This window comes from Urocitellus parryii, chromosome 14 (genome assembly GCF_045843805.1).
Source record: "Urocitellus parryii isolate mUroPar1 chromosome 14, mUroPar1.hap1, whole genome shotgun sequence".
Taxonomy (NCBI): Eukaryota; Metazoa; Chordata; class Mammalia; order Rodentia; family Sciuridae; genus Urocitellus; species Urocitellus parryii.
The window spans coordinates 12838963-12911051 of record NC_135544.1 but is presented as its reverse complement, the minus strand read 5'-3'; the positions used below and the strand labels follow the sequence as shown (position 1 = coordinate 12911051).

Sequence of the window (72089 nt, the reverse complement as noted above, 5' to 3'; positions counted from 1 at the left end):
CAGACAGAGACACCCATGAAACCACTTTGGAGGAATCCCAACAGACTGGCCTGCAAATACACTTCCTCTCTCTCCCACCAGACAAAAACATCCCGTGTTCAAAATTCCTTCTCCTATGACAATTGTGTCCAGAACAACAGAGAGACCACTGCATGTGAGGCCAAGCAACCTGTCCTGATTTCTGGTCCTGTCACATCCTGTGCTCCTAGAGGTTAGGCAGACCATCTACCTCCTCTGGGCTGCATTTCTTCACCAGCTAAACTGAAATAAGAATAGTACTTGTCTTACCAGGTTTGGGTAAAAAAATTAGGTGAAATAACCTGTATGAAAGTATTTCCTCAATCACATACATCTGCTTTGATCATTATAGATCCTGAACTCTTTTATCTCAGCCATTCCTGATGCTTGTGTTTCGAGTCTCCATGTTCAAAGTTTTGCTTGCTGTGAATTTAAATATGATGTTATTGGTATAAAACTGTGTTGAGAGAAAGAGTCACAAAGTCATTTGCCCCCGGCTGGAGATTCTCTAGAGATTCTTTTTCCCCTAAGAGAAGTTTGAACAGTGTTTACACTGCAGACAGGACCTCAGACGAGCTCTCTCCACCCTCTGAGCTTACTCATGCTTTCCTTCGTTCTCCAAATATTAAGTACTGCTCATGCACAGCATCAGAAATCCTGAGGTGACTGGGTGGAATTTATCACTAAGTGGAGGAAGTAGCTATATAAACAGGTAGTTTTGAGATAAATGCAGCAATAGGGGCAAACACAAGGTGCTAGGCAACAACAGGTGGGGGCAGTGGAGTTAGTGGTGGGAGGAAGAATTTCCCAAAGCTGGTGCCTCAGTTGAGACCCCAGGGATTTGTAGAAGCTCATCAGGGAAAGACAGAGGGGCAAGTCCTGAGGGCATTCCAGGGGGTCTCTACATGGACTAGAATGACTTAGTCAACTTTCTTAAGTTAGGAGGAATTATTAGAACCCACCTGCACATGGTGAGAGCCCCTTCAAGGGTTCAGTGATATTGCTTGGCAAGGGCAGGAAACCATGTTTGAGTGAGGGTTTGTTCAGGGGAGCTGGTGGTCACAGGCTGGGGATTCCATTTAAGGGGATGTGACTCTTGGGTGAATTTCTTTGTTGGTCATGATGAATTTTTTCTGTGCTTTGTCATTCTATTTGTCATAAACACTGCCTGTGTTTAATGCAAACAGGCAGGGCCCAGCCTCAATGGCAAACTGACAAGCGCTTAGCTATCTAGCTGATATTACAAATGGAACCCAACTCTTGCGGACTCTACCCATGACTACCCTGGGTGCACTCATTAGTGAACCAGAGAACATTAGGAAATGAGAGAGAGATTGCCCAGTGCCGTATGATCATTTTACAGATGAAGGAACGGGGGCTTACTGAGATGAGGCAGAGAGAGATGGGGAAGAGGAAAGCAATAATACAAAAACCTAGTCAGACAACTGTTATCTTTTTTTTTTTTAAGAGAGAGAGAGAGAGAGAGAGAGAATTTTTAATATTTATTTTTTAGTTCTCGGCAGACACAACATCTTTTGTTGGTATGTGGTGCTGAGGATCGAACCCGGGCCGCACGCATGCCAGGCGAGCGCGCTACCGCTTGAGCCACATCCCCAGCCCCCAACTGTTATCTTTTTTTGCAGAAGATCCCCATTTGTACTAACATTTTCTGCTCAGCCTCTTCTCACTAACTTGTGAAGGAATATTTTATCCATTAATTTTGGCATCGCTTAATAAACACACCAATGTAGCTTTAATATAAGTCCCAGTACCTGTCTTCCTTCAATAAAATCGCAGTTAGCAGTTGATTGGGGATGTTTTCATTTTAAGAGAAACCATCTATTTCCTGAGTCTTTGGGCCCAAGATGTCTTGAATTTTTACTATGCCCTTCATTTAACAATAATATTGCTTTTTTTTTCCCCCTTAAATGTACATTTGTTCTGTATGTTGGAGTCCTAGTGTTGAAACTTAATGGTGCAAGAGAATGATCAAAATAAAGTGTTTCTCTTTATAATATATGCAAACATTATTCTGGATGTTTTGGTGTAGAGAGAAATGTGAGGGTCATCAAGACACACAGAACCTAAGCTTTCTCCCTTCAGAAAGCAGAACACTTTCATGAAGTGTGAGATGGATTGTAGGTAAGGGCTCCTAGTACTCTTGCTAACAAGGAAGAGAGAGAAACACCATAAACCAGTGGTTCTCAAACTTTAGCTTGTAATGACCTCACCTGGGAACCTGGGAACTTGTTAGAAAAGCCAGTCTTCCCACAACATCATAATGCTGGGTAACTGTAACATGTCTCTGTCACCACAAGATAGATCCTCCAAACAAAAACTAAATAAAGAAGCTATAGAAGTAAAAAACACAATTGATAATTTACACTTAACAGACATATATGGAATATTTTGTGCATCAGTGACAGAATACACTTTCTTTTCAGCAGCATACAGATCCTTCTGTAACATAGACCATGTTGTGTAAGCTATCACAATCGTTGGCATGCATGTAATATTACCTTAATATATTTTTAGCATCTCTAGGGTTATTTTGATAGCTCCCTTTCCATTAATATTAATTTTTGTGCTCTTGTTTTTTTCTTGATTAGACTGTTTTCGCTGTATTATTTCTTCTCTATTTCATATATTTCTGTTCCTACTCTTTTTTTTCCTTCTGACACATAATTTGGAAATAATTTGTTATTCTAACTTCTTTCTGATACAAGTCCTCTAAGTTATAAATGAATACTGTTTCATTCCAGAGGTCCTGATACTTTTAGCTTTTACTATGGTTTAGTTCAAAGCACTTTTTATTTACATTTCTTCTGCTTTCTTCCTTGACCTCTGAAGTATTTGTAAGTGTGCCACTGAATTCTGAAATAGTTGACACATGTGGGTGGGGTTCTATATATCTTAAGGTGAGTGATTGCTGATATAATAAATCATGCAGGAAACGGTATGTGTGATTTCAAATTTAAAATAATGGAAATGCTTTTTAAATTGATTGTACTGGATACATACATGTCAAAACTGATCAAGTTGCATACTTCAAATATGTGCACTTAATTTTACCTCAATAAAGCTATGGGGGAAAAGAAAAAGAAAAGCCAGTCTTCAGGTTGAACTCAAAACCCACTGAATCAGAACCTCTATGAGTGGTCACAGCAATCTCAGCTCTAGCAAGCTTTCCACAAAGTTCTGACACAGTTTGAAACTGAGAAACACTCCTGGAAACTGGGGACAAGGATCCTTCAAAGAATTTACTCCTGACTCTGTGAGGGGAGGCAGAATTTCCTCCATGCTGAGAGCAGTAATTTTACACAGGATGATGTGTTCCACATCAGTGGACCTGAAAGTTGGAGATAATATTACAACTTTTAGTGCAAACTGACTGGCTGAAGGGAAAGGTGTCTATTGTACATGGGCTATGATTGCAGCTCTCACCCTATTCAAACTGCCACCCTGCTTCTTTCCCTTTCCTTTCTCTTGAAATTTTAGTGGTGAAGTTTAAAAAAACAATACTAGTTTTTAGTCCTATTAAAATGCAAACCCACAACTTAGGGAGACCCTGTCTCAAAATAAAAAACAAATAAGGCTGGGAATGTGGCTCAATGGTTAAGTGCCCCTGGGTTCAATCACCTGTTCAAAAAAAAAAAGTGCAAATCAATTAGGTAGTGTTCATATTTTTATCCATTATCAATCTATTTTACAGTGGGGTGAGTTTTTAGATTCTTTTCTGAAACAAAACAAAGTGTTGAGAAACATGAGGAACACTGAAAAAAATCAGAGTATATGAGAAAGATGTAATATAAATAGGTTTTGTTGCCTACCTCAATATCTGTTCACACCCTCCCCCTTTTTGCTTGAAGTCTCTTCAAAATAGACAACATTGGTTTTTTTTTCCTGTTTTTCTCCTGACCTGGAAAGCAGATGTAAATGCTGTAGCTTCAGTAGCCTTCCTAAGCCATGAGGTAGAAGAAACATCCCGAAGATACCAGGAAAGGCACAGAGTAACCTGAGTCATTAATGTCAGTATGGAGGCATCATTCTATCCCTGGATGTTTTAAAACATGAAAAAGAAACAGACATCTACCCTTGAAATATTTTTTTGATAATGTCAAATGTTGGGAGAAGGGGTACAGCAAGAGGAGGATGGAAGTTAGAGGGTTAAATTTCTCCTTGAACCTCTCCCTCCTGACTTCCATTTTTCCCCCCTTCTTTTTTTCTCCTTCTTTATTTATGATGCTGGAGATGATGCCAGGGTCTCACGCATACTAGGCAAGCCCTCCACCACGGAGCTACATCCTCAAACCTCATAGCTCAGTTAATTCAGTGAACATTACAATGTCCCACAACAAAACTGACATCATTTCATTTTGACTTTAAACACAGCGGAGAAGTCTTCTGCAGTGAACATTACAGTCATCAAATAGTGTTAGAAAACGATTTTTTTTTTCTAAAAAAAAATCAGACTGCAATACTGTAGACATCTTCTAATTTTCCCAAGGCCTTCCTCTGAAGTTCTTAGATTATAACTTTTCTTCAAGGGGAACCGGAGAGGCCAGAAGTTCATAGAACTCTTCGATGACTTTATGTCTTGGATTCAGGTAAATTAGCTTCCCTTCCCTACTGTTCAACAGTGTATCTAACAGCCCCTCACCATTCATAATAACAATGACCGCCGCTGCTGCAACCAGTCACACCAAGTTTGTTCTGCAGAGACACTGATCTAAATGGCTGAGACGTATTAACCCACATGATCATCGTGCCCTATAAAGGTCAGTATTTTTGTCACCCTACAATTAGCACTCAGATGTTGAAAATATGTCATAAGGAGCAACTGGGTTTCATACAGACCCAGGCAGGTCACACAGAATGGAAGGTCGCTGTGAGGAGAAGACTTCTGTGGGCTTCATACTCTGTATTGCAATCCTTAATCTCAAATTTATTTTATGGGTATGGAGGATTGAGCAGTGTGTAGATTTGTTGTTTTTCATTCATTTCATATGAGAATTTTTAAATATCTGGTCAACACCCTACTTAATCATTGAATATGAATGGAAAAATGGTAAAGAACTAGGCTTGTTTTGTATTTTAAATGAAGGTAGGACTTGGCAACAATGAGCCAATAAGATAATTGTCACCTTGCTTCTGTCTGCGCAAGATCTCTGTCCCATCCAGAACTTGAATATGACAGGGATTGCCATAATAGGACTTTTCCAAATGGACAGTCTATTTGCATGTGCTGACCCCATCAATGACCTCTGAGGATAGTCCGTGTTCCATGGAATCACACGTGGCCAAGTATAGCACAGTTGGGGTGTGGCGGGGGCAAGCAGGAGAAAGATTTCATTTCAAAGATAATATTTGTCTTTTCTTGTAGACAAAAATCCAACTAATCTCCTTCAAAGCCCAAGGCAGTGATTTGGCTCTTCCTGTTTGACTATTTACTGATCTTCCTCTTCAGGGCTTAGTCCTGTTACTAATCTTTTTGCACGTAAGCTTCTCTGACAGTAAAGATCTCGAGATAACACTGGTCCAGGGAGGTAGGATAAAGAAATCCTCTCCGATTTTAAAACAAAACAATGTATTGACTACTGATTTTACTTTTTAATGAAGAAAAACATAAAAGAAGAATACAAATTACCTGTGGTTCTATTAACTTTCACAAATAAAATATCACTTTTGAACCCAGAGAGACCCATTGGGGTTGATTTAAGTGGTTCTGTCTATAGGAAGCATCCTGAGTGTAATAACTTCTCCAGGCCTTCCCAGTCCTTCTATGGAGAAAAAGATATTTCAAAAAAATAAGAAAAATCCTTGGCCTGTGAGTTAAGTCCACAATCTCTAACTTTCTTGGAACGCAATGCCATGCTGAGTATTGCAGGTTCCTATCTCCCTCTGGTGGTCACCCATCAGAACTACAAGCAAAGACAATGCAATGAAAAGAACCAGCTGCCACTCCCTTAAGACCTGCTGGGCAAACGGACACCAAGATGCCATTCGTATATATATTTAAAGGCTATGAATAAATCTAACAGATACTCTGTTACCTTAATTTCATCTCTACCTGGAAATCTATATCAAAATAAAATTCTCAGGCGGGGCTGTTGCTCAGTGGTCGAGTGCCTGCTTAGCATGCTCAAGGTCACGTTTCATCCCAAGCATCACCAAAGGAACACACAAGTGGGAACCAAAAAGTGCCACGCTGGCTAAGCTTCATCAGCTCTCTAGAAAATGTTTAGGTTTAAATAAAAACATTTATGTGACAGAGAAGCACCACCAATCGTGCACTGAAGAAGCAATCAATAACAGTGAAGAACGGGCCCGGAGGGAGAGAGGACTGTGTGAATTCTAAAATTATTCTTTAGGCCAATTTTGGTAAGAATTCTGATTCCCATGTCTCCAGAGCATAATCCAGAAGGCAGTGGAGGTGACACGGATTCTTCCAAGGCAACTAGGGCATCCAAACCTGTGTGGATAGATCGTCCTGTTTTAGCACTGAAAGTCCCATGCCCTGGGAAGTCCATCAGCATGCTACAGCCACGTCCTCAGTCTATGTTTTTCTAATTTTTTATTTTTTCCTGTTTGACTATTTACTGATCTTCCTCTTCAGTTCTTTTCAGATGTACATGACAGTAGTGTGTATTTTGACATAAAGAGTGGGAGTATGACTTCCCATTCTTGTGATTACACGTGATGTGGAGTTAGACTGGTTATGTATTCATATATAAATATAGGAAAGTCCATTCATTCTACCGTCTTTCCTATTCCATACCCCTCACTTTCCTCATTTCCCTTTGTCTAATCCAATGAACTTCTATTCTTCCCTTCTTTGGCTTGTTATGTGTTAGCATCTGAATATCAGAGAGAACAATCAGCCCTCGGTTTGGGGGCTTATGGGGATTAGTTTATTTCACTTACCATCATAGTCTCCAGTTCTGTCCATTTACTGGCAAGAGTCATAAGGTCATTCTTCTTTATAACTAAGTAATATTCTATTTTTTATGTATACCACATTTTCTTTATCCATTCATCTGTTGCAGGTTGATTCCATAGCTTAGCTATTGTGAATTGAGCTAGTATAAACATTGATGTAATGATGTTAGTGTAATGTGATGATTTTAAGTCTTTTGGGTATATGCCAAGGAGCAGGATAACTGGATCAAATAGTAGTTCCAGTCCAAGTTTTCTGAGGAACCTCCATACTGCTTTCCAGAGTGATTGCACCAATTCATTGTCCAGCCAGCGATGTACAAGTAGCAATAAATGTTGGTGAGGACGTCCTCAACTTGTATTCTTGATAATTGTCATTCTGAGTGAGATGAAATCTCAGTGCAGTTTTAATTCACGTTTCTCTAATTGCTAGAGAACTTGAACATTTTTTTCATATATCTGTTGACTATTGTAATTGTACTTCTTATTCCGTGAAGTATCTGTTCAGTTCTGTAGCCCATTTATTAATTGGGTTATTTGTGGGGGTTTTTTGGTGCTCAGTTTTTGGAGTTCTTTCTATATCCTGGAAATTAATGCTCTATTTGAGGTGCACATGGCTAAAGTTTTTTCCCCTTCTGTAAGCTCTCTCTTCACATTCTTGAATGTTTCCTTTGATGTGAAAAAAGCTTTTTGTTCAATACCACCCCATTTATTGATTCTTGATTTTCAAGTTCTCAGTATTGCATCAAAAGTTAAAAGAAGAAGTACATAACCCATAAAGCAGCCCACAATAAAGGACTAAAGTGAAACAGTTTTTACTGATAATGGACACAGCATAGACCGTCCATCATCCATAGCCATTGCCACTGTTTTGTTTTGTTTTTTTTCTCCTCTGATTGCTGATGTTAACAGCTGTGATTTGTGATTGCCAGTAAAGGATCATCCATTGATTACTGTGAGTGAGGTGACTAAAGCATGCTATTTTCCTGCCTTGTAATCATGAGCATGGCCAGTCTGACTGTGGATTAACTGGGGTGCTGTATTGAGACAGTATGGATTTAATTTTCTGCCTTCTCAATATCATGATTAGGTTTTTGAGCTCTTTCTATAAGTTGTGGTAACTGAAAATGAGAACAATTACCTGTTATTTGCTTAATTAGTCCCACTATTAATTGCTGCTAATTGTCACTGTTAACTGGAAAATTTTTAGGTTTAAATAAAAACATTTATGTGACAGAAAAGTACTACCAATTACAATATAATTTCAAATGGATGCTTATCTTGCCTGTCTTAGTGATAAAATGGTAGTATGTGCATAATTATTATTTTTTAAAGATTGCATCTAGTATAGTCATGTCTCCAGTCTGTTCTATAAAATGTTTTTATCTTAGGAGTGATTCTCTTAGGCCCCAGGTCTCCTTGCCTGGTGCCCTTGCCTGCAAGGAACAGTGTGGAGTCTCTGGGCCTACAGAAATGGATTCCAACAGAGTGCAGGTGAAATCTCTGAAGGGTACCTCTGAAAAGTGACAAAATTGTTTATGGACAATTAACAGGTAAATCCACAATAGAGTTTCATTTGACATCTCTGCAGCTGCCACAGAAGCATGTGGCCAATAGATTTTTGAGTTTACAAAGGGAATGACTTTGCAAAAATACTCATTTATGTTTTGATGGTGCTTACACTCAGGAATTCAGTTTTTTAATGTTACTGGGAAGCAGATGCTAAACTGCAAAAATTAACGATTGCATTTCAGAAAGCAATAATATCCGACTTCTTTATTAAGTTTACTGTTAAGTGAGCAAAGAAGAAGAAGAGTGTTCCTTCCATTAGCAAAGCAAATAGAACATCTGTGCCCAAGAAAACGCAAGACGAAATGGGGTGGGTGAAATTCGTGTTCTGGAAGGAATAATTGGCTTGTAGGTACAGACAGTTTTCTAGTACAGATCTTAAATTGAACAGGAGCCCATAGGATGTTTTTGTTGTTGTTTGTTTTTGTTTTTTCTTTTTTTCAGTACTGAGGATTGAACCTAGGGGCAGTCTACCCAAGGCAGCTCACAGTTTTTAAGAAATTCTTTCCTTCCTTCCTTTTCTACCTCTTTCTCTCTATGTCTCTTTTTCCTTTTACTCTGTCTTTTTTTTCTGGGGAAGAAGAGGTCAGTTTTCGTTAGACTTTAACCTTGGTTTGGAGACATCAAACCATGAATTTCAAACTCACCTTGAAGGAACTGGAACTCACCCCATGAGCCTCCCTGTCTGACCCTCACACTCTGCAGATGGAGAGACCTCTGTGTCCCAGTTTGAGGGACTCATCCACGCACAGTTAACCCAAGAACCAGCAGCATAAGTCCATGTTATATATAGCTATTATTCCTTTAGTGGGTTTTGCTTTCATGGCTTTTAAAATCATCCCAAGACAGCCTCTTTTTAATGACCAAACTAGTCCTTGTTGAACTTGTCACAACCTTGAGAGGAACCAGTTTCTTCTTGTCACCGGCACTGTTAAGTGGTAGGGGCAACCCAGGTAAAAGGGAATCTGTGTGCATGGCTTGGGTCTCCACATCCTTGTCATCCCCTCCCAGGTGAAGGCTCTTCTGTGTTGCCAACCTCAGGTCATTGAGTTTGTATTTTTAATTAAGGCAATATTTTCAGGGGCTGGGTGCAGCTCAGTGGTACAGTGTTTGCCTAGCAGGCTTGAGGCCCTGCGCTCCAGCCCCAGCACTGCAAAAAATAAATAATAAAGAAATAACCATAGATAGATGATTGATAGATAGATAGATAGATAGATAGATAGATAGAATTTTCAATCCTCTTGGGTGACTCAGCATAGACTTTAATAATCTAAATCAGATTGCCCAGGGGTTCCCTATTTTTTCTCTTACAATGCTCTATCCAATCCACTGCCACTTCCCTTCCAGGTATCTCTTAAGGGCCAGCTACACTGTTCACCATTTGTGACCTTCTTGCCACTATATAAAAGGAGAACTGTTTTTTTTTTTTTCTAATGGAAAATGCAATTTATCCTAATTCAGGTTCCTCTTAAGGAGACATTAATTTAATGTCAATGTGACTGGGCCATGGCACCTAGGTATTTGGTCAAACATTATTCCGAAGTGTCTGTGCTTGTGATTTTTGTTGTTGTTGTTGTGTGAAATTAATGTTTAAATTGATGGACTTAAGTAAAGCAGAAATTGCCCTCCAAAATATGGGAGAGTCTCTTCAAAATTCTATTCAAGCCTTAGTAGAACTAAGACTGACCCCTCTGAGCAAAAAAAAAAAAAAAAAAAAAAGATTCAGAATTCTGCCAGCAGATGTCCTGTGGACTCCAACTACAGTTCTGGCTCTTCCCTGGTCTCCAACTTGCCAGCCTACCCTGCAAGATTTGGACTTCCAGCCTCCTCTCTCTCTCTCTCTCTCTCTCTCTCTCTCTCTATATATATATATATATATATATATATATATATATACACACACACATGTACACAACATATATATGTATATATAGAGAGAACTATATTTATAGACACACCTGAACATAATCTCTCTTTTCTTTTCCATATTTTATTGATGCATCGTAATTATTCATAAATTGGGGATTTATTGTCACATATTTGTACATGATATGACAATATAATTTAACAATTACATACAGAGAAAGAGACAGATGTCTGTACATATATAGTTAGATCTAAATATATATATTTATACATATGATACAATAGTATAGATACATAAATAATGGATCTATCTATCTCTATATATTGTTGTTTCCAATTTCTGGAACACCCTAATTCAAAACTCTAATTAAGGAATCTCATAAATTCTTAAGATCATCAAAGGAGGTATCTACATTTGAGCATAATCTGGTAAATATTGCTCACATCAAAAACATGAAGGATACTGTTTGATCCTGTTGTTGACTAACCTTTTATTGTAATCATAGATGCAAACTCCCTGTGATACAAAGAAAACACATATTTTGTTCACCTCCATTGAGGTCCTGGCAAAAAGATTTAGTATCTTGAATAAAACCATTTTCTGAAAGAAAGAACTTATTCTCTACCCCTCTATTTCTTTCAATCTGGGTGTGGATTCATTCTACACTTATTGAGAAGCCATGACACTACAATTAGACACTACAATTGGTTTTTTATTACACCTGGATGACTTCATAAGATAAGCCTATGACAACATCCTTCTTGTTTATCACAGAGATAAAACTTTCTAATCCTAGATCAGAGTGTGTCTGTCTAGAATTTGACCATGGACTAGTTCAGCAGTCTCTTGGTTCTCAGTTACAATTCCACTTCTTGACAACTATATGCACAGACACACATGAATTACACATGTGCCCCCCCAGAGTTTTTTCCACATTTTTATTGGTGCATTATAATTATGCATATTTGTGGAATTAATTATTACATATTTGTACATGCACATGATGTAACAATATAATTTGACCAATGTTCCCCAGTATTTCCCCTTGTTTCCCTTCCTCTTTCCCCCAGTCCCTTTCCTATATTGTACTGATACTCCTTTAATTTTCATGACATCCTCCACCACACACACACACACACACACAAACACACACACACCGTTTCTTTCCTTTTTCCTCTCTAACTTCCACATATGAAAGAAAATATATGATCCTTGACTTTCTATTGACTTACTTCATTTACCCTAATATTCTCAAGATCCACCCATTTTCCAAAAATTACGTAATTTTTTATGACTGAATAAAACTCCATTGTGTATATATACTGCATTCACTTTATTCACTCATCCATTGATGGACACCTAGACAGGTTCCATAGTTTTTATATTGTGAATTGTGCTGCTATAAACATAAGTAAGCGCCTACCAATATAACACGATGACTTTGATTCTTTAGGATAAATATCAAGGAGAATGAGCCATTTGGTGGTTCCATTCCTAGTCTTTTGAGGAATCATAATTTACAATACCAACCAACAGTGTAAAAGTGTTCATTTTTCTCCACCTCCTCTCCAGCATTATTGTATTCTTGATGGCTGCTATTCTGACTGGAGTGAGATAAAATCTCAATGTAGTTTTGATTGGCATTTCCCTAATTGCTAACAATGGTGAACATTATTTCATATATTTGTTGATATTTGTTATTTTGTCTTTTGAGGAGTGCTTGTTAATTTGCCCATTTTTTAATTGGGTTTTTTTTGGTGCTAAGTTTTTTTTTAATTCTTTGTATATTCTGGATATTAATTCTCTGGCAAAAGACTAACTACAAAATTTTTCTCCCATTCTGTGGGTTTTCTCTTCACATTCTTAGTTGTTTCCTTTGCTTTGAAGAAATTTTTAAATTTGATGCTGTTCCATTTATTAATTCTTAATATTTCCTGAGCTTTAGGGGTTCTATTGAGACAGTCATTGCCTAAGCCTATATATTGGAGAGCTGACCCTATATTTTCTTTAAGGAGTTTTATAACTTCTGGTCCAATTTCTTGGTCTTTGAACAATTTTGAATTGACTATTTTGCAGAATAAGAGATAACAATCTAGTCTTATTTTACTGCATATGAATAACAAGTTTTCCCAGCAAGATTTGTTTAAAAGGCTGTCTTTTCTCCAGTGTATGTTTCTAACACCTTTGCCAAATATCAGATGACGGTATCTGTGTGGATTTGTTTCTGTGTCTTCTCTTCCATTCCATCAGTTTATGTGTCTCATTTTATGCCAGTACCATGCAGTTTTTGTTACTATAGCTCTGCAGTGTAATTTGTAGTCAGGTATTGTGATGCCTTCAGCATTGATTTTTTGGGCTTAGAATTGCTTTAGCTATTTTGGGTCCTTTATTCTTCCAGAAGAACTTTAGGACCGTTTGGGGTTTTTTTTCCCAATTCTCTGTAGAATGTCATTGATATTTTAATGGAATTTGCATTGAATTGTATATTGCTTTTGATAATATAGCTATCTTGGCAATATTAGTTCTATCTGTCTATGAATATGAGAGTTGTTTCCATTTTTGTGTCTTCTTCAATTTCTTCTTTCAGTATTCTATGGTTTTCATTGTAGATATTTTTACCTCCTTGGTTAGATTTATTCCTAGGTATTTTACTTTCTTTAAGGCTAGTGTGAATAAGACTGTTTTCCTAATTTCCATCTCAGCATATTCATTACTTGTGTTTGTTCTGGTTCTTCAAGAGCCTTGAGTTACATCAGTAAGTTGTTTACTTAGTATATTTCTGATTTTATCATGTAAATACTTGTAGCTATAAACTATCTTTTTACAACTAGCTTCACAGTGTCCCAGGGGTTCTGGAATGTTATATCACTATTTGCATTTGATTCTAAGAATTTTTAAATTTCTCCCCTGATTTCTTCTATAATCCATTCATCATTCAACAGCATAAGTTTTCAGCCTCCAAGTGTTTATGTACTATAGTTTCTTGTGGTGTTGATTTCTAATTTCATTTCATTATGATCACTAAAATGCAAGAAATTATATCAATGTTTTTGTCTTTGCTAAGAGTTGCTTTGTGGCCTAAAATATGATCTACTTTGGAGAAGGTTTCATGAGCCCAAGAAGAAAGTAAATTTGGTTGTTGTTAGATGAAATATTCTACATATTTCTGTTAGATCTATTTCATTTATAACATTTTTAGATCTGGAAAGTCTTTATTGAATTTATATCTGAATCACTGATCTGTTGGTAGAAGAGTTGAGTTAAATTGATCAGTATTATTATATTGGAATCTATCTGAGTTTTAAGGATTTTCTTTTTTTTGGAGTTAGGTGCAACAATATTTGGGACATAAACATTTCTTATCATGGTATGTTCTTGTTGGACTGTTCCTTTACCAATATGAAGTAATCTTTGTCTCTTCTGATTAATTTTTGCTCAAAGTCTTCCTTTTGGAAATGGAACATTTTATTTGATTTATTGTATCTTTCACTTCCAAGATTTCCATTTGGTTCTTTTTCAATTTCTCTATCTCTTTATGAATTTCTAATTATGTCCTCTCCTGACTTCCTTAATTCATCCAGTTGTTTTTCTATGTCTCTTGAAATTCATTGATCATTTTTCTAACTTTCCTTCTGAATGCTTTATCTGGTATTTTATTCACTTTAGTATCTTTGGAGCCAGTTGTTGATGAATTATGAACTTCAGGAAGTATCGTGTTACCTTAATTTTTTTCATATTTCTTATATTCCTGTACTGTGTTTTATGCATCTATTGTGATATAGTTCTCTTCTACTCTTACAGGTGGGCCTTTTTAGGGAACAGACTTCTCTTGCCAGAAAATTCTGACATATCAAGTTGTAAATGTTTTAATACATTTCTAAATTGGTTTTGTAGTATTTTCCCTGCCATTTCTTTGGTGGTGATTAGCATATTTTGAATCAGTGTATATTGTGTCAGAGCTTGAGGATTCCGCTTTCTCTGTAGGTTTCAAAAGATTTGGAAATTATGCTGTGTATAGCAAGGCATGTGAGGTAATATCTGTGATGTTCTTCTTAACAACTCTGTGTGTTTTAAAGGGGTATGAGAGTGGTCTAGACTGAGACACTTCATGGGTGTGATATCCATTGACTTTATGTTAATTGGGATTTTTTTTTATAGGAGTGAATGTCCATGAGTTGGACCTGACACCCCTCCTCTGCCCCAGCCATTCCTATTTAGGGCCTGATCATTAGTTTGAAGGTTTCGTCTCTCCTATTATTTGCATTTAAGTATCACTGATATTTGAACACAGCTAAATTATGTGTAAAGCAGGGTGCTCACTACACTGTCCCTTGGTTGGGTTTAGCTCAGCAGCAGTATATCTACCCTATGAACTTGTAGTTTACCAGCAGATTCCCAATGCCTTACAAAGGCAGAAATAAATAATAGCAACCACAAAAGCAAACAATATATAATATTAAAGTACGTATCGAGTGTGCACTATGACATCTGTAATATTCACTACTACAAAAACAAGAATGTTGGGGTCAACAACTGACAATAGCAAAAGTAACTGGTAGCCATGAATGAGGTCTGGCATTAAATTTAGTATTAAGTGTCAACTATGCCATCTGTAGTACTTACATAAGGAACAACCTAAATGGTGGGGGAAGGAGACATATAAGCCAAATAGTTCTGAAAGATGGTAAAAATCAATTCATTTAAGAGAAAAAAAAATTGATAGGAAAACAAAATTTTAGAATATTTAAACTATAAATAGAGAAAAAGCAAAAGAGATGTAGCAAGGGATGGCTATATAGAAGGAGGAGAAAAAAATAAAAAAGTAGGTAAAGAAAAAGAGAAAGAGAGAACAAGAGAATTTGACTATAAAGACAGAATATAGGAGAGAAAAAGAAATAAATGAAAACAAATCCCAAAATAAACAACAACAACAACAAAAAATCCCTAACCCACAAAAGGCAAGTCAAAGAAAAATAACAATAGTAAAAAATGTTTAAAATGAAAAAAAAAGAAAGAAAAGTGTATATGTGTACATCCATGAATCAATAAGCACAGCAAGAACACCAAATAAAAGAGGAAAAATATTTTTAATGAATTCTTAGTGAAAAATGAAATAATTTCCTCCACCGCGGGTGAAAACCATTAACAAAGATGGATGTTTGCACTCTAAGCTCGACTGTCCTTCTCTCTTTCTTCTTGGGCTATGTACCTCTTAGAGAAAGCAAGAGTTAGGATTTTTTTAAAACCTTCCTGCTTTTTGAGTTACTCACCAAGCAGTTTTGCCAATATGTGTGTAAAGCAGGGATTTAGGCCAGCTGGAATGGCCTAAAACTGAAACTGGATGAAGTAGCTTTCAGCTTCCCTTCTCACCAGTTTAAGGTAGAACAGGATGGGAAGGAAGGACTGACCATTGGAAGTTTGGTCTGCACAGACCACATCCATGTGCTCCCAGTGTGGGGCTGCTGCAGAGTTCTGGGAGAGGGGGTGGGCTGCGGCTGGGGTTTAAGGGTTTAACTTTAATCAGATCTCAAGAATGTTGTTGGGTGGTATCTGCTCTGGAGAGATATCAACACACCCCCACAGCTGGGTAGATGCCAACCTGCTGTGATTCTGGATCTCAGGAGAGTCCTTAGAATTCTACTCAGGTAGACCCTCCACAGGTGTCTCACACTCCACCACCCACAAATATTCCAAGGCTTAGACCCCCGAGGATAATTATGCCTATTTGGTTTCTCGACCCTCTTCAGATGGCCATATAAACTGCCAGACTCAAAAGGAAGCTAGCTGGACTCCTCTTCATTTTTCAGATTTGAAACTCCCTGGGTACAATCTTCTCTGTGCCTATTTCACTGGCATTTTGCTAGGTACACCCTAGGTCACAGGATAGGGACTTACCAGAACACTGTGACAATATTTGCTATGTGCTCCTGGACTCACTCTGGGGCAGCATGGCCTTCTCAAGATGGCTGCTGTCTAAGCTCTCCAGTCACCAGTTGGGAAACACAGAACATTTTTTTAAACACCAGTTTGCTGTATACTTCCAGATCCCCTAAGTTCAGACTGCTTTTCTGTTCTACAGGGTTTCCACACCAAATGTGTCTGTTGTGTTTCTTTCTTCATCCTATACCTCTCTTCTGATAAGCTAGAGCTTCTGCTGCTGCTGCAATTGGCTGTGTTCCATTACACAGCTTCTTATTCTTTGTTCAATGAACCTGGATTTCTGAGTGTCTAAGAGACTCTGATTGTCCAATATTAAATTTCATTGAATTCTATCTTTCACCAGTCCCACTGAAAAGCAGTGTTCCTGCTGCTTGAATCCTGAGCCACAGAGCAACTGGAAAGCAACCTACTTTTATCTGAGAAAATGGTTTCTGCAGCACTTCTTGATTGCTCTGCATTCTCCTTGGAACTGGCAGGGAGGAGAACAGGGGCCTCCTACCCCATTCACTGTTTATTTCCTAGACTTGTTTTTCTGTTGTTGTTGTTTGGATCAACAAGGGATTCAGGGAGCATACACCATCATCACAGCACTACCATTTACTCAGGGTGCTACCTTACAAATGCATATTAGCTTTACTTTTCACAAAAACAGTGCAAGGTAGCTATTACACTCATTTACATATTTGATTGCTCTGATTTAGAAATGCTAAGCAAGGTAAACAGATTTTATGGTACATAAAAATCTATACTAGACATACTGGAGCTTGACTCCCCACACTACCATTTCCTCATGCCTGCATCCCTCCCCCTCCCCTTCCCCTCTCCTCCTCCTCCTCCTCCTCCTCCTCCTCCTCCTCCTCCTCCTCCTCCTCCTCCTCCTCTTCTTCTTCTTCTTCTTCTTCTTCTTCTTCTTCTTCTTCTTCTTCTTCATCAACATCATATTAATAATAATGATAAAAATAAATTATTTCTACTCTTAGTTCATGTTTTGTTGTTGTTGTTGTTGTTGTTCTCTAATGGTCACATACTTTGTTCCTGGAATCTTGAGATGTAAGGGTCTCTGAGGAAGAGACCACAAGAGACTGGCTTCATGCAATAAGCAGGAGGGAGTTTATTGAGGAATTCCAATTCAGCGTGCTGAGGCTCAAGGCTCACTCAGGAAGGGAGAGCAGCCCAGAGCCCAGAGCAGAGGTCAAGCAGAGCTTAAGTACACTTTTTTTCGGGAGGGCGGGGGGCTTTGCATACATCAGAACAAATCATCATGAGGCGGGAAAATTGAACAACAACTCTGAGACATGATTAGTACATTCATTGGCGGGAACAGGCTGGGCAGGGGTGATTGGTCACTCCTAAGCGAGGTACACATTCAAACTGATTGGGTTTGGGCCTAAATAACTACGTGACAAACTACACAGAGTCCCAGGTTATTAGACAACCAGGGAGTCAGTGGGAATATTTACTGGGCAGTTCAGGTATTGTCCTAACAGAGGATTTTAACAATACCTGGTCCTTCACTTTTTAACCCAGGCCTTGCAGTTTGGAAACTTTACAATGCCCAGTCTTTTACACTTTAAATCAGGCTTTGCAGTTTAGAAACAGCTTAGAAATTTTACCCTTACGGAGAAAAGTGTGTTCACTTCTGTGCTGGAAGTTTTATGCCCTTCATTGCACCATAAAATTGAAAATTGAGTTCTGCCTCAAAAAATCATCTCTTGAAACATGAACAAAGTTTTTGGATTCATTATTGTTCATCAGCAAATAAAATAAAGACTTGTTTACATTTTTTGCATCCTTCTTCATAAGGCTTAATCCCAAACAAATAAAACCTATTCTGAAGAGTTTGAAAGACAAAGCTTTGAATATTCCTTTTCCCTCCCCATTCAATTTATCCACTTTTCCACATATTTAACATTATTGAAAATTATTTGTCAAGCTTTGGGGTCTCTTTGAGTGAACTTGGATGCATTTAAAGTGAACCAGTTAAGATCATTCTTTTCACGCAGTGGCTCATGCCTGTAATCCCAGCAGCTCAGGAGGCTGACGTAGGAGGATCACAAGTTCAAAGCCAGCCTCAGCAAAAAAGCGAGGCGCTAAGCAACTCATTAAGACCCTGTCTCTAAATAAAATACAAAATAGGGCTGGGGATGTGGCTCAGTGGTTGAGTGCCCCTGAGTTCAATCCCTGGTACCCCAAAGGAAAAAAGATCATTTTTTGTTAATCCTGTCACTCTGAAGGACGAGATGGAGCCCTGTTTAGAAAAGACCTATATAAAAAACCTGAAGAGGCTGTGGCATTGCTTCTTAAGTTCTCAGTCAGAGATCTGTGTACTCACCAAATGTAGCTGAGTGAGACCAAGGAAAGTCCTGGATCTGTTTCACCCTGTTGCTTGTTTAGGGGTCATATTATCCTTTTCTTCATCACTTACAACCAAGCTCCATGGTGCCCTGGTGGAAGACACGGTTCATGTCTACTTATCAAAGGCCTACAAGAGTCCCTAACTTCTTGTCCTCTAAGGCACTGGAGAGTGGAGAACTTTGCTGTGAGTGCTGGGCAGCAATCCTGAGCAGTTATAGTCTCTAAATATTTCTAGGAAATGTGGGAAGGACATGAATGCTTTCCCAGTGCCATGATAGGACTTTGAGGGCTAATCCCCAAGGCCTTTTAGAGGAGATAAGATATGCTGCCAGTTACACTTGATGTGTGTCCACATGGGGAGGTGACTTCTTGCCAGGCACTAACTCAGACAGAGGATGCTCAATGATCAGGAGCTACTCCCTGACTCCAGAACAGCAGAGACCCCCTGGGTATTTAGATAACATCCCAGGTGTGTTTGTGAGTACAAATTGGGGGCAGGAACAAAGTTAATGGAATTTACTTTCAATTGGCAAGATTAAAATTTTCTGACTACTTTCTGTCAGGCAGAAAGGGACTTTGAGATAGAAACTAATATAGTAAAAAGTTACACTTATTTGCACACTGAATATGTTGTTTTACTATTTATTTCTATTTGGCTCATTTGCTTTCCAAAGGTCAATTATTTCATTTTATAAGTACAGATTTTTAGTCTAAGGAGAAAAAAAAAAAGAAAACATTCTTCTAAAAACAGAGGAGAAAACTAAAATAGAATTTGCAAATCTATGTACCATGCATCAGGGAATCTCATATCATTAGCTTCTGTTTTTCACATGCATGACAACCACGTCTTTATTATCAACATCCTCTTCCTATACATCTCCACTTGAGCATTCCTAAACTCATGCTACCAAATTTGATCCATGCAGGGAGACCCCAAATTCAATACATGCAAGGAGATGTCCCTGAGGTCACAGAAATCCCTGTTCTAATCCCTGAATAAGAGCTTGGAAGTAACTTAATAAATTAGGTGAATTTTTTTTCTTTGAAGAAATCAACAAGGAGATGTATCCATGAGCAATTTCATTTAGTTTTTAAATTTTATATTATTTTTCTATTACTTGGCAAACAGAATAGGGCATATCTTCTTCTGAGGGAAAAGCATCCACAGCTGTTTGCTGTTAGTCAGTGATCAGGTAGGGCAGGATTATTTCTGGCTGTATATATAAACTCTCCTCTGTGAGGACAACAGCTCTCAGCACAGGAGAATATGGCATACTGTAGAGGAGGGATATAAATGGCACGGTATGATTTCAGGCAGAACCCTGACCTTCATTGTCCGGCTCCACTTACCCTCCAATGGGGTCTCCCCATTGGGGAGAAGGTGGTCTCTTAACCACTTGGGTGGAGGGTTGCCTCTAAGGTCTTATCCCTGGCATTCTTCAGGAAGCTCAGAACTGCAGTTCCTCCAGTGCCCCTGTCTTCTAAAGCCTGAGGTGGCCCTGGGAGATGGTCTAGCCTCCTGCTCCTTGCTCTGGCTGCAGCTGTGACGAGGTATCTGGTCACCACGGTGATATGATAACTGCGCAGTTCTGCCAGGGCCTCCAGACACTGGTTATAGGCTGTCAGACAGTGTCCGTGGCCAGAGGATAGGATGAAGTCCCTCAGTGAAGGAGCTGAGTGGATTTCTTCTATGAAGGCCTTATGGGAAGGAGGCATGTAGTCCCTCATTCTGTACAGAAAGTCAGCTGAAAGAAACAACCCAGAATGATCTTAGCACCATGTGGGATTTTAGGAAAGCTTGGCTGCTTTTCCAGATAAGAAGGCACCAAAGACTGTGGATGGTGTCCTAACACAATCTACTTGCTGGCTTTTCTGCTTGTAGATGTCATATATTCAAATGTGAATTTCTGACTGTTGACAGGAGATAGAGGAAAGGAAGCAAGTGCATTGCAGATAGCTGAATTGGAACTAGATCTGTCAACCAATGTATAAATATTTATCATATACCAAATAGAAACCAAGTGTGTAGTTGCCAGCTTCTATGAGGGATATCCATAAATGTAGGATACAAACCTTAAACTAACTTGCTAAATACTCTCATAAATTTTGTTTCCTAAGTGCTTTTTTTTTTTTGGATGGAGTCCTAAGAACCATAAAAGTTAGAATGTTTATAAGGGCCCAAACACAAAGAATGAGCAACTGTGTTACTAATAGACTCTTGAAGCCAAGTTGGTTAAAAATCAACAGATACGTATGGCAAGTTCATTATGTGCTTAATATTATGTGTAGTATAGCAGGTATTAATATCATCGATGAAAAAATTCATGAAAATTTTTCATGGTTCCACAGAATTGACTTTTGTCATAGAGATGATTCTATGACACTGAATTTTGCTCATTTTTTTCTAATCCAACTTGAAAACTTTTTAGTACGAAGTGCCTTTTTTGCAGCTGTTAAGCACATAGCTCGGTGCTGGCAAGAAAGGAAATGAGCAATTTCAAGCTTCCAAAATGACAGACCCCCCTCTTCTGGGCCAAATGGATTTGGCTGGAACTTGTACCATTTCATGGGGAAGGACTGCAGTGGAGAACTTCAGACCCATTTCCATCTGGCTCCAGACTCAGCCACATGTCGTACCTTCAAACTCCAGATTTCCCCATTTTAGAAAAAGGAAGCTACACGCCTAAGGATCCAAATAAAAATTACAGAGAACAGCTGGAATTATGGCAATGTTTTAAGATTTGCAAAAGGAAAGCCAAGATCCTGCTAAGATCTGGAGTCAATTGACTTGACACCATAACATGTGGCAGGCACACAGTGTCCTAACTGATTTAGGGCAGTACAGACTGCCTGACATTCTCGCTTAGATTTGGTTTTATCATTTGGTAAAAACACCTCTTTGTTCACCCTCCCCTTGGAAAAAGAAAAGAAAATGCCTGACTTACCACTTTCCTTGCTGTGATGAATGCCCAGGAACTCATCAAAGGCATGAAGTACTGAGCTCTGAGCTGCACTCCCTCCAGAGTATTTCAAGGGTTCTTTGGAGATTCCTTCATATATTAGCCCCATGGGCATTGCTGGGTTATCTTTCCATCTAAGCAGAAGTAAAAATCAGGGAGAAGTGGGTAATAGGAGTGAGGAATATATTTTTCCATATGGAGAGTGAGTGAGAAAGCGAATATAGAAGTGGTGGTTTGGGGACAAGGGATAGGGAGTCTTTGCAGGATATGTTCTGATGCATCATCAACCTCAGCTTCATAACTCGCTAAGGAATTGCAGCCCTTCTGAACCTTGATTACCTGATGCTTGTAATTATAAAAGCTCAACTTCACAAATGCACGCAAATACACACACATATGCATACAACACTCTCACACACACACACACACACACACACACACACACACACACTCACACATAAACATTATTGATTTCTCTCCCCAGAAACAATAACTGTAACAGTTGTCTCATTAAACTATCAGTCCTAAATATGACCTGCTTTTATGAGAATTGCATTTACCAAATGCTCTGTTGACAGCAGGCTCTAGGAATATGGGCAGCCACAAAGAGAACATTACACAACCCTGGGGCTTACCAGAGGGCCAATGGCACAGCATGGAGAAGGACTGGTGCCTGGACTCATAGTCTCACTCAGATCAAGTGGGCTCTCCTCCCCATCCCTCCAGACCTCTCCTCTCCTGCTTCTTTGGTTGCCTTCTTTGTTGTCTTCCCTGAGCCTCCTCTTTCTGCTGCCACCTCCTTTACTCACTTTTCTGTGTCTGACTGTTTACAGTTTTGACCAGTGACCAGTGCCCCTGCTGATTCCACAGTGAGACAGGACAATAGCCACGGGAGCTCACTACATCCGCACCTGTGGTGCTCTATGGTTTATAAAGCGCCTTCATATCCATGTTCTCACTTCACCTCTTGCAAGTAGATCAGGGCAGATTTTTTTTAACCTCCATTTAGAGATAAAGAAACAAAGACTCATGGAAGTTAAGTCCCCAGGGTCATATTGTTAAAAACCATGAAACCAGATGTTGAATTCCAAACTTGTAATTACCTATTTTATTATTCCCTCAGAACACCATTTTGTAGATTCTACTTCTACTCAGGAAAAGAATCTTTACCTCTTGTGGCTGGGATCAAGCCACCTTCCCTGTTACGACAGATTACATAACAGATACACATCGATGTTCCCTGTTCTTCCTGTACTTATAAGTCAACAGAGAAGGGATGCGAAACATATACAAAAGCCACAGACTCTTCTGCTAGCTGTGTGTGAACTTCCTCAAATACTGCCCTGAGGTTACAAAGGCTAGAAGGGGCAGGGTTGTTTTCTTTGGGCCTGGCTGTCCTGTGGTATTCACTGGGTGAACAGCACAGTAGCCCTGGCAGTTTAGGATGCTATCACTCTGGAAAGAGATCAAGTACAGAAAGCAAAGCAGGGCACATGGGAAGAGGGAAGGAAAGAGTCCCACTGTGGGATGATGACAAGCTGTAGCTGTTAGGAGCAAGGCCTCTGATCTAGGCAGATAGAGATTTTAATCTCAACTTTTCTACTTATTAACTGTGAGTCTGGACTCAGTTAAACTTTCTTAGATGCTGTTTCCTCATGAGAGTAATATCAGTTATTTACCTCATTGGATCATTGTGAAAACTAATCAAAATAACATTTGCCCAGTCCTGGAATACATGGAAGCATTAGATAAACATTAGTATTTTTAATCATATTATTCAGAAAGAGGTGGAATTCCTAATTCCCTTTTATTTTTTTATTTTTTTAAAGATGGACACAATAACTTTGTTTATTTTATTTATTTTTATGTGGTGCTGAGGACCGAACCCAGTGCCTCACGAGTCTGAGGCAAGCACTCTACTGCTGAGCTATAACCCCCTAATTCCCTTTTCATTATTTGGTAACTGGACAAATATTTCTTAAGCTCAGGTACCCCAATTTGTATCTACTTCCTATAACAGAAGAATTTAATGAGATCCAGAGAGGTTTTGTGACTTGTCCAATGTCAGGACCCTGATCTATTAAAATTGCTGAATGATAGGTATTCTGTGGTGGAGAAATGTAGAACACATAACTACCTCTGGGTGAAAATCAGAACCATGACACACCTGCAGACTTGATCCGATTTTTCTATAATTTGGATGATGACCTATGATCATCTCAATCTCTTTTATTATTTCCTCCCTATCTTGGAACACTTCTAAATGTTGGAGAGGTCATTCCTTGGACTTCTCAGTACTCTTTGTTTTTACAAGTGATCTTAACTAGTCTCTTAACAAAACCAACTTTAACTATTTAAAAATTTAAACTTATACCTGGACGCCACCCCATACTTCAGAATCGTATGTCTCCCCACTTGAGCTCTCCACAGGATGAACATGCCCTTGAAGTAATCTCCCAGGACCCCTCCCTGTTTCCCAAGCCTGTTTCTCCTACAGTCTTCCCAGCAGAAGAGATAACAGAATGAATTTTTTTCAGTGGGTTAGGCCAAGAAACCTTACAATCACTGTACACTGGTGTACTTCAATTCCTTGTGTAATCCAAACAGCAAATTCTGTTAACCTTAGCATCAATATACACACAGATTCTGGCCATTTCTCAACACCTTCACTATTGCCACCCTAGTCCAGGCTACCACACTGAATCCTAGTAATGGTTTCTCAAACACTTTACTTGTTTTCAAATAGTCTATTTTCCACTCAGCAGCTAGAATGATGATCCGAAACCAAAGACAGATCATGCCATTACTCTCAAAACCGCTCACCTCACTGAGAGAGGAAGAGCCAACATGCCCTCACATCGCATCTGAATCTTTCTCATTCTCCCTGTGCGGTCCAGCCCTGCAGTTCTCCCATCATGACAAAAAAGGCAATGACAATGACCCTCCATCCAGGTCATTGCAATTGTTGTTCCTTTTGCTTAGAACAGGAATCTGGGTGGATCACTCTCTTACTTCCTTCAAGTGTTTGCTCAAATGCTCAAATGCCACTTGTGATGTGGTATTCCTGGATGACAATTAGCAAATAAGACATTTCAGCCCCCACACCTAACACTCTTTCCCGAATACCTTATATTCTGGTTATCATTTCCCTACATTGCCCATTGTTGCAACACACATTGTAGGATCCTTGCCTTTACAAGGCCCACTTGTTTTCCATGTTTATTTATTTATTATCTGTTCTCCCTCCTTCAAACAAGAACCAAGATGTTGTTTTGCTTCACTGCTCTGTTCTCAGCACATACAACTGTACCTGGTATGTGGTAAGCACTCATCATTAAATATCCGGTGAATGAATGAATGAAAAAATAGCATTCTATATATCTGTATCTAATATCCAGAATATGCTAACCCAAAGGCATTTCTTGAAAGGATCCAGCCAGCTTAAAAGAATTACCAGATATTTCAAATTATCAAGACACATTAACCAAACTCCTTTTAGTGTCCCAAGGTGGAGACAATATATTGAAGCCATATTGAAGAACTAAAGAAACCCCAGTGCGGAGGATCAAAAAAAGAAAAGATAAAATTGATGTTCTCTAGCTAGAGTAAGTTCAGTTCGAGGAAGAGAAATTGGATTTCTCTGAGCAGCCTGAGTATCAATCCCATGTACTCTTGGGCCCAGGAGTATTGTAGCGTATTTCTAACAACCCCAAGAAAATGGGAAGTTTAAACAACAGATTTGATATGACATCTTTTCCATAGAGGCATCTAACTTCCCTAAGAAATTTAATGTGAGTGGGAACTAAAGGGAATATTCTCATTTACAGATGAAATGCCTCAACTTTCCTAAATAAAAATTTTTTTAAAAGGAATAAACAAAAAATAATAAATCAAACATGGGACAAATCAAGTACAAAAGAATAAATTTGCATTTTCCAAGACAACCCTCTTGGGAATTCTCAACAGTTCAGATGTTTTGGCCATCTATACATACTATACCTTTACAATTTAGTACTGGCCACATAGTTACATGGGAAATATTTTGAGGATTAGAAATTGATGGGGAGGCATTTATGTAGATTAGAGTTAAAATGTGCCACTGACCCAGAACTTATTTTAATGAAAACATAGTCACTCTCTGGTGCTCATCTAATCATGAAGATTTCAGAGGATGTGGTTCATTTTTATCTGATGTCTTTGACATAAAGATGTAGAACTTATTTATTCACTTGAAAGATGCTGTGGTGCATGGAATTCTAAAAAGAGTTCTCCAAAATTTCCACTCTCATTTCTAGAACTGTTAATATTAAGCGATATCTTGTCAATGTGGTGTATTATATGTCGAGGCAGAAGAGACTTTGCAGATGTTAATTAAGGTTACTGATTGATTAGCTTCAATACAGCGAGTTATCCTGCATTATCTGGGTGAACTGAATCTAATCACACACCTTTAAGTGCACAGTTTCCTCTGTGTACTGGCAGGGGAAAAAGGAGTCAGAGAAACTTGCAGAAGAGAAGGATTAGAGGTGGTGTTCCTGAGGTGGAAGGAGCCACTTCAGGGATCAGCAGGCCCTAGAAACGGAGAGAAACTCCTGCCCAGCTGTCTGCAGGAAAACAGTTCTCAGTTCTAGGACTCCAAAAATACTGCATTCTTGCAGCAACCTCTGAGTTTGGAAGCCAATCTTCACTCAGAACCTCAGCTAAAGGGCAACCCAGCAGATACTCTGACTCCAGTCCCTTGAGATTCTAGACAGAAAACCCAACTGAGCTTGTCTGGACTTCAGATCTACAGAACTGTGAGATGATAAAAGCACATTGTTTAAAGCTGCTAAATCTGTGGTAATTTGTTATGTGACAAATGAAAAATGAATACAGATTTAGAAAGCAAAGTGAAGCACAAAGAGATTTTCCTGGAATAAATGTTTCCTAAATCCCGGTCTATTTCTGTATGTAGTGTAAGCTTTCTCTAGGGTTCCATAAACTTTTGTTAAAAAATAAATGGATCTTTTTTTTTTCATGTCTAATCCTACCAAAGGTATACAAAGAAAGCCTAATTTCTCAGCTATGAGCTCAACTCTTTTTGCATACACTTCCCTCCTGTGTTAGTTCGTTTTCTATGAGAGAAAAAAAAATACCAGAGATGATCATTATACAAGAAAGAAAATTTTATTTTAGCTCAGAGTTTCAGAAGTTTCAGTCCATGGTCACATGATCCTATCACTTAAGGACTATAGAGAGACAGGGACAGTGTGGTGGAGCAAGGCTGCTCACCTCATGGCAGCCAGGAGCTTCCAGGGTCCCAATATCTCTTCCAAAGGCATGCGTACACTGACCTACTTCCTTCCTCTAAGCCCCACCTGGAAGAGATTCCACTGACTCCCAATAGCGCACACCAGCCTCTAGACAGCATTTAATATCCAAACCATAATAATCTACCTATTTGTTTCATTTCCTCCCTTAAGTCACGTAATCATTACTCTAAAGTTACTCTAAAAACCTTGCTTTTCACCATTTAAACATTAAACACACACACACACACACACACACGCGCGCGCGCGCACACACACACAAATTGTCAAATGTGAATAGGAAGGCAATCTGATTAAAACAAACAATGTCTTAGTCTATGCCTGCTGCTATAACAAAATATTTTTCACTGGATAATTTGTAAGTAATAGAAATTTATTTATTTCTTGTAGTTGTAGAGCCTGTGAAGTCATAGATCAAGGCACTCACAGGATCAGGCTGCTGAAGACCTAGTCTCTTGCTTCCAGATGACTCCCTTGAATGTTGTGTTCTCACAGAGTGGAAAAGGTGGAAGGGTAAAAAGGGCCTAGTGGTGGTTTTTTGTTTGTTTATTTGTTTGTTGTTTTTATTTTATCAGTGCCAAGGAATAAACCCAGGGCCTCATGGATACTAAGTAAGTGCTCTACCACCAGGCTACATCCCTAGCCCTCCCCAAACCTTTTCAAAGTGCTTTAGTGCCTTTCACAAGAGCATAGCTCTGATGTCCTACTCTCCTTCCAGAGACTCTACCTTTTAATACCCTCATCTTGTTGATTAGGTTGCAATATAAAGAAATTTCAAAGGGGTGCAGACATCAAACCATACAGAGTATCTCTTCTAGAGACTTTGGAAGAACATTTCTATATTGTTATCTATTTCCACTTGCTTCAATAACAAGGGAAGAGAATGGGTATAAGTGATAGAGTTATGTGGGTGAAATATTGAACCCTGTCATCAAAGTGGGAGTCTAGGAAAAGCGAATATAAAGGTATCTAATATGAAGACCTAAAGACCCTAACTTAGTCAGCCTTTTATATCATTTGCAGATGGTGCCCCACTTCCTTGATCCAAGAGTGGATCCAGATGATTACTTTGCTAGCAAGGGTCACTGGGTATGTTTCTTACTTTAGGGAGGTTCTGTTTGTTTCTCTTCTCATAAGTTTGGAAAATGCTACAGAGGCCTCATGCAGAGAAACACTTGAACTATGCTTACCCAGAGAGAAAGATCCGGATGACTGCATAAAATATGTCTGGATCTACATAATCTGGAAAAGCAATCAGAATATGAACTTTACTACAGGCAAAAGAAAACAATTGGTTACATGTGCATGGGCCCTGCTGCTCTCCTGGGGCTGCATCCTCTATCTGATCTGCACCGAGACCAGAATGGAAGTAGCCACAAGAGGCAGATGGAATGCTGTCTTCTGTGGTCCCCCTCATTGGCCCTTACAGAACTTTTAAATGATTCCATATGCTGGCCTTTTCTATTTATGGAACTTCCCTTTCTTACTTAATCACAACAAGGCCATCCTCAAAATTAATATTTTAAAGAGACATGATTTGTGAGAGAATGTGGGAAGGGGAGGGAAGAAAAGCAGAGAGTCACCCCACTCAAGGTTTCCACAAGAGAGGGAAGCCAAATCCATCCATGCTCAGGTTGAGGGTCTGTGTACTCAACAAAGGACACAGGCAGGGAGTACCCATCGTCCAGGATTGTCACAACAAGTCAGATACAAATGCATTTAGATCTAAACTGCATTTGTTCATGTGTTCATCCCTTGCTGAATCTACGTCGAAGCTTGAGGATAACTGATCCTACTAGTTTGTTAATTTGTATGTAAAGAAGTATGTTCTCTTCTTTTTACTAAATTTCTTTCGTTAGCTTTGGAGAGCCATTCTGTCCCCTTTTCACAATATGTCAGGTCACACAATATATATGGGGCCCCTCTGAATTCTGTGACCTCCTACATGTTCATCTGATCCAAATTCCTATCTAGGTTGTTTTGTTTCTTAAAAGAAAAAGAAAAATCTATTAAATGAGGCCAAATAACATTTCCTAACCATTGGTTTCCCTTTTCTACCATCATGCATAGTCTGTGATCCTCCATCTCTTTCCCATCTCTGTTTTCTATGAACCATCATGGACTCAGGTAGCTCGAACTTTTAGTCGCTTACTTTCGTCTCAGAGTGTTCAAATGTTCCTGGATAATGTCACATTCTCACCTCTCATGTCTGACAATGACCAAGTGTTGGATTTTTCTCCTTAGTAATACTTCTTGGTTTTACCCCCTTTGGCACTCTGTCCCCACCACAGTACTTTGTGCTGAAGCAGAAATGATTGGAAGTAATTTAATATTTTACGTAAATTAACATATGAGAGCAGTCAAATGATTATTTCAATGTATGTAAAATATTTTTAAAGTAAAGTAATTGTAATAGATTTTTTAAAAATTCATTCATGATTAAAGCAACCAAATAATTCAGCTAAATCGGAATTTCTATGTCTCTTACTTACATTCTTAAACTGATAAAAAGACATCTACAAAAAGTGCTATGCTTAATAGCAAAATATTAAAAATAACTCTTTTAAAGAGTAGAACTAAAAAAAGGTCAATATTTCCATTCAGGACTGTCCCTTACTTTGAAAGAAATTAAAGAAAAACTAGGACATGAAAGGATAATCTTTATATACTGGACCCATGGACAAGAAAATTCAATATCTAAGAGAAGAAATGCATTAAAGAGAACAGAGTTCTTTGTGGAATATGTCAGGTCACAAGTTATATAACTTTGTAAGACATTCTGCTTATAACATCACAACATCTGTAGCACATGTAACTAAAAAAAAAAACAGCAGAGTGTACAAAAAAAGAAAAAACAATAAGTAAAAGGTGAAGTTCAATATGAAAGTGAGGAAAGACACACATCTTACAGAAAATGGATATGAATGGTGAGTCTATGCCTGTATGAATGTGTATGTGCACACACACACACACACACAGATATAAGAAAGAAACAGAAACAGTTATGAACTTACCAGATATGAGAGAAATTGCAAATACAAACATGAAGAAACACCATTTCATATCTATCTAATTGGCAATAACCAAATAGATAACTGAATAAATGAGTGAAATGAATTAGTAAATGAATAGAACAATATTAAATGCCAGTGAGGTAGGATTTCAGTTATTACATAAGCAGTGACATCCTTAGATTGCTCCATCCTTTACTAACTTTCAGTTTTACTAACTAGCACTGAACTGCTTTGAGGGCAATTCGGTGCTAGTTAGTAAAACTGAAGATGTACATACCTTCTTATTGTGCAATTCAACTCCTTGGCATCTACCTTAGAGATGGTAGTCTCTTAAGTACAGACACCAGGAGTCATGGACATGAATACTTGTAGTGGCATTGCTTTTAACAGCAAAACAAACACAGCGGCTGGGGTTGTGGCTCAGAGGTAGAACCCTTGCCTAGCATGTGTGAGGCACTGGGTTCCATTCTCAGCACCACATAAAAATAAATGAATAAAATAAAGGTCCATCAAAGTCTAAAATAATTATAAAAAACACAAAATAAACAAACAAAAAAGAGAAATAACCCAGAAAAAATAAGTAAATTACAATCTAGTTGTACAAAAACCTGCTATGTAACAGTGACAAGGCACCAAATTTATATGACCTACAAAGTCGGCGCTTGGTGAAATGGGCAGGATTCGGGAAGAAAACATACATCTTGATTCTTCTTATTCTTCTTTTTTAAGGTTCAAAAGCATGTAAAATAATGTACTATTATGAAATACTTTCATAACGAAAATTTACAGAAGTGAAAGAGAACAACTAATATAGTAATCCACATGTTGACAACAGGAAAAATGTTTTGGGGAAATGAAGTTGAAAGGAAGCATTTAGAAGGTTCAAAGTTTTAGGTAACAGTCCACTTTTTAAGTTGAAAGCTGGGCATGAGGGTTTTATTTTACTATTTTTCTATATATTCAATTTTATGTTGTTTCATCCTTGAAAAAAGGCGGCCAGCAAAACACCATGTCCCCAAAATGCCACTTTCCATTCCCAAGAACCTGGCCAAGTCAAGGGAAAATGAATGCAGGGCCACACTGGAATGTCCAGATAAGCACTATCTTGAAGAACACTGACTCGTTCTCTCATGCACTGGGAACTGGGGCAAACTAGCATTATCTGCAGGAACCACTTTCTTGCACGTATGCTAAGCTCCTTGGGATGCTGGGCATACAAATGGGATGAAGCAATCTAAGGATGTCACTGCTTATGTAACCTAATGCCCGTCCCTGTAGGAACTGGTGCAGAACAGACCACTGTGGAAAGATGTACGCTAGTCCAGCCAGCTACCCCTAGAAAAAGTGCTTTGACAGAGACACTACTTTCTGACAAAGCCTCTTGAGGGACAGAGGTGCTATCTATCCAGTCTGAGGCCACTGTAAGCAGTTTTTAGTCAACCTTATGTATCACGTGCCATTTCTGGGTATCTTGTTTTGTTCTATCCATTTGCTTTACCACAACTGGGTTGTGGACAATACATATATTCTATATTGTTTATACATTAAATATTTTGTTCTTTTTTTTCCAGAAAACAACTTAGTGTTTATAGTATATAAGGCTATTAGTAGGTTCAGAATTGATTCAAAATCTGGTATTTGTTGTTGTTACCACCCAGTTGATTTTCTGGGATAAATTTTAAGCAATTTTTTGGGGGGACTACTACAAATACTGTCTAAGGGATCCCAAGTAGATAATTTCTTCCACTACCAACATAGTGCCTTGGGTCAATATGTATCTTTTGGCTGAGAAAGATGTTTCCTAAAACCCCTTCCAAATGACTTCCTAGCAGAGTGGGAAAATGGCATTGTGGTCTAAGGCTTCTGCTCAGATGGCACTCCCAGGTGCATTCAGTGCCTGGATAAATATCTTCCCATGTTTCTGTTGTTGTTCAGCAATGTGCAAAATAGGAGGCTGAGGATGTAGCTCAGTAGTAGAGTGCCTGCCTCACACCCAGCATTGAAAATAAATAAACAAACAAATAAAATATTGGTTAAATAATCTCCTTTGAAACTCATGTGAATCTCAAGAAAACCTATGTGGTTGTGGTCAATTTGCATGAAGCTCATCAAAATTTTTACGTTATAAACATTATGATGATATTGGTGATGGTGACAATGATGATGAAACCAAGGAATCCTGCTTTTGAAGCTATTTAGGAATAGAGATAATGGGTTTTTATGCTGGGAAGAAGCTTTTAAACAAAGAGAACTCAAAAAGATCAAGGTCACAAGAACTGTAGACCCAGAATGACTGCAGTATTGTCATGTTGTATGCATGTTCACCACAATCCCACTGAGAGACGTGATGTGGCCAGTGCTCTATTGGCCAACTCAGAAGGCAAGGCTTGGAGGGTGGCCACTCTAGGAGATTGAACTCCACTTTCCAGGGTCTTGACCACTAAGCTGCATCTTGGAAAGCCATATATCTCCACTGAATGTCCCACCATTACCTTAAGTTTAATGAGTATTTTTTAAATTCTCCCTTTTTAATTTTTAAGAAAGTCATTTATTGAGACTAGGTCATACATGCATTTGGTACACAATTTAAGAAGTACAACAAGGTTGAGAAGAAACAGTATGCTTTTCTGATACTCAGGTTCCCAATGCCACTTTCCCTGGTCAAATTTATTGGCTTCCATAGAACATTTTATGTAGAATATTCTCTTTAATTATTGAGCAAATGTTTCAGACCTTACTGCTATTCTCAATCTCTTGAAGATATATATATGTGTATCTATTTTTTTTATTTTTAAGCTATCAATATATTTTGAGTCATAATCTTCTCACAAATTAACTCTAATATCTAGCAGCATTTTTCCTTTGGCTTCACTGTTTCACCAAATCCCAACCACTGGAATTGCTAATGACCATTACCCATTGCCCAAATCTGAGAAAATTATTGAAAAATGTAAGAAATCACCAATTAAACTTAGCATCCTTCCCGTAAATCCCCATCTACTCTGAAAAACAACCAACCAAGCAGAACTTGATTCCATCCAAAGGCATCATGATTTTTGTTTTAGTATCCAGATTTGAAATTATACATACATATTTGATACCTATTTCTGCTACTAAATGTACCTAAACTTTGCCCATCCTCAGTCTTTTTTTTAAATGTTTCATTCATTTTTCCTGTTTCCATCATTGCTTCAGCCTCTTCCTCTCTTCCCAGGTTTGATAGCAAAGTTGTCAGGGTTTAAGCAGCTCTCAGGCCCTGGATGAGACCAGGGTTCTTCCAGAGAAAGTAACTTTGGGATTAATATATAAGCAGAAGTTGACTAGGAGAAGGGTGAGTAGGAAAAAGTGTTTGGCCAGAGGCAAAAGCAAGAACACAGACCTTGAAATAGAAGAAATAAGGCTATTTTCAGTAACTAAAAGCTAGTATCAGAAAAAGGTACCGAAGAGAAACTTGGTAGCAAACAAAGTTAGGTTAAAATTAAAACAGCATAAAAAAAAATAAATAAAAAAAAAATTAAAACAGCATGGAGTCATATCAGAAAAGGGTCTTAGAGAAAAGGTTAAGGATTTGGGCTTTATCCCTAGGGTAAACTAGTGCTATTTAATAGAAATGTGGTACGATCCACATGTAGAATTTTCAATTTTGTTGTAACATTCCAAAAAAAATTAAGCAAGATTAAAATCAATAGTGTATTTTACTTAACCCCAAATATCCATAATATTATCATTTCAATATTTACTCAGTATAAAAATTACTCATGAGGTTTTTTTTATAATAATTCTATGCATGCACTCACACTTCTATCTTACAGCAAATTTAGTTTGGATGCTAAATTTTATTTTATTTTATTTTTTAGTAACTAGTTGATTTTTGATTAACATGAATTAATTGTACATATTAATGGGGTCTGATATGGTATTTTTATATGAATACCCAGCATGCACCAATCAATTTAAGTCTCCCTTCTTCAATTCTCACCACCCACAGCATTTCCTATTTCTAGTAATCACTCTTCTATATTGAAGTCAACTTGGTTTTGGATGCCACATTTTCAATAATTAGGTGAAATATAGTCTTTGTCATAATAAAAGGGCTTTTAACTGAAAATTATTTTATTCTGATTCAATTTTTAAATTTTATTGAATTCAAATTAAAACCCAAAATTTAGTTTCCCAATCATACTGACCACATTCAAGTGTTCAAATGCCACATGTGGCTAGAGGCAGCTGTATGGGACAGGGCCCACATGGACACTCAGAATCTTAAGATCAAAAGTGATACAGCCTGATTTACACTTTAAAGGTTCACTCAAGGTGTTGTGTAGACAATGAATTAGACCAGGTAAAAATAGATGATGGAAAGGATTTGGAAAGGTACTGCAGAAGTCCATGCAAGAGTTGGTGATGAAAACAAATGAAGAAAAAGATATGAATGATATTTAAGAAAGAGACTTCCAGTTGTATAGTGGAGTGCTATTATGAATTGGACCTATTTTTTTTTTACTGTGAACAACCAAAAACTCTGAATAAAACATAAAAACATCTAAAAGACATCTAAGATCTGTGATAACAGCAAGGAACTACTAGACAGATAGGCCCTTGTTTGCCAGATTTGAATCAAGGTGGTTCAGGATTTTAGTGTTCCCAAGAATCAGGAAGAACTAAATGCAAATGCTTCCTTATTCCAGTCTCAAAACACTGCTTGCAAATATTATTTCATGGATAATCAGCATTGCATAGTGAAAAAGAAAAAAATCAACACGCAATAAAAGATGATGACCAACTGACAGAACCCACTGGGGGAAAAAAAAAGAAAAGAAATAAGACGCAAACAGCAACCACCAAAGAAGTTAGATGCACACAGAGAAGCTCTGAGAAGCAATCAGGGGGAAAGATGGAATGAAAGCTATGTCTCAACAGTGACGAAGGAAACCTGAAGATGCTGTAATGATATATTTAACATCTGAAAGAATATAACTGCTAACAAAACTATTTTTCAGATAAAAAAAATCAGGTGAATTTTAGATGGAAGAATTTACCTAGCTAGGCGCAGGGGTGCACACCTTTAATCTCAGCAGCTGAGGCAGGATTATCACAAGTTCAAAGCCAACCTCAGCAATTTAGTGAGGCCCTAAGCACTTAGTGAGACCCTGTGTCTAAATAAAAATATAAAAAAGGGTTGGGGATGTGGCTCAGTGGTTGAATGCCCCTGGGTTCAATCCCCAGGAACAAACAAATAATAAATACATAAGAGTTTAGCCATAGCAGCTGCTCACTAGAGGAAATCCTAAGAGATGTGCTTCAGATGGAATAAATATGTGTAAAGAGTGACAAGCAAGCTGGGGAGGTGACACATACCCCTGTGCCCAGCGACTTAGGAGACTGAGTCCCAGCCTGGGCAATTTAGCAACACCTGATCTCAAAATGAAATTAAAAAGGTCTGGAGATGTAGGTTAGTGGTTGAGCGCTTGCCCCTGGACTCAATCCCCAGCAACAAAACGAGTGAAGATTTTAAAAGTTTGTAAATAAATAAGCAAATCAAAGTAAAGTATAACCAGATAAAATCATAATAATTATTGTAGATTTTTATGTAGTTTTGATGTATGATATGTAATTTAAGTTTTCATGTCTCTAAGAAGTCTTCTCTAAAGATTGATAAAAATCTTCAATATTTTGTGAGCTCTTTGTGTATACAGAGGTCTATTTTCAGACTTACCCCATAAACATGATAAAATTGGACTTAAGGTAAATAAAAATTGAAATTAAGTTGGGGTTCAATGGCTTTGATATATTCTAATTACTGTGTGTAACTGACTCATGAGTGAAGACAAACATTAGAAATGTTAATATGATTTTATCATTATATAGAATTTAACATAGAAGAATTCCAGTGTTAATTATTTTCCAATTAGATTCAGACAAAATGAGTTCACAAATTAAATCAGAAAATTCCTTTGAAAAAACTAAGTGAACATTCAGAAGAGAATGAATAGAAGTTCACACTACAGTTTAGCTCCAATTTACTTAGAAAATATAATTTAATAGCACATACTAAGTTGTTAGAAGGAAACATCCTGCCTCCACATCAGTGTTTAGAGAAAATTTCTTAAAGCTGCCAATGGATTAAGGAGGAGTCAGAAATTTGGTTGACTCAGAAGAAAACAAAGGCAATTTTTTTCATGGCTCTTTGGAGAGATATTTATCATTTAGCTTTTCCAAGAAAAAAAATTAACTCTTAGAGAATGAGAACTATCAGTAAACATGGCAAATATTATGTCTGTAAACAATTCAAGTGCTTGAAAATCTGAAGATATTTTATCTTTCTGATGGATTGCAGAGCTCACACCTGGTTGAACACTGTGTAATCCACCAATTCAAATGAAGAGCTAGACATAGACCCTGCAAGAGTCACAATATTGACATGAGTAAGTGAAGGCAAGTTAAGATGAATATGATAATTTCAGCACTGTGATGGCCTCTTATGGGGAGGCAGAGAATGAAAACAGAGTAGTCTCGTTTTATAGTCAGTAGTAAGCACTGTGTCAATCTCTGTAAATATGGACAGAGACCCAGTGAACTGGGATGCATAGCATGGTAGTTCTCTGAAGTACCAACTGCAGTCTAGAAAGAGCATTTTCTACTCTGCCTTAAGTATGAACAGGCCTGCATGCCTGGAAAGGGTGTATTTATGAAGGAAAGAAGAAGCATATCTGACACTTCCTACATTTGGGCTCTGAAAGAAGTATTTGTTTAGGTAAGTTCCACTTTGGGGATTGAAAGCCCAGCTCTCTTATGCAGATTGCAATTCTGATTTCAGAATAACAAGCTGCTACTCTCTACCTACTGGCATTATATTCTGTTGGTCTGGTTTCTGCCCAGGACAAGGTGGAGATGGCTTGTCTCTGCTTTGCAGTGTCTGGGAACTCTGTTGGGAAGACCTGAGGACTGAGGATAACTTGATATTGGAGCCTAGAATCGTTGAAAGGATCATTCACTCCTGTGCCAGGTGCTTTCTGAAACACCTCTCTGTGTGGTTTTTCTCCTCCTGCAGCATGGTGCCCTCAGGGGCACTGGACTTTTTACATGGTGTCTCCATATACAAGACAGAAGATGCCTCACCTTCTCTAGCCTGGCCTCAGAAGTCATCAGGAGCTGTTCCCTCAACTGCACTCTATTGATCAAGACCAGGCACACACACTCCTCTCTGGAGGAGAGGAGTTTCGGGTCACGTTGATGAGGAGCTCATGGAAGGACATGGGAGAATGTTGTGGCCATCTTTGGAAAATACAGATATGTTCACTATTTCTCCATAGAGGTAGACATGAGTGGTAGTAAAATCTTGAAAACAAACATGACTGCGTGGGAAAATTTGTCTTTGGGGAAAACAAGAAGGTTATCCCTGGTACTATCCCAGACCATCAGACCTACTGCAGAAGATAATTATGACAGCAAAAGAGGTTGCTCTAGACTTAGGAAGTGACTAGAAAACCTCCGCCAGACATTAGATGAGTCCACTTACTGCTCCATTCACTGTGACCTGTGCAGAGACTCTCATAGCCCCTCAAAACTACTCCTGGTACTCATCGATAAGATCCAAAGTCACCTGCACTGTGTCTGGTTATCATCCCATCCTGAATAACGATCTCAAGTTGTCTTGGTGACACAAAACTCTATCTCACTACCTAGGGGAACTTGTCTGGCAATATACCTACTGACCATGAGGATGTTAAGGGTAAGATACAAGGAAATGGGAAAAAAATGAAAATAGAAAGTGTGTAACAGAGAAGTTGATTGGAAATAATACATAATCCGGTGATTTGGGGAAGACTTCTACTAGTGCAGAGCATCCAGATGATTAACAAATTTATTTAACTTATGTAAGGTGCAAATCTCAGCACCACCTTCTCCCTTCTCCTATCAGGTTTCCTCTGAACAAGCTTTTTCCCAGAATCTTTCAGGGAAACAGGATCCAGGGAAGTAGATACTTAGCCTCTACTTTTCTCATGCTAATGGATCACACCCTTCTCCCAAACCTTCCTTAAACACTCACCAGTCATGATTTTTAGATTTCTCTGGCAGAGGAAGTTAAAGAGCCTGCGAGAAATTGGACATTGAATGTAGTAAACAGAATAAGATGTAACTCAGGAGGGACAGGCCACTTAACTGGCCACAATTCATTACAATTCATGCTTGTACTAGACACAGAGGCCTTAAGCCAGAGTCAGTCATCTCAGATACCAACAGAGAGAAAAGAATCCAAAGGAAGAATATAAAGTAAAACTCCATCATCACAATCCTGCCTTGCAGCCTCCAAACATGGCTGGAGGCAGCACACAAGACCAATATTACAGGGTTGGCCCATCCCCTCTTCCCAAGCTTCCTACAAGACCAAAAATATATCTGGCCTCTGAAGAGAGGAAATTATGCTAATCCCAGGAAAATATAAAGAAGGGCAAAACTGTGAAAATGTCTCTACAGACTCATTCTCTTAGAACAGCAAAATTGGGTCTACTTTAAAAGAAAGATAGTGCACCAGCGCCATCTTGTGGAAAGATCAGTCCTCACCTATTTTGGATGTACCCAAACTCTAGGCCCTCTTTCCCACCTGCAGAGCCCTCAACCTCTTGGATCCTTTAGGAGCAAGGGGGCATTATACCATGCATTCGTCCTAAGGTTCTGGTCATGTCCTGGATGCAGAGCTTCAGTTGCTGCAGGGCCGCGAGTAGGGCATCCTGGCTGGGCTGCAGGACAGCATGCATTGCTTGAGCAAGTGCCTGGGGATGAGATTGCTTTGTTTGCCAGCATTCTCTTAAAGCCCACTGAGGTTCCATGGCTGGGGAACCCAGGGGCAGGCACCCCATAAACTGCTAGATTGTCACATATTCCTGGGAGTATTCTTAATATGAGATTTGCAGTGAAGTCTATTGAAAGCCAGAATCTTTCTGGCATCTTCCAGACAGAACCCTGGTTAGGTTTTTCTGATTCTTTCTAGTGGCTGCTACTCCTTATACACCTTGAAGAGACTAAGCTCTATCATTTTCATCCCTTTTTCTTTTGGATTTATTACACATTATGTCCATTTCTACTATATTGTCAACTAGGGCATCCTAACTCCAAAGCTCTGTCTTTGATAAAAATCAGACAGATTCTAAAGCTCCCCCAGCCTTTTCTGATACATGTGGGATACCTGAAAAAAATTCAAACCTGCAATCCCCAGGGCAAGGTCAACTTAATGCTGCCTTCTGGCACTAAATACCTAAAATACATTTCATTTCATTTTTCTCTGAGGCTATATAGCAATGTTTTCTGCCAGGAATATATTTGTGTGGCTCTCGATTTCTCTCTCTCTCTCTCTCTCTCTCTCTCTCTCTCTCTCTCTCTCTCTCTCCATTCAGGTGTTAACTTAGCTGTCATTTCTCTGGGGAGGCTTTGCCGAATCCTTTAACTCTAGACTTGTCTTTTCATGAAACATGACATTTTTTCTCCTTCTCACTCTATATTAATCCATCTCCCTCCACTAGATCCTGTGCTTCCGTCAAGGCTGGAACAATTTCCATCTTGATTTCTCATTCCTAGAGTGATGCATACAGAAATTATCTACTCCAAGTTTTACAGCAGTTAAGCAAATGAAGCTAATACTGTGGACTGGAGTTGAGATCTTTTCTCTCAGATTTGAAGTAAGTAGGACAAGGTTAATATTCATCTACATTGAGAAATCTACTTCAGAGAAAGGAAACTGGGGTTGGGGAGAGTGAGCTCGGACTAATTTCTCAAATTTAAAAGAAAAAAAAAGCTATAAAGTGAGAAGATACCTTAATTCCAGGCACAGCTGCTTTCTCCACTAAAACAGTCACCAGTATGAAGCCACGCAGACTCTCTCCCCCAGGAAACAGGATGATGGTGTCCAGGTTACTTGGGAAGGAGATTGTCACATGGTTAAAAGGGTGGACACTGTGCTACAAATACTCAGTGCCATAGGTCTCCACCAAGTAGCCTACTACCGATAAGTCAGGAAAACATGCTTTCCACTCCTTAAGACAAACCTGAGGATGAGTATCTATCTTCAGCAGCATCATGGAGGAATGAGAATAATACGTTCAAATCCAAATTCACCTTACCTGAGGACTCTCACTCAAAGTTTAGCATGGCCCTGATGGTCCTGGACTATCAACCCAGTGGAATGGCCAGGTGAAGTATGGATAGGCAGTTCTTAGCTAAAGGTATAGCTGTTTCTTGAGGATCACATCATTGTTGTCCAAAGATGAGGAGTCTTCGAGCTGGGGTAACCATGCTCCTTTCTTACATATATAAAATTATGGCCCAAAGACACAAAATGGCTTGTTCAGGGTCAACATATAACTCCTATAGCACATAACCAGACCAGTGTTCCTTTTAATCTGGAACTAAATGCCATCCAATATACCAGGAGCTGTAAGACCATTACAGAGGAATACATCTTTTTTAAAATGACCAGTTGTCCTTTAGATTGATTCAAATATCTCAGATGTCGATCCAGTCTAAAAAACCTACGAAGTTAACTCCAAAGATTACTGTAAAATAGATGTCTCTCACACCTTAAGTATAAGAACAGAGCAAAACAAACCAAATGAGAACAAAATAAAACTTAAGACAGGAATTGCATTATTCAACAGAGTTACATTAGCGTGGGGAGTGATATTTTCGCCTTTCACCCCCCCCACCTCCTGAACTACAGCTTTTATTCTTTTATTCTTTAATGGAGGCTGAGGTCTGAGGATGGGAGAAACAACAGTGGCTTCAGGGGTAGCTTTGCTTTTTAGGGAAAGTGGAGCCTAAGAATGTCTTGGCCATACCTGCCCCATGAGCTCTACTCCATATAATAATGAGATTTTTCAAAGAGATTCTTCTATAGGTGTAATCTGCCTACAATTTGATTTTCATAGAAGTTATTGTAAGACAGAAATATTTTTCAAAGCATTAGATTTCAAAGAGTCAAATACTTGGTGAGGTTATTTTTTAAATCTGTTTCCTTCTATTGTACTTTACTTGCTTTATTGTGCATAGATTGGAAAATCAAGAAATAAAGAAAAGTAAGTTCCTCATTCTTACAAGGCAAAATCAACCATCTCCAACTTTTGGACTGTTAATTTTTGGCATTTTCCTTTTTATCTTTTTTATGCATACAAATAAATTAGTGCAATACAAATAAATTAGGATATTCATGTTCTATTATAAGCTTCAAAATTTAGCTTAGATTCTAGAGTAAAAGATTTCTGACAACTTACCTAATTTCCAGGGGTCTAGCCAAAGTTAAGTTATTGGAAACCACCAAGAGAAAGAAAAAAAGAAGAAATAATTGAGTTTGTAAACCAGATATAGCTTCCAGGGTCACATGTACCCAGGCACACACACTCATGAGTGATACACACGACTAATACATATATTGACATACATCTTGCACATCATTGGCTATGCCTGGACTAGGAACCACTGTGTGGTTCCAGTGAACATATTGTTTGTGTCACCCTTTGACATTTGTCATGCTCTGCTTTGTCTCATTATTTAGCCACTTTGGAAGTCCTTCACTACTATGCTTTTATTTATTATTCAAAGCAGTTAGCTCTGTGCTAGGCATATTAAAAGACTTCAAGATGTACCAACAAGCATTTGTGAGGAAGCCCAGGACTGTGTCTGCTTATCTGGGATTAAATAAGCCCAACACTCTCACTTTGTAGGACGCCAGCCTTCTTTTTTGTGTTTTGACTTTCCCAATCCAGTACTGCCATTTTTCCCTTTAATCTTCCTGTCTCCGAACTTTATTCTGAATTGTAAATCCAGCTTATTCAATATCCAATGCATTGACAAGAATAATTCATGTGTGTTCATTCATTATTTCTTCCCACCCAAATTCTAAGCTAGATTTTGCTATTTTCAATGATCACCACTTCTGTTATTAAAGCATAATTGGTCAAAATTAAAATGTAATTATTCAACAAAACAAATTTCCAGGTCTTAGAGGTCCTGAAATGACCCATTGATTCTTCTTCTAATGGGAATATAAATTAACCCTAATAGCTAAGTTGTGTATTAAGTATTTACTCCTTTACAGTTGAGTCCCTTCATCTCCTTTAGGAATCCTTGGCTACCTACAACCATTGTGCTGAAGAAGTTCTTCCTCACATCCAACCTGAATGTTTCTTCAGATATTTTAATCTGTCACAAAAGTAAGTGCTATATCTTGCATCTATAGCCAGAAATAAATTTGTCTGTGAAAATAAAAGTTCAATGGGAAATTTAATACTTCTCTCTCACTCATTTCTGACTACTGGATTTCTTACTTGTTACAAAATCATGCATTTGTTCCACAGACAAAAGCTTTTATTCCCAGCAGAATTATCAAAAAAAGTGATATGTTAGGTAGAATTGATGACATTATCAGTCTAACATACCTAGATCACCAACTCTCGAATCATATACAATCATTATTTTATGATCACTGTATACTGATCATTTATTGAAGGTTCTGACTTGACTTCAATGGATGGCATATCAGGGAAGAAACAATTTGATCAGAAGGAATAAATGAAGTAGGATTAGGGGAAAAAAGAGTGAAGTAGGATTATACAGGACCTCAAAGGTTGGGTTAAAAATTTTAGATATGATGTGACAACAGCAAGAAAAAGTGGGCCATGTATTCAGAGTGGATTTTGGGGACACTTATGATCAAGTTTAATCTTTCTTTGGGACCACAAAAACAGACAATCAATGTGAACATCCCTAATGATAAAGGAACTAAAAAGTCTGGACTTTCCTTGTGGAGAGAGGTGAAGTTTTAAGACCACCTTATACTGAGTTTCAAAATCCAAAATGTTCTCTCCCTTTCTTACCCTTCTGGGTTCCTTTTGGTCCAGTTTGCCAGCACCAAGTCAGAGTGTACCAAGATAGGAGGGAGCCCCAAGTTCCTGGAGACTTCCACAAAGGGAATGGCAAGATTTCTTGGCAGCACCTTTCAAATATAAATCCAGACAAATATCATATTCTAGGAAGAATGTGGCAGAGGAAATACCTATCTACAGTTGTCTTTTATTCCAGCAATCCTGTGGTCAAGAAATGATTTGAGGATCACATTTGAATTAGCAGAGTGATCCTTATTCACATGCTTCATGCAGATATCCGTGAACAGTAACTTAGTGGCAGCACTGTTTATGAGTACACACTGCAACATGTATGAAAATTACTAACCTCAGAAACTGGCTATGCAAAAAAACAGTACTAAAGCAGGAGCTAAAGAAATTAGCAGTGGGAAAAACTCTTTCTCTAGACAGATAGTTAGACCTCTAGATACGGGGATACACATAGATGGAAATACATGGGTGTGCTTGTGTGTTTGTGTGTCAATCAGAGAGATCAGAGCACACTGGAGAAGAGTGAGAAAGAAGACATTTCAGTCTGTGTGGAAACCAAGTCTGTTGGTCACTTCCTAAGTCAAACCGAATAATGACTTTCAAATAAACCATTTCTGGACAGACACTATTTACCTTCTTCTATCTCCTCTGACTCTTTGCATAATTTTTTGTAGTTTCAACCTACACTTTGAGATATGAAGTCCCTGGTTCCATTACTCATGGTATGACATCTTTAAAATACACCTAATCTCCTTACACCCAATGGATCCTTCAAGTCACGGAACCCCTAGCCCCGACTCTACCTTTTCAGCTGTTAATCTTTGGAGTTCTCTTGAACAGATGCCACAGAGCCTTATCTGCTTACATCCCAGAAAAGCTACTCAGATCCATGGGATTCTCTATTTAAATTAAAGTTAGATTAGTCCAAATTAAAAAAAAAAACATATGTATGCTCCTCATCTCTTCATCTCATATTCTTTTAAGATAGAAATATCTTTAAAGAAGCTCTACTTCACTTTGTTGTTGTGTTTTTTTTAACTTGGAGTTTTAGGTAGATTTGGGAAAACATTTTTAGATAAAAAATTATAAAGACTTTTGAATTTTGAAACTCTAAGGAACACTTTCTTTAGAAGGCAAGGGCAGGAGTGACAACAGGAGTCAGATACATGGTCAACACAAGTATGAAAAATGCTCAATGTCATTAGCCATGAGGGAAAAGTAGTCAAAACCACAATGAGATGCCATCTCAACTCAACCAGAATGGTGATTATCAAAATAGATAGATAAACAAATAAAACTAATAACAAATTATGGTAAGTATGTGGAGAAAATAGAATCTTAGTACACTCTTGTTGGAAATGCAAATTGGCACAGCCACTTTGGAAACCAGTGTGGAGATTCCTCAAAAAACTAAAAGTCCTCCTAGCTATATATATTCCAAGGTGATGAAACCAGCATACAAAAAAGAGTCATCTTCACATGGCAGCTGTACTCACAACAGCTGAGGTATGGAATCAGCCTAGGTGCCTCTGAAAAGGATAAAGAAAATGTGGTATGTATACAAAATAGTGGATTAGCCATAAAAAAGAATGAAGTCGCTGAGTGTGGTGGTGCACACCTGTAATCTCAGCAACTGGGGAGGCTGAGACAGGAGGATCATGAGTTCAAAGCCAGCCTCAGCAAAATTGAGGCGCTAAGCAACTCAGTGAGACCCTGTCTCTAAATAAAATACAAAATAGGACTGGGGCTCAGTAGTTGAGTGCCCCTGAGTTCAATTCCTAGTACCACCACCCCCCAAAAAAAGAATGAAATCCTCTAATAAGAGCAAAATATATGTAATCAGAGGACATTATATTAAGTGAAATTAGCCAGAAAAGCAAGTGCCATCTATTCTTATATGTGGAAACTTTACCCCCCAAAAAAAAACTGGAACTCAAAACAGAATAGTGATTAATATGGATTGAAAGGGGTATTTTGAAGAGGGTGGGAAATGGGACGTTGAATTTGACAATGCACGGAAATATAAATGAACCCCAATAATTCATGCAATCAATATGTATTAATAAGAACATTTTAAAACAGTAAGAGATGACCGAAGGCCAGGTCTGGGGTCTGGAAATGAGGAGCCCTGTGCGATGGCTTGAAACCACATGGATACAGCAATAGGCTGGAGACTGCCTCCCCCTGCCCTTGGACTACTTCTCCCCCTACTTTAAGACAGTGATTTAGGGAGAAGGTAGCATAGGGAGCCTCATTGGCATGTCCATGTGCCCAGATTTCAATTTTTTCAGACATACAACTTTTTCAAAATGAGATGTACATCATAAAAGCCCCGAAGCAGCTCTCGACTTTGTCCCCAGGGCTCCTTTCTGTGCTTTGGGGAGGAAGAAGAGGTGGAATCAATCAGGCAGACAAACTGGGCACAGGCTGTTCACTTAACTGTGCTTTCTAGAACACGGAACACTTTTTGATTTCTGGAATAAGGATCTTTATAAGAAATGAAAAGTAATATTAGTTTAGAAGATGGGTAGTAGAGCCCAGGAATTTATGTCCCAAAGTACATGTTGTGATTTTAAAAGTTTATGCAAAATGTCAGAAAAGAACAGATAAATTATCAAGAGATAGGCTTATAATTAGCCTAAAGAGCAGTACTACATAAAGATCAGTGTTATAAATGTCAACGTGCCCCTCTAGGAAAAGAAGTCTCCATGAGGGAAATCAGAAGTGCCAGGTTCTGGTCCTGGCTTTTCTACTAATTTGCTCTCTGACTTTGGACAAGGGACTTAACTTCTGTGCTCCTCAGTTTGTAAAATTGACATAGTGTAACCCTATATATTTATGAGATTGTAAAAAAGCAGCCAAAACAACAGATAGGTTTAGGAGTATAAGACAGCTGTAAGTCTTCAATGCGTTTTCAGGATGCCTTCAAATGCAGCTCTTTACACATTCATGGAGGAAAGAACCAGAGAAAATAGTCTCAAAGGCTAATTAATAAAAGGGAATATGACTATCAGTCTAAAAGAATATTAGCTTCCTACCAGGAAAAAAAGTAATTCTTTATTTAAATTGTCTCTTTTCCTCTCCTTCAACGGATATCCCACAAAATAAATAAGAAAGTACACTTTAAAAAGTATAGTACCAAGCAGAGAGCTTATCCCAGGTGCAGAGGAACAGGCAGATGATAGGACAGGCATCTCTCTGCCTCTTACCTCTTTAGGCTGTGCCTCTCCTTCCTGCCAGACATATCCCATGGTAATAGAGCTCAGGACTAAGTGGGCCAAGCGTTGTTCCCGGTAACCCTTTAGGAACTGGCAGCTCAGGAGGGGCATCTGTTCAAGAGACATTCCAAAGATTAACAGCTGTGAGGGTGGGAGATAGGTACAGGGTCCTGTGATTTGAAAGGTGTAAGGAAGCCTGTTAGATTTCAATGAAGAAGCTGATAGCCTTCATGCCCATTTATTTATCCCCAGATCCTAGGACACTCAGTATGGGAGGTAACCCACATGGTATTGTTAAGGAAGTACCCAATTACCCCCACCTGAATCCCTAAATTATCCGCTCAATAGTGCCAAAGACTGTGGTCTCCATTGCTGAAGCTACTGCTTGGTTCTTGGTTCGAGTATTGTAGAATAAATTGCTCCTAGGATTGAGATAATTTATTTCTTAGGTGTCACTTTTGACAACTTTTACAGTCTTGTTTTATCAAGGCCATCTGTTTACTTGACATCATCTAACCCTGTAATAGTCCCACATGGTGGTCACCACGCAGGGCACTCTCCATTGACTCCTGGAATAAAAGGAGGGCCAATGGGGTTAGGAATTTGACTATATCCCCATAGAAAGGTAAATGAGCTGGGGAAAATGGAGGTTCAGCTTTTGTTTGAAAACCACAAGCAATAAAGGTGGCAAGGTCTTTTCATACCTGCTCCCTTCCCATGCCCATTTCTTCCTTCTCAAAATGGGGATAACAATGGCCTCAATGAGATATTTAAAGGTAGTGTCATTATTAAAAGCATTGTCCCTGGGCTGGGGACATAGTTCAGTTGGTAGAGTTGCCTGCCTCGCTTGCATAATGATCCCTGGGTTCAAGCCAGACATTAGGTATCTGTGACAGCCCTGCACCTAACAAATATCACCGATTTCTCAATTTTGCCTGGGGCTCCCCTGGCTATGTGGCTGATCTCAGCAATCTCTGAGCACTGTCTTTCTGAGCACATCCCAGCTGCTCTCCTCTCCACTTTGTGCTCCCCCTACTCTAGACACAGCCCAAGCTAGATCTTGCTGGTGACTCTCTTCCGGCGGGAAGGTCAAGAATGGGATGAAGGGGAAAGTTTCCAGCATCTTTCAGCTCTCCAGGCACTGCCAGGCGGGCAGAGCATAGAGGTTGGTGCCCGTAGCTCTGGAGCCTAGGCCTCCTCCTCTGCATCCCTACTCAGTCCACCAGGGGGCAGTCTCTCATCGCCGGATTAGAATTCTCCAACGCTATCGCAAACACCAAGTGCAGCTCTGGGCTGTGGCTGGGGAGCTGATCCTGCCGGCCCTGCTGAGATGCTGCATTTTAGCCGGCACCAGCTAAAAATTGTAACAGTCCTTAGGTTACTTTTAAGGTATTTCTTATAATACGCATACTAAAGTGTCCAAACTGCCCATGCAGGATGGTATGCTGTCTTCCCCCAAATCCAGAGGATAAAACTGAGATTCAAAGACGTTAAAATATTTGCCCAAAGTCACAAGGCCAGGAAAGACCGGGTCAGGTCTGCTGACCACTACAGTCCTACTGTCCATGTCAACACTGTCTAATGGGAATATGTGAGTCATACGTTTCGTTTGAAAAATGTCAAAACACATTAAAAAAAAAAAGTAAAAAAGAGACAAGTAAAATGAGTTTTCAATTTTACCAAGTGGTTGTATTAAAGATTTATCAATATGTAATCAATATAAAAATAACAAGATATTTTACAGTTGCTCTTTTAAAGCCTTCAAAATCCATTAGTAGCTCCTTAATTTTTACTAGCCACATTTTAGCTGTGGAAATAATCACAGCTAACCTACGGGACAGCCTTTAGGTAAAGGAATAAGGTTCAGATGAGAAATTCTCATCATGATTGGAGACACTTTTTAGGAAACTTCATGCACATGCATTCCAGAGTCCCTGGCCTTACCTTCCAAGTATGCAGTTATAAACCAACTAAAAGCCAGACATGGTGGTGCAGGTTTGTAGTCTCCACTTCTGGGGAGACTGAGGCAGGAAGATTGCAAGTTTGAGGCGTACATGGCCAACTTAATAAAACCCTGTCTCAAAAACAACAACAACAAAATGCTGGGGGCCTTAGCTCAGTGATAAATCACTTGCCTAAAAACAACTAAAGGGATTAAAACAGAAAAAAAAGAAAGAAGAAAAACTTATAGGAGAATATTTTATATATTTGTGTATGGAAGTGTGTGTATATGTGATACACAAAGATGAATTAGAGAAACTGAGTCATACACCTGTTTCCCTCCATTTAAGGCAATCAGCTTGATTTCCTACTTTTGGTTCATTGTAAGATAGAAAGTATATACTTGGATTAAATAGTTTAGCTTAATTTAATATTAAAACATTTCCACTTTTGTACCTCACAACAGTGAACTGGCTTATTTCCTGATTTTCTTAGTATTTGTTGTAATCTCCTTTGATAGGAAGGAGGTGGGATTGAAGCCACTTTAAATACAACATAAGAATCAGCATTTCCATTAGTTGGTTTCAATATCTTTTATTTCACCAGAATTTTTCTCAGCTCAATGACTGCTTCTTTAGTCACATGTTGTTTTTCTGGTGACATTGTAGTATTAAAAGAGCTAGCATTAATCTTTTTTCTTGGCAGGTCTCACCAGCTTGACTAGGCTTCTGGAGAAAAACATTGTCTTTTAAAAATAGTATTCATATTTTTAAGTTACAAAAGTAATAAAACATTGCTGTAAATAGTATCAAATACTATTTACAGGTCAATATATCTCAAAAACATACATAATTTATAAGCAGAAATTTCTGCTAGTATCTATATTACTTCTTGGATGTAATCATTAAAAGTTTAATATGTCTTCTATATATACATCTATCTTTTCAATAATAATTCAATCTTCTTTATACATCATATAGTCCACATTATATGCTGTTATACACTTTTGTTTTCAGTGACCTATATGGCAAAAAATATGTATATATAGGCATATACATGTATACATATATACATTGTATACACACATACATTGAAATTTAATAGCTGCAGTTTTCCTCTGTTTAACAGATCCATTTATTAATAGAACTTTAGCATATTTTATCTTTTTATTTTGCTATTACAATTGTTGCAATAAACAGATTTGTGCACTCATCTTTGCCCTTTTGAGTATATATCTTTGCAAGATGAACTCATAAAAAAGAGTTTCTGGATTGAAGCAATTTAAGATTTTAATGGGTACTTTAAAATTGTTTGCCAGAAAGAGTTGTCTTGAACATGTGTTTGTTCCTCTAGATCATGACTAATACTATGCTAATGTGTTTGCTTGTTTATTTTAATTCATTGCAACCTGCTAGATAAAGACACTTAATTCATTGTTTTCACTTGCATATTTGGTTTGTTGATGAGGTCATTTTTTCATATTTATTATCAACTTGAATATGTCTTTCTATCTCCTTTGTCCATATTTTCCAGTGATTATTCATCTTATTGATGTGGTGGAACACATTTTCCATATGGATCTTAATATTTGATATAAATGCTATAAATTCCTCCAAGTTTATTGTTTTCTTTTAATAATACTTTGAACATTACCTTAACATTATTTATATTATAGTTGGGCACATTGAAAAGATATTATGAGAGGGTCATTATTAATACCTCTTTCACAGATGAATGAAATATATTGATTGCATTTTATTCCTCAGCCAATTTGTTCTGAATTTTTAATGACTTTGGAAATATGAACACATAATTATTTTTCCCTTATAAGAAGATACTAAAAGTTTATTAATTAGTATAAATTATGGTTTCCATCACAAAAGAAAAAAAAGGTGCTCTACCAATTGAACCTTTATCTTCCTTGATGAAATTCAAATAACATTTTGACAGTTTCTGGACTCAGGTTGGCAGAGAGAAGTATGAGTTTTTCCCTTTGGTTTTGTCCTGGTTTTGCCATTCAGGGGCTCAAAGTCAGGGCATCCTGTGGCTCTACCACCTAGCTATATCCCCAGGCCTCAAATTATATGTTATGCTCTACAACCTGGGCTGATAGTGTAGCTCAGTGGCAAAGTGCTAACCTAGAATGCATGAGGCCCTGGGTTGGATTCCCAGCATCACAGAAAACAAACAAAAACAGTTGAGGAGCTTCTCAGAAATAATGAACATTCCTTCAGAATCTACAACTTGACTCAGGCCAATTTGTTTGAACAGTGTCTCTCCAATGAACATTCTGAAGTTCATCTCATAGCTGTTTACTTATTAGAAGTATTTGTGAATTCATATGAATTGAATGCATATGATATCTGTTTACAGCTTCATGAATACATATAGGCACTTACTTACCTTTCACTCAACTTAAGAAACAAAGCTTGATCAAACCTTCAGAGCCCTAATTGTATTATCTAATACCCTGCCTGTCCCTCAAAAGCATCTATTTGGTGAATTTTTTATTCCCTTGCTATTTATAGGTCATGTAAAAATGCATATGACCACTCTACCTTGTGTTGTTTAGTTGGAATGATTATGAACTTAACACAATAGCATCATACTTAATGTATGCTGTGATTTACTTTTCTTATTCAACACTGTGGTTTTGATATTCATCAGCCTTTACAGCCTGCAGCTGCACCTCAATCACTTTCAGAACTATTGCATATATTTTGCTATGATTAATTATACTTTTTCACCTCTCAGGGCACACTCCTGCCTAAGCACTAAGAAATGATTGTTTATGGGTTTTTTTTTTTCGTTTTCTTTTAGCCTTGTTTAATGATAGTGGGTTTATAAAAAAAAATCCCAATTATACATCTTGCTAGGGAATTCTTTAAAAAAATCCCCTATATTTCCTTCTTAAAATTTGACTACCTTTGTCTTTTACATTTAAGTTCTTCAAACATCTTGAAAGAATTTTATTTTTATTTGTGGTGAAAGGAGATGAAATTTAGTTTGCTCTATGCATGCAGCATGTATGGACTATAGGCCATGCTGCTATAAGAAAGTACCCTATTCTATATTGCTCTATAATTTCACCTCTGCCACATATCATGTTTCAATATATACATGGATCTATATGTAGGTTTTCTATTAAATTTTTAGTTCTTTCTGTTTACTGCTGCCCCATACCGTCTGATGTCAATTTCTTGAATAGTAAAGTATGTCATAACAACTGGCAAGGCAAATTGTTTTATTTTCCTGTTAAATATACATTATTTATGGTTGATTTGCTTCATAATACAGAATAGCAAATGGACATAAATGTAGTATAAACTTACACAACTCTCACATGACTATGTCTTGAATTTTGTTAGAAAGAATTTTGAAATTTTAGCTTTTTCATATTAACATAGCCTGGTTACAAGGATGCATATATACACACACATGCCTGCACACATTGTTATAGAAATTCCTTTATAGTTATGTTATCAATGATTGTTTAGAATCAGTCATAACATTTTAAAATTTCATTTAGCAATGTTTCTGAAATACTCATATTTTCCTCTCTAATTCCTTTATATCGGTTTGTAATTTTTTTGATTGGAACAAATGCTTGAATGGCTGGTACACTTTCTTACTTCTTGATTTGAGTGATTACTTGTTATCTTTTGTCCTCACAGATGATCAATACACTAAAGACACTTTTTTCTTCAAACTTTATAAATATTCCTAAATTATATTTTGTAAAATTGTAGTCGTCATCATTGTTGTTGTTGTAGAAGGACACAATACCTTTGTTTTATTTAGTTATTTTTATGCGGTGCTGAGGATGGAACCCAGTGCCTCATGCGTGCCAGATAAGTGCTCCACCACTGAGCCACACCCCCAGACCTGTAAATTATCTTTTTAAGATATATCAGTATATATATATATATATATATATGTATATATACATATATATACATATATGTGTGTGTATACACTAATTTTGAGTTACAATGAAAGTGAATACTAGTTATTTACATGCTCAAATTGTTCCAGCCTGGCCATTGGCAGCTCTTTAAGTTTGGCTCCTTAGTTTCACTTGATTTTTCCATAACAATTCTTTTTGAGCAGTGCCTTACTCTCTGGAAAGATGTTCTAGGGTGCTCTTGTATTTTCTCTGACCCAGGTGCATAATCAGGGAGCCCTGGTTCTTTTTGTCAAAAAGAGTAAAAGAGTATTTCTCTGAGTAATGGGTTTGTTCATTGCTCCTGGTACTATGTAGAACAAAAAATTTCATCATCCCTACTTTCACATCCTCTCAGTGGACAGAGCTAGGAAAAGTGTGTGTGTGTGTGTGTGTGTGTGTACACATACTTATAATATTATATACTTATTATCTATTTACTGATTTATTTTGGGGGTACTGAGGATTGAATTCAGGGGCACCGGACCACTGTTCACATCCCCAGCCCTATTTTGCATTTTGAGTCTCAGTGAGTTGATTAATGCTTGGCTTTTGCCGAGGCTGGCTTTGTACTCACCTCCTGCCTCAGCCTCCTGAGCCACTAGCATTACAGGCATTAGCCAATACACCTGGCTTAGTATCAATTTATTGATGTGTATGTATCCACCTACCCATATATGTTCATAAAGATACACACACACGTCTGTACATATATATTAAGCTGAACATAACTTTATACTGATGTCTCCAACTCTATTCCAGTACCACAAATTATTTCTAGCTTCCCTCTCTTCTTGTTAATCTGTAACTTTCCTCTCTCACAGGGAAATATCATCCATAATCCAAATACTTATTTGCTCAACCCAAGTACAAGTAAAGCAAGTTTAGACTGTACCTAATGAAAAACAGATTATCCCCTAGAGTACGGATTGTGTATAGTTCATTTTTTCTTTAGCCTTGCTAATAATATTAGTCGAATATTATTTTCCAAGGTAATTTAGGACAGCTCTCATTTCTCCCTCCCTCTTTATTGAGATTCTGCCCTAAATCTGTAGTCCAGTTAGATTCATTCATCACAGTGTGCATTGCATCCTGGGACCTCCCAATATTCTGGTTTACTTTTTAAAATTTTACACATGTGAATGTCCATTCTTTATGTTGTACAATTCCATGAGTTGCTCACTGTGGAGTGTCATGTGCCCACTACTGAGTACCATGAAGAACAAAGAATTTCGTCATCCTAAAAGTCCCCGTGTGCATCCCTGTTGGAGTCAAGTACTCTGTCCTCACCAAACCCTAGTAACCCTTGATTTTGTGCTTATAGTTTTGGCTTTTCTAGAATGTAAAGAAGGGAATCATACAATATGTACTTTCAGGGTCTGACAACTTTCATTTAGTTGAGTATATTTAATGTTCATTCATGCTGCTGCACAAATCAATAGTTCATTTATTTTTATCACTAAATAGTATTTGGCCATATATTTCACTACATAGAAAGGCTTTAACTCAGTTTATCCACTCTTCTGTTAGGGATATGTTGGTTGCTTCAAAGTCTTTTTAGGTAATTATGAATGAAGTTTCACATACAGCTTTCCTGTGAATATAAAATTTCAATTTCAATGGATACATACTTAGGAATACTATTGCTGATTTGTATGCTAAGTCTATTGAACTTTACAAGAATTTGTGAAGCTATCTTTCAAAGTGGCTTTGAAATTTGCATTCTCATCAACAATGAATGAAATATTGTTACATACGGACGTTTAAAAATTATTTTTATGTACAGAAAACTCAACAGTATATAGTTAGTCCAGTTTAGTGATGAGTTCTTTAGACTTTGCCTTTTCCAGCTTGGAACACAAGCCACACAGTTTTGACCCAATGTGTTGCCTCCCCAGTAACCATGAAGGTCATCATGTGTCATTGTAATTGGTCCTGATAGCTTCCACTAGTTTAGGCAGAGCACACTTGCCGTCTAGTTAAATAGCCTTATGGTGACAGTGTTGTACATATTCCTGATCTTCTGTGGGCTAGATGCCCCAATCTGGCTCTTCCATTGGTTGATTCAGTAGGGAACTCCCATTTTATACTATCAGGCAGAAAAGAAGAAAACCATTCTGACAGGACCTACTTCATGTGCAATCACCAGAAGCTGAGACTTCTTAATCTCCACAAGGTGATGACATCATATATAAAGGACAGGTGGTATCTAAGTAGAGATAACTTCTTTGCCAACAGTTTTCTTTATAGCTAGGGTCAACAATTCTGGCTTCTTTTCTTGCCTTGTCTCTTACCTGGTCTATACTTAAAAGTCCAGTTTGATTGTGGGTAGCTTTTGGCAATTCAAACCTGGGTAGATGAAGTGTTTAATTGCAGAAGGCACTATTAACCTGCAGGCAAGGTCCCTTTGGGGCTGAGTGTACCATGCCATGCCCCAAATCTGAAGACTTTTCTCAAAGAGGATTTACCACCTTCTTGGTCTCTTGCTCCTTCACAATGTTAGGGCCCTGGACCACTTTCTTCCCTGGATCTTCTTTCCTTTGGCATACGGAGTCACTGTAGCCCTCTCCAGCATTTGGTATGGCTGAATATGTGTGTGTGTGTGTGTGTGTATATATATATATATATATTAATTTTAGCAAAATAAGTATTCAATTACATTTTAATATGTGATGTTATAGATAAATATTTCTATATGGTTTCTCTAAAACTAAATTACTTTCATTTTTATTTTTCCTTAAGAAGTTGAAGAATTTTCTTATTAGGCAAAAAAATTTGAAAGTTCACCAGGGTATTTATAAGTATCTCTCACTCAACCTCTCATATTTTTTTCTTATATAAAAACTCAAATATTTCATAAGATCTGAAATGTTGGAAGTTCTGTTTTTCCCATACCCATAATAATCTGTAATGTAATCCCATGTAATATTCTATTACATAACAGTTTAGATCATTTACATTTCTTTTTTGTCCACATATGTATATATGCTCATGTTTCTGATAGTTTCTGTTTCTTTGATTCTTGCTATATGCTTTATAAAAAATTTCAGGGGAATTCCTAAACCTCATTTTTTTAAAAGTCAATATTTCACTGAATTTATTGGATGTGAGCATTTTGTATATTTCTTTGCTTTCTGATAGTTCCTTTTACATATCAACCTTCAATTAATAGTGAAGACAATATACTACACACTAATTAGAATTTTTAAAATATCAATCTCATCTTTGGTTATTTTTTGGAAGCCATTGGCTCTGCACGTCCTGTAGGCAACTGTCGCTTTCTATTACTGATGATTTCTACATTGTTCGATAACTTTTGGTTTATCTATTTATGTTCACAAGAGAAGGTCAGTTTTATCAAGATTAAAAACTAATAAAGCTTCCCTTATTGTATTTGCATTATACTACTGATTTTCTTGTATAACTCCATGTGAACATATCGTCTTAGGAAATGTGGGAGGATGAGACTCAGCTAATAAACAAGCTTTGTTTTAGAATACAAGTAAGTCTATTGGGCCTTTCTAAGTTGACTTGGTGTACTGTAAGATCAGAATCTTATACTCACGTTTTTTTTTTTGCCCCTTATGAAAACTTCTTTATTCATCATGTTTTTTTTCTATTATTGGGATATAACTTTATTACAGAAAATGTATAGTTTGGCTAGACATGGAATTCTTGATTCTTCTATTTTGTCTTAACATTTAGAGAAGTATTGCTTCTCACATCAAGATGATCTGATGAAGGCTCATCTCAATTTGACTTTCTTCCCTGTGTAGGCAATCTGTTTTCTTCTCCAAAAAAAAGGTATAGGATCTGCTCTTTGGTATCTAGAATTTTGCTATCATATGTCTAGAGAGAGATGGGCTGCAAGAGGGAGGGCCATTAGATGGGGGGTGGAGGGGGTTCAAGTCCTCAGCTGCTCTCACCATCCACCTCCTCTTGGTACCACCTCTTCTTTTGAGAACAGTGACCTTTATAATCCTGTATTCTTTCTGCCTTTCAAGGACCTCACACTTATACTCACTTATTATATTGTAATCTGTACCAAGTAAGAGATTTCAGAGGACAGGTATTTTCATCCACATCTCCATATGAGGTTTTAGAAATGATCATATTATCTCCTTGGAAATGATTTCCAACTGATTAAGTCTCAGCCTTCAGCCTGTGGTATTGAAGTCTTTTCTGAGTGGTTTTGTGTTGTTGGACATTTTATAAGTAAAAAGAAATAGAGAGAGAGGTTAAGAAGGTTGTCTTAGTTTCCTACAGCTACCCTGACAAATTACAGCAAAACGAGTGCTTAAAACAATAGTTACTCTCTCACAGTTAAGGAAGATAAAAGTTTGAAATTAAGATATCAACAGGGTTGATTTGTTCTGGAGTCTTAGAAGGAGACTTCCCGTGTGTTTCTCCTAACTTCTCGTGACTGCCCATAATCCTCAGTATATTTTAGATTGCTGCATCTCTCCCGTATCTGTGTTAATCTTCTCTCTCTCTGTCTCTCTCTCTGTCTCTCTCTCTGTCTCTCTTTCTCTCTCTCTCTCTCTCTCTCTCTCTCTCTCTCTCTCTCTCTGTCTCTTTTTGAGACAGGGTCTTGCTAAGTTGCTTAGAGACTCGCTAAATTACTGAGGTTGGCTTAGAACTTTTGATCCTCCTTTTCCAGCCTCCCAAACTGCTGGGATGACAGGCATGCAGCACTGCACCGTCTTCTCTTGATGGATTCCCCTGCATCCTTTTGTCTCTGGGTCCAATTTTCCCTCTTCTTATATGGACTCCAGTAATATCGGGTTTAGAGAGTATGGAATTCCAGTATGAACTCTTAAATTCATTCCATCTGCAAAGATGCTCTTTCTACAAGACCATTTACAAAGTTTTACGGGAACATTTCAGTGGGCACAACATCTTTATTTTATTTTTATGTGATGCCGAGGATCAAACTCACGCCCCGCGCATGCCCGGCAAGCGCACTACCGCTTGAGCCACATCCCCAGACCCCTTCCCTTTATTAATGTTGGGTTAATCAAATAAAACTTTAGGGAAGTCTGGTACAAGAGATTACATACTTCACAAAATGAATTCCATTCTTCCCTCCTTCCAACTGTCCAGGGTTACCCCATGCTTGTTTCTCTACTTTTCTGACCCATGATTTACTTAATGTGATTTAAAACTCCTTAAAGTTTTTGTTCCATCACCTATAATCTCCTCTCTTTTCCTGCCCTTAGAGATATTTTATTTTTTTTTTCTTCTTTCTTCTTTCTGTATTTCTTTGGTCATGCCCATGAAACTTTTTACACAAATGGCAAAGAATTTTCAAGGTTTACTTTTAATATCTTCACAGACATTGAAGACAATCTCTTATTATATGTTTCTAATCTTGTGCTTTTCACAGAACAGACATTCAAGGAATATTTTTATTTCTTTATTTTTCTACATTTTATTGGTGCATTACAGTTGAACCTCAAGGAGTATTTTTAAATGAGTGTGTAATTACAGATACGAAATATGATTCCATCAGGAAATAGAGTTCTGAAGAGTAGAAAAATCTTTCTTGTGCCTCTGAAATCATGTAGCACGATTATGATGGATGGAGAAGAAGAGAAGGAAATATCAAAGATATATCAAGCCCTGGAAGTCCCCTTCAAAACCACTTAGTTATCACAGCAATACTATGAGACTAGAATTTCTCCCATTTTCTTTAAGAAGGAAGTAAATTTTCGAAGTCAATAAATTTTCACTAGGTCCATGTGCTACCTGAGTGATAGAACCAAGATTAAATCCAGGTATTTCTGGAAGTCTATGGCTTTCCTATTATACCCTCTTATTATTCCTTGTGAGGTCATTTTGGTTTTCCTTGGAATTTTCTTGGTTCCTTACATACTCTTGAGAAAAAAAAAGGTTAATTTTGTCACATATTACTCATCGTATACATAACTCTATGTAAATACTTATGTGATATTTGCAGACAATTATTTCTGCATCATCCAAGGCTAATCCTGATTTTAGAATTCAGAAATTTTTGTATTCAAGTATTCTGTGAGACCCAAGATAAAATCAGCACAGATTCACTCAGAGGCAGCAGAGCACTTATCATGTGACTTGGAATGAGGCCTCTGAGGATGTCCACACCTATCCTCTCCGAGTCACACATTTTTCATGAACTTGAATTCAACTCCCAGCCAGATTCTTCTTTAACAAACATTCGGTTGGTGTTTACTACATTCCGAGTATTGTCTGTATGGGTTCTGGAAGCTTTAGGGAAAGTCATGATCAGGAAGGAGTCACCCTATTTTTTAGGAAGGATGGGATATTTATATTGTCATGGTAATATACCATGACAATGGCAATGACCATTCTCCGGGGCAACTCTCTCACTTCAACTGTCTCACTTCCACAAGACTGAAATATAAAAGTGGTATGAAGATGGAAGCAAGATGGTAAGAAGGGGATAAAGAGATGAAAAAGAAAAGTAAATACCTTGTTGACATGAGCTCGAAGCTGGTGACTTTCAATCAAGTGAGGAAGCTTTCTGGCAATTTCCATCCAAGGCCTGTAATGATCTGGAAGTTCTCTCTGCATTTAAAATAAAAAAATCTCAATATTTTAGAGTTCCCTGGAGTAATTACTTTCATATTTCAATCTTTAGGAGAATTCAAGTCAATTCAGTTCAACAAAGTGAGAATTTTCTTTTAAGCCTTGTGCTAAACACTGAAGAAACCTAGATGACTAAACTATAATTCTTGTCCTTGTATAGTCTAGTAATGGAGAAAAAAATGTAATCAGATGGATCCAATGAAGTATAATATGTTCAATTACTAATGTGTGTGTAAGCTTACAGATTTGCAAAGAAGTGGAACTGGTTAATTTTGTCAGCTGTTGTGGAGAATTAAAAGAAAATGTTCATAGAAATGTGAAAGTTGAACCCAGTGTTGGAGTCTGAAGGTGGCTGGCTCTTCCAGGTGGAAATTTGTAGGAAGTAAAGTAGTAAAGGTAGATGGGATAGCAGATAAACAAACATAAGCTTCTTGGGACTCCAAATTAATCAATGTTGCTAGATTGCAAAGCTCAAGAGAAAAGATTACTAGAAGATGAGTCTAGAAATTTAGATAAAATGTGCTTTACACAGATGGAGAGTTTCCCCTTTATGTAAGAGTTGGATACAGTCTTGTCATGAGAGATGAGATGTCTCCAGAGAAAGGTCCAAGGAGTTCCTAGAGAGAAGGGGCAACTCAACCTTGGCTTATGGGATGGAAAAGAATTTCAGCATGTGGAAGTCAGAGGTACAGGCAAAGGTTTATTTAGGAAATTAGGTACACATTCAAGGGAGAAAGGGGACAATCTTCAGAAAGAGACATCTTTTGGGGTAAAGCAAGGAATACAGACTCAAGGGAGAATTCTGGTCATCTCAAGAGTGAAAGGTGCATTTTTGAGGTTCCCAGCTTTTCTTTTCTAGTAAACTTGGTGCAGGGTGGGTATGGAAATGTATGTGGAAATGATCTGATGGGTTTCAGGATCCTGAGGATAATGTTCTTCATTATCTGACCAAACAATAGTGCTACAAAGTCCCTGAATTGCAGAACAGCCAAGATAATCCTTGGTGAGAAAAGTAAAGCAGAAGGCATCACAATCCCAAACCTTAAACTACACTACAGAACGATAGTAACAAAAACAGAATGGCATTGGCACCAAAACAGACACGAAGATCAATGGAACTGAAAAGAAATACAGAGACAAACCCATATAAGTACTATTATCTAATACTAGACAAAGGTGCTATAAACATACATTGTAGAAAACATAGCCTGCTCAATAAATGGTGTTGAGAAAATGAGAAATCTATATGTAGCGAAATTAATTTAAACACCTGTCTCTCACCCTGTGCAAAATTCAAAGTGGACCAAAGGCCTAGGCATTAGACCAGAGACATGACACCAACTAGAAGAATATATAGACCCAATTCTCCATCACGTTGGCTCATAAACCATCTTCTTTAACAAGACTCCTAAAGCTCAAGAAGTAAAATCAAAGATCAATAAATGGAATGATATCAAAGTAAAAACATTCCTCACAGCAAAGGAAACAATTAAGAGAAAATATGAGAGAAATATGGGAGAAAATCTTTGCCATCCACACCTCAGATAGAGCATTAATCTCCAGAATTATAGAAAGAACTTAAAACACACACACAAACACACACACACACACACACACACACACACACACACAAATAACCTAATCAAGAAATGGACAATAGAAATGGACAGACACTTCACAGAAGAAGAAATACGAATGGTAAACAAATAGACAAAAAAAATGTTCACCATCTCTAGCAATTAGAAAAATGCAATGTAAAAAGTACACTGAGATTCCATCAGAATGGCAATCATCAAGAATACAAGCCACAATAAATGTTGGTGAGGATGTGGGAGGAAAAGGTTCACTTATACATTGCTGGTGGGACTATAAATTGGTGCAACCATTCTTGAAAGCTGTATGGAAATTCCTTAGAAAATTTGGAATGGAACCACTATTTGACCCAGTTTTCCCACTCCTCAGAATATACGCAAAGAACATAAAATTAGCATACCACAGTGACATAGTCACATCAATATTTATAGAAGCTCAATTCTAATAGCCTCATCAATATTTATAGCAGCTCAATTCTAATATTCTAATAATAGCTAAGCTAATGGATAAAGAAAATATGAGAGATATATACACAGTGAAATATTACTAAGCCATAGAAAAGAATGACTTTATGACTTTTGCTGGTAAATGGATGGACCTGGAGATTATCATAGTAAGTGAAATAAGCCAATTCCCCCAGATTAAAAGTCAAATGTTCTCTCTAATATGCAGATGCTAGCACACAACCAGGGGTAGAGAGGGGAAGAATAGAAGTTCAGTGGATTAAACAAAGAGGAATGATGGGGAGAGAGAGGGATAAGACTAGGAAAGACAGTAGAATGAATTGGACATAACTTTCTTATGTTCATATATGAATATACCATCAGTGAAACTCCACATTATGTACAACCAAAAGAATGGGATCTTGATTAGAATAAGTTATACTCCATGTATGCATAGTATCAAAATATATTCTACTGTCATGTATATCTAAAAATAAAAAAAAGGCCTCTGAACTATGAGTTTCTCAAAATATCATCTCTCTCCGCTTTATCTCTTGGGTGGTTAATGAACAGTGCACAGGTTGCAGATTTCCCAGGAATTCGGAAGTCACAGCTTGCCAGAGAGACTGGTTTAGGGAGTGACAGGCCTAAAACAGTATGTAAAACTTCTGAATTACAATTTTCTTTTTTTTTTCTTTATATATCCTTTCCATTAATTTTTCTATTTCTTCTATCCTACCTCAGTGTGATTTGAATTTTATTTATTTTTTATTTTTTTTATTTTTATTTTTTTATTGGTTGTTCACAACATTACAAGCTCTTGACATATCATATTTCATACATTAGATTGAAGTGGATTTTGAACTCCCAATTTTACCCCAAATGCAGATTGCAGAATCACATGTGTCGGTTACACATCCACAATTTTACATAATACCCAATTAGTAATTGTTGTATTCTGATTTGAATTTTAGAAAGGTGATTTTATTTGTAGGATTTTACCGTAAGCGGTCAGATTAGGAAGACCTTGAAATATTCTTCCATGATTACACTTAGATAAGGGCAGCGAATTTGAAAAGGAAAGAGCATGTATCCAAGATATATTTGGAAAATAATATTAAAATGATGTCATGAATACATTTTGGAGTAGAGACTTCAGTCAAGAAGATCCCTAGTCCAAATAGTACCGTTCCTATTGTCCTTGGTTTACCCAGTAGCCCCATGTAGAATTTACTGTACCCAACTCTAATCCAAAGGGATGACAAACTCATCTCTTTTTATGAATCGATTTTTATGGGAGGTTCTACTTTCAGACACATTTTCTTGTGTACATTTCATCTCTGTCTGCTTCTGCATTACAGCAGCAGAGTAGGATAACTGCATATGGTATTCACAGCTTCAAGATTAGTTGGATCTTCGAAAAAAGCTTGCCAATCAGTGATCTAGCCAAATTATCTGGCATCCTTTTTCAGCATATAGCCTGTACAAATGAGTGTAGTTATCTCTGGGTTCAAACAACAACAAAAATAAAAATGACTTCCATTTTTATGAATTTGGAGGTTACATGAATGGGTAGAAACACAAATTGAAATAGAAATTCAAGTGGAAATCAAAGAGTGGGCATAATAATAGTGAATTTACTTAGCTTAAAATATCTGTGGAATCTAAAAGTATAACTGTACCGAGAAGTTCAGAGTTCTGTAGAAAGGTCATAGCAGAATATAACTGCAGGAAAACCCCCATGTCGTGGTTAAAAACCACAAAAGTGTAAAGTCTTCCTGAAGATTTTGCAAATTAAAAGGAGAAGTAAGCCTAGATTACCACACTAGGTAATATTCACATGGCAGGTAGAGAAGTTGAATCCATTGATTCAGATTTTTTAAAAAAAAAGTTCTAGAGATTCAGTGAGCCAGAAGAGAATGACCACACAGAAGTCAGGACATCAGAGGATTTCACACAAGTGGACAATCATCAGAAGGTCAAAAGCATTGATGGAAAATTAAAGTAAGATTAGACTCTTTAGAGAACAAAACAAGGAAGTCACTAAAATATACTAGTTTTTGTATATATGTGGTGTAGAAATAAAGGTGAGGGTCATGGAAGCAGGATTCAAATGCTGATATGTTAAGGAAGTAAGAAAATAGAGAAAAAGTAAATGACCTTTTTCAGGGGAGATGGTAGCAAAGACGGGATTTGTGCTTGAGAGTGCTATTCCTCTAAAAATAACAGAACTGGTTCAGATTCTACTACTGACAAGAGAGGGGAGTAATTAAAGACAGAAGGCCAAGGAGGAAGGGAAGAAGGAGAGAAGAGCCAGGAACATCCAGCCTTGAGGTGGTAAGAGGAGAAGATCTGGAGCCTGAAGGAGCCCACTTTTTACGCATTTAATTTCTTAGCACATTGGAGTGAAAACCAGGGTGCATAACTGGTTCATATTACATATTAACTTTGTAAATAAGACTGAACTTACTCTGAGAATCCAGAGCACTTTAGAAAACTATAGACTTGGAGAGGCAGAGATCTACAAGTTACCCACTTATCTCTTGTTAGAAATCCACTGTCCCTCAGAACCTATAATAAATCCTAGGTCAAGCTTCTAGTCAATTTGTAGCCTGGACATGTCTAATATCTTATACTTACTACTCTGAAAATTATGGATTTTATTTAATCTTTTCCTTTCGATCTTCCCATCTCTGCTCCAGAGCAACTGGGTTTACAGGCATGCACCACTGCACCTAGCTTTTATTTTTTGCCTAGGATTATTTGGATTAAATATCTATATTTATTTTAGTATTTACTAAACTAATTAAGAAAATCCTTCAAGAAATACACTTCTCTTAGGCAAGATGATTAAAAAATGTAATCAATGTCTATGACAGGACATTAAAAAAGCATGAAGCCTATGAAGTAGTATATAAAAGTTTCCTAATTCCCATTTTTCCATCTAGCAGTGATGACTTGAAAGTTTCTCATGTGGTTTTCCATACATGTTGTGAATATCACATGGACCGTTGTCAATTTACTAACATTCTATTTTAAGTTCAGCTATACCTTTTCAGTTGTTCCTACAGCTTAAGACACAAGACCAACAGATGAATGTTTCACTAAGCAACATCCCTTTTGGTGTCAGTTCATGCATCTTTAGCATGTGGTTTACAAATTTCACAGCAAGGCTGGGGATATAGCTCAGTGGTAGAATGCTTTGGTCATTGTACTTTTCTAATTTTATGTGAGTGCTTGAAATAATTATGCCTAACAGACTAGTCAAATAAACCAATATTTTATTCATTCTTGGAAATTTTAAATCATATTTAGAAAGTTTATCTCATTCCCAAACTCATTTCTTTTAAAAATATTTCTAGTTTTATTGTTGATAGTTAAGTCTTTAATCCATCTGCATTCATGTTATATATATTTAGCACATAGTTTTTCATTATTTCATTTTGAAATCAAGGGGGTTAAAGCCCAGAGAGATTAGATAACAGTCTCCAGTTTTCACATCTGGTTAGGGGCCAGACCAAACCTCTTGCAACTCAAAATTCAGTGTACTCTCCAATCCTCTTCAGAGCAAACGGGGCTCAATCAGTTGTGGCTCAGCAGTAGAGCGCTCACCTAGCACATGCGAGGCCTTGGGTTCGATCCTCAGCACCACGTATAAGTAAATAAAATAAAGGTATTGTGTCCAACTACCACTAAAAAATAAATGTTAAAAAAAGAAAAAAGAAACCGATTTGACTTAAAATTTTTTTTTGAAAAAGGTTTAAAGGCTTTTCTTCCCTCATTCCCCAAATCATAAACCCCAGAAATGGGATGAGCAGGAATAATAAAATCTTCAACTTTTCTTTCTTTATAAAAAATTTCCTGCTTCATATTTGTTTTTCTAGGGTTTTTTCCCAAATTGTACTTTTCAAAAAGTTTAAAAAGCGACTCACACACATACAGAACACGTTTCAAAATATAGTTAGCTCATTAGTGCTAATATCTGCAGGATGATAAGTGGGTTCAAGCAGTACTTGAAAAACTGAGGTTTATGGAGTTGTGAGAAAATAGTGTTGAAATAAATTTGCAGATTAAACACATAATCTGTTAATAACCTACAGGGTATTGTGATCATAATTATCAGAGTTGTAATTTCTACTCAACAGAAATTGCAACTCAGAAATATACAATTAGCAGATAACTTCAGATATTGGGCCCTGGTCAGTGGGACAACCCACAGATGATTAGTAATCCTAGAGTGATCTGTTAGATCATGCTTCAGGATGAGAGTGAAAGAATATTCAACAATCCTTTTGCTTTATTTTGGAAAATTTTTCTTAACACATTTATATTCAAAAGGAGAACAATTTTTTTTTTCCTCCCAGGCTTAAACTCAGGGGCACTTAACCACTGAGCCACATCTCCAGTACTATTTTGTATTTTATTTAGAGACAGGGTCTTGCTGAGTTGCTTAAAGCCTCACTTTTGCTGAGGCTGGCCTTGAACTCAAGATCCTCTTGCATCAACTTCCCAAGCCACTGGGATTACAGCTGTGCATCACTGCGCCCACAAGGAAAACAGATTTTTAAGAATGTGTTTTACATAAGCAATACACTGTTAGATTATCACTTGGTTGGGTTAACTAAAACTTTTGTTAAGAAAATAGCATGAGGAGGGTCAAAAATAAAATAAAAAACTTGATTAAAAATAAACCAGGCATATCTCAACAGGAATGTTTGGTAATGAAAAGAGGCTGATATGGCATTGTAGTAAAGTGGAGGGAAAGAAGGTAAGATATCCTCAGGAAGAAATAGGCAAGCAACATGGGGGTCCTTGTAGGATTCTGTTCTAAAAACAATTGGAGACTTTCAAATAGCAAAGTGCCATGGTTCATCTTCATTTTCAAAACTCACATTGACTGTTATACACAGAATACTGGGCAAGAGTAGAAATAAAGAAACAAGATGGGAGGAGATTGTCTAGGGGACATGTGGATGGCAGATTGGACTCGGGTGGAAATGGGGAAAGTTGGTCAGCTACGAGACTGATCTCAGAGGTAGAGTTGAGTCCATTATCAAATGGAATATTTCTAAATGGTGAAGATTACTGTGAAGAATAGATGAAAGCAAGAGGTAGGCAAAGTTTACTTCCCTACACAGAGCCAAGTACAAAGTAAGAACTTTCTTCAATTTTTTTTTTTTATCTATTACAAAAAGTATATGGCAGCAAATAAGAAAAAGAATAGCATGAATAAGTTTTGCAATACCTTCAAAAATTTCAGTTGGGTTCCCCATTTTGGAAATTATGAAAGTTGAAAATTTTGTCTAGAAGTAGGAATCCTCAATGAACAATAAGCATGGAGGAAATAAAAAAATGTAATTTAAAATGGTTCACCAAGATGGTCTGTAGTCCAGAGATCTTGGAATCTGTACTGATATATAAAAATATATCAGAGTGCAGATAAAGATATGAAGGCATTTGATGTATTTTATGAAGAAAGTATGAACTCAAACTTATTCCTTGAATTAACAACACTAACCAAGTCACTGTTTATCCCTGTGTTTCCTCACCATTTGATTTATTTTTCTTTAATTTGTTATTATTATTATTTTTCAAAGGATCAAGGCCTCATGGGTGCTAGACAACATTCTAATACTCAGAGATACACCCTCAGCCTTTCATAGACCATTTTATGTTTTTCTTTCTCAATTTTCATTCTCTTTCCCCTTTTAATACCTATAAATTCAGGTTTGGAAATCTTTGAACAAGATAATATTTAAATTCATTAAATATTATAATATTTAAATTAATTGCTCAGGTTGCTCTATCCCTCTCACCTTTCATCTTTTCTTCCCACTTCCTGTAGTGGGTTGAATGGTACCTGTCTCTACACCTCACTTACAAAAATACAGGTTCATTGGAAATGAATTATAGAATAATTTGGAAAAGAATATTTGGAGATGAGATCATCCTGGATTAGGATGGGTTTTAAATCCAGAGACTAAGTGTCTTTATAAGAGAAGACACCAGAGAGGAAAGATTCAGACACGGAGAAGGACCTATAAGATGGGGGCAAAGATTGGGAGTTCTGCAACCTGAAGCCAGGAAATATCTGAAGCCCTCAGAACCTGAAAGAGGCAAGGAAAATTAAGAATTGTGATGCAAAAAAAAAAAAAATCAATAAGAGAGCTCATGCATAGTGGAATAATTTGCCATGAACATACTTTATATACAGTTATGAAAAATTGTGCTGTGAATGGATAATTATGAATGTAATGTATTCCACTATTGTCATGTATGAAAGAATTAAACTAAAAAAGGAAATATTCTCCCCTGGAGTCTCTGGAGGAAGTATGTGCCTGTCTACACCTTCACTTCAGACTTCTGTTCTCCAGCATTCTGAGAAAAGAAATTTCTGCTGCTTTGGGTCACCAGGCTGTGGTCATTTGTTTGGGTTGACCCAGGAACCCAAAACACTCCCTGAGCCTCATGTTGGCTGAAAGTACTGGGCACATATTTTCCCATCCTTAGGCTCCATCAGCCTATCCACCCCTCCTCATGTGGTCTCAGGTTTCTTTATCCACCTAGGTGAAAACATTTTAAGTTGCTTCAGTATTTAACATTTCAGTTGTAGGGGATTGTCTGTCCTTGCTCCCACTTCCTCATGCCTATCTGTTTCCCCTTTGTCTCTATCCACTTTTCTCTTAATATTGGCACAAAATCTAGATTTCATCCATTACTTTCTCCTCCAGCCCCAAACATATTCTTAAACTTGCATATTAACTATTGCATATTAAATATGATATTTTTGTCTCTGTGTCTACTATGGTACCATTATTGTCTCCAATCCCCATTCAGCCTAATCAGAGGTGCCCCAGAAACTACCAATGGTGCTATCATTTTTTTAGGGAAATGTCTGAGCTCTTGCCAGGTATTCCTTATCTGGAAGCTAGAGCCTATTGTGGCAAATAATTTTCTACACTTTGTTCTAACTAGCTGGAGTCCACAGCTTCTATCAAGTGTTTTGTGTTTCTACAAGAGAACATGCATGTATTCATTTTTCCTGAAAGATTGATCAATCATAATTAAAAACAAAGTACCCAGCATCCTTATGGCTACTTATACCAGTCCTTTTCTTCTGCCCAAGTTGTTCATGTAAAATGTCTCTTTTCCCTGATTTTTAAACTGCTTTCAAGCTCTTTTTGCAGTGTTTCTCCTAGCCAAGACACTTTTATTTCCAAGTTGACCTCATAGGTGTAGCCCTCTATCTTTCACCTGGACCACTGTGGTGGTCTCCCATTGTCCTCCACTTAAGCTGGTATTTGAGTAGTAAGGTCAAATAGGCGATAGATTCTTAATTATATCAATCTCTGGCACTGAGATCTTTTTAAACACCCTAAGTAATTTTGCAGTACAGCCCTGGAACCATTGTTTTTTTAACTACCCCACCCTTAACATTGTTTGAGGAAACTGTTGAAATGCCATCTGTACATGTTATTCACCAGATATATTAAATACAAATTCCAGAACGCAGTATTCAAGTTCTGCTCCAATCTAGTCTCCAGCTGTCATCTTTCTTGATCCCTCCATTCCTGGGAAGCTAAGTTTCCAATGTTCTTTGTCTAAAGGAAATAGTCCCCCCCAACACACACACACACACACACACACACACACACACACACTCAGGAAACATGATCTGGCAAAGGATTTCTGTGGTTGATTTATATCTATCAGTTGTCCAGCCTGAAATTTTGGAACTTGGAAATGTTTGAGAATTTATAGAAAACAGCAGGTTAGAATATTTAAAACCAAGTCAGCCTTCTCCCCCAAAGCCAAATATTTTCCTATACATTAAGTTCTTTAGAGAAACTTTCAAATAAGCATCTAGAGTACCAAACCCAAAGTCCACCTGGAAGAGATGCCAGATGAACCCCTTTGAGGCCAACTGACATGGAGAAACACCCCTCCTAACACTTGCCCTTACATGGAAGGAAAGCAAGGCAGAGTTGTGCTCTTGACTAGAGGTGTTGACCGCTGATTCCTGGTTTGTGATGGGTTGCAACACTGTTGCCCTGGTGATGCTGGGGACGGAGTCTCCTGATCTGTGGGGCAACTTGGGGTAGATTCTCAAGAAAATTTCCTTCCTCTATCTCTTCCCAGAAAAGGAGATGCTTGAAATCTCAGCCCGAATGAAAGAAAATTAAAAGTGAAACAAAGAATTACACTTTAAGAGATCTGGGAAGTATGACTCTGACAGTAAAGACCAGGGAATTTTTTTACGTGAGCTCAGGAATGGAAATTTCCAAGGGTTATCCATCAACCAAACCACACCACAATTCTATCTGACTCAGAATGTCATGAGAACTTGATGTTGTTATTGTTTCTCATCTGGCTCCAATATTTATTTAAGAAAAAAAAAAAAGGAAACAACAAAGAGAGGAACTCTACAATTGTGGCTCCACCCAGTGTTTACCAGCTTCGTAATATTTTTCCTGAGCTCATTTTTTTTTAATATTTAACCTCGACAAGATCATGTTGGCTAATTATCTTTCCTTCCTTTTAGACTAGGTAGGATGGGAGCATCCTTGACTATAGTTATTCACACGGAATGGAGTTGTTACAAGCACTGATCTAAGGATCAGGAGAACTGGTTTCTAGTTCTTACACTAAATCTTCACATTGTACTTATATCCATGCAGCAGATCTCCATCCATGTGAAAACTGAGGGTCAGGTGATATTTGTAAGTCACCCAAGTCATAAGAATTAGTAAGAACAAGATATAGTGACTGACTCCTTCAGATTTTTCCAGGACTTTCGTAGCTTACAACTGAGAGTCCTGCTTCACAGGAATTCATTTAGCATAAAGAAAGTTGGTGATTCTAGTGGAAGCATCAGAGAACACAATCCAGTACTCCAGACTGCAAACCTATCCATCTAAAACACCCTGTACTGCCAATGCCAAGTACTTGTAGGTCTGTGACTTGATGCTGTACAGAGCATTTAATTCTTATCTTCATTTAAATGCTTCCAGTAACACTCAGAAGCAAACAAACATCAGCAAACATCAGAATAGGTATTTGATAAAAGCTCTTTGAATTCCAGACAATTCCTTAGTCTTAAAAAGTGGCAAATTAGGCTGGGGCAGGTTGTTTGTTCAATAAATTGTTACAGTGATTGCAACATAATCATCCCTGTATTTTTTAACTGAATGACCCTACCCTTTTTTTATAGTGTAATAGAACAAAGATATCAAGTGCCCTGAGTATCAGTTTTGCTTTTTCCAGAAATGTGACTTTGGCTATGTCACCCCCTCTGGACTTCAACTAGCCAGAGGGGTAAAAAGAGGGGTTTTGTACCAGATAGTTTCCTGGGACCAATACTGTTTTAGTAGTCTATGTCTCTGGTCATATTTAAGGAGAAAACCAGTATTGATAAGCTGGTTGATAAGACAGAATTACACTATGGTTTGGATTGCTAAGCACACTGAAAGAAAAAATACTGTTTGTTTTCAAATTTCCTTCTCAGAAATCCCTGATACCATCTAACCGCTTTAATCAGCTCTGAAAGCACCTAATGTTCCTCTTGTTCTCTTTTCCTTCCACTATCAAAAAAGATAAACTAATTCACATAATAGGCTATCAGTGGTGTCCCAGAGCTGCGTAGGAATGGAATGCACCACAGAAGCACCATGCTACCTTCCCAGGGCTCTATATATGTCCATGTAATTCATCCTCTACCAATATTCAGAGTTCTTCTTGCTAACTACAGATTTTCTTAAGATTTTCCTGGCATCGATGACAATCTATTAAGAGAAACCAGCACCAAAGCATTTGATTTAAACTATCCTCAGCTATAGCTGTCACTTCTCTAGTCAGTAAATACACTCTATGATATTTGTAGTATCTTTCTCAGGTTTAGTGACTTAGAAATTACATTGTTTCTCTCTTAATGATGACATAAGTTTAAAACACAAGTAAACCAGAATCTCAGGACACCTCCTCTAACCTCATCCAAGACTCCATGCTTACCAGAGGATTTGGAAGTAGAAAGCCATACTCCTCAGAAATGTAATAGCTTCCCAAAGACACCTGCCACGCTGTCTTCAAATTTTCTGTTTGAGGCTCCATATTTGTACTTGAAGTATCTTCAGTGAAGCTGCCACTGAAGAAACAATTGGTCCATATATAGCACAGACTGAGGTTAAGGGAGCTTCAAAACTATATTTGGTTGTGTGATGTCTCAGCAACAGAAGAGAACCTTGCCCTCAGGTTGAATTCCAGAGTGCCCTGAACTTGCTTTCTGACAAGGATAAGTAAACAATTAAAAACTGCTGATTAAAACCAACAGGCAAACAACCCACTGCTAGAAGAAAATCCCTTCTTCCCATTCTCACACACGCAATACGAGAAGATTGGTTTAAAACAGAACCATATATGTTCAACCTTGGAAAAGGGGAAATAAAATAGACTTTTGGTTGCACCTGATGAAATATGTACACTGACGGGAATCTGGTTTGTGGTGACGACTGGGTCATAATTATTCTCCAAAAGCAGCAACTATTAAAAGTAGAAGTTAGATTCAGTGTTATTTCGGTGGTCAGCAGTGGATGGTGAGCAGAATGGGGAGGATTCCAACAGCAGAGTAGAAGCTCAGATGAGTTTTAAAACAGCGAATTCTAATATCATGCTTGTTTCAACTTATTTTAAGAAATTATACTTGGATAACGAATGAGTATAACAAATAAAGCAATGGATACCAATGAACTTGAATTTAACCTGAACAGATCTATTGATTCAACCACCTACTATTTTAAAAAATATTTTCATTTTTAATTGACACGTAGTGATTGTACTCAATCCTCTCCTTTTGTCAAATAACTTTTGAGAACCTATCATTAAGATAAGTGGGGTTTTTTATAGCATTATTTTGTTTATTTATATGTGGTGCTGAGGATCGAACCCAGGCCCTTGCACATGTGAGGCGAGTGCTCTACCACTGAGCCATAACCCCAGCCTCAAGATAAGTGGTTTTAATGTAAAAATAGGTACTGAGTTTTATTTTATAGATTAGTAAGCTGAAGCATGCACATGTGAATTGCACTGTCCAGTATTGCGCTGGTAATTATTATCAGGATGAGGTAATACCAGAACATTGCTCCTTTCACTAATCAGACTGCCAGGCTGTCATCTGTGCCAATTGTCTTTAATGTGGAACCCACCATAATGACTATCAGGACCTAAACCTGCACTGGGGAGATTCTGAAGTCTTGCCTTTCACTCATGGACCCTGAATTTTTTTAAATGTAATTTATTTGAAAGTTAATTCATCTATACATATCTCTCCTTCATCCCTTTCCCTGAAATAAATATAGGGATATATAAAGAATTGTTGTGATAGCTCGTCTAACAGATCCAAGGCAGGTTTAAATTCTGAAGTTTGTGTACCAAAAGCAGCCTAACATATTAATGGTCCATTAGGAGACAACTAAGATCCATTTTCAATTATTCACTAGCCATTAGTTCAATATCCAA

At 37.7% G+C, this 72089-nt stretch overlaps 1 protein-coding gene across 1 annotated transcript; it reads right to left on the bottom strand.

Annotated features, from left to right (window-relative positions):
* Positions 1-20017: 20017 nt before the first annotated feature.
* On the bottom strand, positions 20018-70753 carry Ido2 (indoleamine 2,3-dioxygenase 2). Its single transcript, XM_026414251.2, has 10 exons — positions 70587-70753; positions 58426-58521; positions 46062-46181; positions 42835-42953; positions 41233-41247; positions 39781-39880; positions 38625-38742; positions 28145-28196; positions 21631-21779; positions 20018-20430 (listed from the first exon to the last, which is right to left on the bottom strand). The coding sequence occupies exons 1-10, from the start codon at positions 70683-70685 to the stop codon at positions 20075-20077; spliced, it is 1224 nt and encodes a 407-aa protein (XP_026270036.2). The 5' UTR covers positions 70686-70753; the 3' UTR covers positions 20018-20074.
* Between the last annotated feature and the right edge of the window lie 1336 nt (positions 70754-72089).

Bases quoted from the DNA above. Each gene is read 5' to 3' on its own strand.
- Ido2 (XM_026414251.2), bottom strand. From the start codon at position 70,685: ATGGAGCCTCAAACAGAAAATTTGAAGACAGCGTGGCAGGTGTCTTTG. The intron at 58,522-70,586 runs GTAAGCATGGAG...TTTTAAATGCAG, and splicing joins TTCTACTTCCAAATCCTCTG to AGAGAACTTCCAGATCATTA. The intron at 21,780-28,144 runs GTAAGCATAGTT...ACTTCTGCTTAG, and splicing joins ATCCGGATCTTTCTCTCTGG to ATGGAAAGATAACCCAGCAA.